The sequence below is a fragment of the Taurulus bubalis genome, assembly GCF_910589615.1.
Source record: "Taurulus bubalis genome assembly, chromosome: 16".
Taxonomy (NCBI): Eukaryota; Metazoa; Chordata; class Actinopteri; order Perciformes; family Cottidae; genus Taurulus; species Taurulus bubalis.
Window position 1 is genome coordinate 8,922,014 of NC_136604.1, and position 60,948 is coordinate 8,982,961.

At 41.2% G+C, this 60,948-nt stretch overlaps 9 protein-coding genes across 9 annotated transcripts in view; 3 read left to right on the plus strand and 6 right to left on the minus strand.

The window, feature by feature from the left end:
- Nucleotides 1–11,699, minus strand: part of LOC306748350 (brevican core protein-like) — a gene marked incomplete at its 5' end in the record, with an annotated part of 12,098 nt that extends 399 nt beyond the window's left edge. The window contains 13 exons of the mRNA XM_079231510.1: nucleotides 1–351; nucleotides 1,081–1,263; nucleotides 1,397–1,541; nucleotides 2,158–2,240; nucleotides 2,324–2,482; nucleotides 2,639–2,746; nucleotides 6,779–7,210; nucleotides 9,010–9,178; nucleotides 9,704–9,852; nucleotides 10,080–10,373; nucleotides 10,511–10,638; nucleotides 10,904–11,078; nucleotides 11,291–11,699. The exon at nucleotides 1–351 is cut by the window's left edge and continues 399 nt beyond it. Of these exons, the coding sequence (XP_079087636.1) occupies nucleotides 230–351; nucleotides 1,081–1,263; nucleotides 1,397–1,541; nucleotides 2,158–2,240; nucleotides 2,324–2,482; nucleotides 2,639–2,746; nucleotides 6,779–7,210; nucleotides 9,010–9,178; nucleotides 9,704–9,852; nucleotides 10,080–10,373; nucleotides 10,511–10,638; nucleotides 10,904–11,078; nucleotides 11,291–11,699 (2,556 nt within the window). The 3' untranslated portion in view covers nucleotides 1–229. The remainder of the gene's footprint in view (nucleotides 352–1,080; nucleotides 1,264–1,396; nucleotides 1,542–2,157; nucleotides 2,241–2,323; nucleotides 2,483–2,638; nucleotides 2,747–6,778; nucleotides 7,211–9,009; nucleotides 9,179–9,703; nucleotides 9,853–10,079; nucleotides 10,374–10,510; nucleotides 10,639–10,903; nucleotides 11,079–11,290) is intronic.
- A 10,083-nt stretch (nucleotides 11,700–21,782) lies between these two features.
- mrpl24 (mitochondrial ribosomal protein L24) lies at nucleotides 21,783–24,616 on the minus strand. The gene is made up of 6 exons (XM_079232398.1): nucleotides 24,568–24,616; nucleotides 24,163–24,349; nucleotides 23,395–23,490; nucleotides 22,983–23,086; nucleotides 22,595–22,725; nucleotides 21,783–22,221 (listed from the first exon to the last, which is right to left on the minus strand). The coding sequence occupies exons 2-6, from the start codon at nucleotides 24,343–24,345 to the stop codon at nucleotides 22,085–22,087; spliced, it is 651 nt and encodes a 216-aa protein (XP_079088524.1). The 5' UTR covers nucleotides 24,346–24,349; nucleotides 24,568–24,616; the 3' UTR covers nucleotides 21,783–22,084.
- Nucleotides 24,617–25,763: 1,147 nt separating this feature from the next.
- Nucleotides 25,764–30,917, minus strand: LOC306749051 (hepatoma-derived growth factor-like). Its single transcript, XM_079232296.1, has 6 exons — nucleotides 30,807–30,917; nucleotides 29,121–29,197; nucleotides 28,581–28,716; nucleotides 27,840–27,995; nucleotides 27,545–27,733; nucleotides 25,764–27,396 (listed from the first exon to the last, which is right to left on the minus strand). The coding sequence occupies exons 1-6, from the start codon at nucleotides 30,891–30,893 to the stop codon at nucleotides 27,376–27,378; spliced, it is 666 nt and encodes a 221-aa protein (XP_079088422.1). The 5' UTR covers nucleotides 30,894–30,917; the 3' UTR covers nucleotides 25,764–27,375.
- Nucleotides 30,918–32,990: 2,073 nt separating this feature from the next.
- Nucleotides 32,991–38,416, plus strand: prcc (proline rich mitotic checkpoint control factor). The gene is made up of 7 exons (XM_079232081.1): nucleotides 32,991–33,391; nucleotides 33,488–33,544; nucleotides 34,092–34,577; nucleotides 34,780–34,872; nucleotides 35,008–35,154; nucleotides 35,589–35,654; nucleotides 36,288–38,416. Exons 1-7 carry the CDS (start codon nucleotides 33,092–33,094, stop codon nucleotides 36,372–36,374), a joined length of 1,236 nt encoding a protein of 411 aa, XP_079088207.1. The 5' UTR covers nucleotides 32,991–33,091; the 3' UTR covers nucleotides 36,375–38,416.
- On the minus strand, nucleotides 38,412–41,223 carry mrpl9 (mitochondrial ribosomal protein L9). The gene is made up of 7 exons (XM_079232082.1): nucleotides 41,098–41,223; nucleotides 40,109–40,268; nucleotides 39,899–40,023; nucleotides 39,760–39,813; nucleotides 39,470–39,571; nucleotides 39,274–39,357; nucleotides 38,412–38,881 (listed from the first exon to the last, which is right to left on the minus strand). Exons 1-7 carry the CDS (start codon nucleotides 41,176–41,178, stop codon nucleotides 38,585–38,587), a joined length of 903 nt encoding a protein of 300 aa, XP_079088208.1. The 5' UTR covers nucleotides 41,179–41,223; the 3' UTR covers nucleotides 38,412–38,584.
- Nucleotides 41,224–43,042: 1,819 nt separating this feature from the next.
- Nucleotides 43,043–44,419, minus strand: LOC306748353 (transmembrane protein 272-like; the record flags this gene model as incomplete). Its single annotated transcript, XM_079231515.1, has 4 exons — nucleotides 43,043–43,299; nucleotides 43,883–44,074; nucleotides 44,215–44,265; nucleotides 44,359–44,419. 4 exons carry the CDS (start codon nucleotides 44,417–44,419, stop codon nucleotides 43,043–43,045), a joined length of 561 nt encoding a protein of 186 aa, XP_079087641.1.
- LOC306748355 (1-phosphatidylinositol phosphodiesterase) lies at nucleotides 44,416–47,791 on the minus strand (the record flags this gene model as incomplete). Its single annotated transcript, XM_079231517.1, has 4 exons — nucleotides 44,416–44,421; nucleotides 45,990–46,292; nucleotides 46,753–47,323; nucleotides 47,721–47,791. The coding sequence occupies 4 exons, from the start codon at nucleotides 47,789–47,791 to the stop codon at nucleotides 44,416–44,418; spliced, it is 951 nt and encodes a 316-aa protein (XP_079087643.1).
- A 3,500-nt stretch (nucleotides 47,792–51,291) lies between these two features.
- rpz2 (rapunzel 2) lies at nucleotides 51,292–53,555 on the plus strand. The gene is made up of 2 exons (XM_079232345.1): nucleotides 51,292–51,359; nucleotides 52,376–53,555. The coding sequence occupies exon 2, from the start codon at nucleotides 52,430–52,432 to the stop codon at nucleotides 53,114–53,116; it is 687 nt and encodes a 228-aa protein (XP_079088471.1). The 5' UTR covers nucleotides 51,292–51,359; nucleotides 52,376–52,429; the 3' UTR covers nucleotides 53,117–53,555.
- Nucleotides 53,556–54,735: 1,180 nt separating this feature from the next.
- Nucleotides 54,736–60,446, plus strand: krit1 (KRIT1 ankyrin repeat containing). Its single transcript, XM_079232368.1, has 16 exons — nucleotides 54,736–54,862; nucleotides 55,102–55,258; nucleotides 55,473–55,565; nucleotides 55,662–55,791; nucleotides 55,878–56,121; nucleotides 56,320–56,435; nucleotides 56,646–56,789; nucleotides 56,914–57,070; nucleotides 57,451–57,558; nucleotides 57,908–58,064; nucleotides 58,295–58,446; nucleotides 58,533–58,699; nucleotides 58,823–58,910; nucleotides 59,007–59,213; nucleotides 59,900–60,016; nucleotides 60,162–60,446. The coding sequence occupies exons 1-16, from the start codon at nucleotides 54,761–54,763 to the stop codon at nucleotides 60,249–60,251; spliced, it is 2,229 nt and encodes a 742-aa protein (XP_079088494.1). The 5' UTR covers nucleotides 54,736–54,760; the 3' UTR covers nucleotides 60,252–60,446.
- Nucleotides 60,447–60,948: the final 502 nt, after the last annotated feature.

Here is a 60,948-nt window from a genome sequence, read left to right on the forward strand (position 1 = left end):
AAAGGACATCAAAAAGTAGGAACGTTTAATCCATAAAGAGGAAAGAAAGCCTGTACGTGCACTGGGCTTCTTCGCTGAGAGGAAGCTTCAGTTTGTATCTATATGAGTCTGTGGTTCATATTGTCCTGTTGAAGCGTTCATTGGTAAAAGCGTTTGATTCTTGGCACCATGTCATGTTAAAACAACAGAATTTAAGAGGGAAGACGAGGAAGGAAAGCATGTCTGACTTTTAAAACTTGATGTCCCAGTACTGTGGTGTCTCTCTAGTGGCTTCAAACTCGTCTTCAATGGCAGCAGGTTTGCCGTTGGTCTGTGGCGTCACTTCAGGGTGTTGGGTTGGGCCTCCGGCCTCTGAAAGATGATGCAATAACTCTATTCAGGCTGGTCAAGAATTATTCTCCAATTTGTTTATTTGTCAACAAACTCCACTAAAAAGACTAGGGATGCAACAATATGTCTTTTTAGGTCCTAATATCTGGACTTTGGGTATCAGTCAATCAATGCTTTCAAACTTGCCTATACCCTTCTGTGGCACTCAGTCCCAAACCTATTTGTTTCTCCTGAAGAGGGACATCTTTAGAAGTACGTCACATATATATTTGTATTTCATTTTTTTTTTTTTTAAGTCATTCAAAGTAACTAAATCCATTTGGCTGCGGGTGAATACACATTCCAAGATTTAATTTGTCACAAACTCAAACAATATGTTCAGTAAGATGAAGGATGGGATACTAGGTGTGGCTCGCTGATGCAATTTGAACAGTTTTGGGGCAAAAGTGAAGCTCGATATGGTACTCAGGAAATACTTAACTTTGGATACAACAATAATATTGTAAGTAGGATAAATTGTTGGTTTTGGAAAAAAAGAAGAAGAATACAACCCTTTCAATAAGAAAATGACAGCTGAGACATATTGTATGTATCTGATAACATAAATCGACCTCACAGTCACTGTGTCACTTCATAGCTGACTTATAGTACAGGGAGAACAATTAAGTTAAAACGCAACAGAATTTCATTAAGTTTTTTCAGAAATAGATTTGTTTGTCAGGGTTAACTTATGATACTCTTTTATCTTACCAGGGATGCACAGGACCTGGGGCCTCTCCCACCTGCCTGCAGACAGACACTTGATGAGAGGAGTTAATCTCTGCTGGAAACCCGGGGCGCAGTGATAACGCACAACTGCGTTGGTCTCGTATCTCTGTCTGCTTTTTCCAAAGATGGAGGCGTTTCGGACCCTGGGCGGTGGTCCACATGAGGCTGTTGGAAGAGTTGAGACAAGTTGGGTCCCTTATTGGGGCGGATGTATGATGGTATAACCGCCCAAAACCGCCACAAGAGGGAGTTGAAACCATGAATGAGGAGCTCTACTGGTCTCATTTCTACTACTCACAAGTGCTTTTCTTGCAGGTATACGCAAGGTGGTAGTTGCAGGGTACGTCACTCCATCGTCCCTCATCGTGCCACACCATCACCACGCAGTCTTCACCAGACAGAAAATAGCTGTCTGGCTGCCCTTTGTACCAGTTCTCATACAGCTGTATACATGAAGAGGAAATACACGGGTTGTACAATAGTAATAATAATAATCAGAACATGGAGAAGTAAATCTGCATTAATAAAATGGTTCTTCTCACTTATTTCCTTATTTTTTATGAAGTAGTATCATATAAATGTCACACAACTTTCGAATTAATTCAATAGATATTTTTAGTAAACTGTGAGAAATCAAAAACGCAGCATTAAATCATCACTTAGCCTGACTGATTTCCTAAAACCTAAAATTCTGGTGACTTTGGGAATTTGGGATCTTACCAAGGGGTGGATCAACACATAATGATGGACAAAGGAGAGTTCTAACATACGAAATCAAAGGAGAACATTCCAATTATCTATTGGAATCTATTGGACGCTACTCCCACGATTCAGTATTTGACTTGAGCTATCTCAACACATTTGGAAATATACTTAATTGTGTATGTAGTTTTACTTGAGGTGTAAAATCTGTGATATGCCCCTTTAAAGTTCCATATTTCTTTTAAATATTTAAAGTGTCTCTCTTGTGATGCACTGTAGGGTGTTTGGTGTTCACACACATGAGTGGATGTATTTAGTATGAGCTCAGTCACACTCGTGGTTTCTTATATTGCTCACCATCGGGTTGCCATCAGACCAACGGAAATCATCCTCAATGGTTTTATCATTCAAACCGGTCCACTGGTATTCTTTGTAGTTGTCTGGGTAGAAAAATAAGGCAATTACATTCCATCCTCAAGACACACTTGTGTTGGACAAAGCAACGTGTTGAACCTAAACCTACTGTTGATGTAGCTCTGTTCCTCGGGGGTTATGATGGACACCAGGTGAGCTCCCAGCATGCGACAGTGCTGCTCCGCGACCTCCCAGCTCAGGCGCTGGCTGAAGTGTCGGTAGCAGAAACCGTGAAACTTATCCCAGCCTGGTTCACATCTCTCCAGGTCTGAAAACATCACAGAGGAGGAGACGGGACAATCAACAACCCGTGACAGGTTTTATCCCGCAGTGTGTGAAGTCCTATATTCTAAGAAACAGATTCACAACTGGTTTGACAGACACGACAGAAACAGTTTCCACTCCGAGAAAGCAGAGAGCTCACCGGTCTGACAGAAGTCTCCTCCGTATGATGGCAAACAGAGACATTGAATCTGCCCGTCCCGGTCAGTGCAGGTGCCTCCATTGAGACAGGGGTCATTCACACAGGCATCTGGAACAAAACAGAGGACAACTTCAGGTTATTCTACTGCAGAAACTACATGTGAGCACAGCCCACAGTATTATTGAAGTCTTTTATTCTCTATTATTGTGTTTGAAGAATAAATATCAGGATAAAAAAAGGATTTGCTGCGTCAAAATATTTGAGAAAAATGAAGATTGAAGTTAGAGGATGCAGTAATCGCAACTGCACATGTATTCCAGTGAATTACACACATGTATAGAGATAGATTAATATGAGAAAAGTATTATTATTAAATAGTCGTGCCATACTAAAGGCCACCAAAGAACATGTTGAAGCACCAGGAGCCATCTGCCACCTGAGCTACTGCCACCAGGGGACAAATGTCAGTGTCACATGAAGTCAAACTCCTCAGGTCTTCTGTCTTCTTTGTCTATGATACCTGTCTTCTTCTTCTTCTTCTTCTTCTTCTTCTTCTTCTTCTTCTTCTTCTTCTTCTTCTTCTTCTTCTTCTTCTTCTTCTTCTTCTTCTTCTTCTTCTTCTTCTTCTTCTTCTTCTTCTTCTTCTTCTTCTTCTTCTTCTTCTTCTTCTTCCACTCTTCATTAACAGAAAACACGTTGAAATGGTCCTTGTGTGAGTTGCAGCTTTAATGATGCCAAATATAATACCACAAAAACTTAGAGGGTCGTGTCATCTAAAACCGCAATACATTTTTCCTTATGATAACCTGGTCTACTCTATCCACGTTTCAGTTTGGGCATTCACCACAAGACATTACAATTAATTGTATTTCGTACACAACAAAAACTTCCAAATACAAATAGAAACAATTACACATGACAATCAACAGACGTTGTTGTGATCTGTGTCAGCATACCATCTGTTTTGGTCATTATTTATTACATGAAACATGCTATGGGATTTACAAATGCACACAAGTGATAAATACTTTGGTGTTTTCTGGTCTTTCCAGTCATAATTTATTGGGGTTGCTCACCCTTTAACTGACATAGGCTATTCCATGCTTTTAAAAATGCTTGCACAGACCATTATTCACAATTTTTTAACTATGTTAAGGAAACTAATGTAATCACAAATTGGAGACCAAGAGAAGTCAGTTAATCATGACATTTTCGATAGGAAGTTTGAAGTTTTAGTCTTGACCTATTTGAGTAAGTCAAATTGTCTGTGTTACTGGGACTTTATGTTGTCAAACTCCTACATGGATGATTACACTCGATTGCACAGTTGTTACGAAACAGCTGCTACGAACAAAAACCTTTTAGTTTAAAGTCCTGAAGAAAAAGAGGGGTTGGAGTTAAATGTTTTAAATCTGTAAAAGATGGCAAAATGGAGGCATGTGTGTCCAAACTGCAATTAAACATTTTACAAGTGAATTTGGTTGATTTACTTCCTTTGACACCCTATAAACAAGAACTATGTGGTGTCTGTAATTATACTGCAAGTCAAATCTTTTCATTAGGTCAGTGTGTGTGTGTATGTGGAAGGTAATAACTGTTTTACACAAGTCAAATGAGAATCATGTGCCCTCAAGGTAAAACCCTCACTCAGTTTTGCGGAAAAATACACAACTGCGGTTCAGTATAAAACATTTAAACCGTGTGCTGTGACCCATGATGCCATCTCTACTTTGATTTTTTTGCACAGCAACAAGAACCTTGGTTCAACTCTCAGCCCTTTCTGCTGACATGTCTGCATGTTTCCTCTGTGTTCGTGTAGTTTCCTCAAACAGCACACAACAATAAATTGCCTGAAGGTAATTAGGTGAGTCATTTAGTTTGTCATTTCAATTACTGAATGAATAATTAGTGGCTTTTCTTAGTGGCTTTCCCACTGTCTTAAAGTGCTGAGTCTCCAGTCTTTTATCACCACAAATAGTGTGATGGGAAATTTCCACAATAGTCCAATGTTTAAACACCACTGCTCCCCAAATTAAAGCTAAATGGAGGCGCTGAAGCTGAGATTAAATGTGAAAAATTAGCAAAAGCATCTGCCAGCTCCGATCAGTGCAATATTAATTTACTCACACTGCAAGCTTTCTGACTCTGTCTGAAAGCTTGTCTCAATAAATGAATATGTATCATCACCATGACTAATATCATGCTGACAGTGAAAAGGTGTTTACATAGTGATAAATATACAATACTGTATGTATGCAGACAGAAAAAAAGGTTTAACTGCAACGTTAGAATAACTAGAGCTTCGTAGTCGTCTTGAGTTTAAATGGGAGATCAATCAGCGGATGTGAATCAATGTGACGTACAGCATCTTCACCATGTTGGATACAATAAAATAATATGACCCCTGTTAAATGAAAATATATTGTTAATCACCCAAACCTATTGTAACAGCTGCTACTGTTTATCTTTCAAAAAAGCATATCCTCTTCTGTCCTTTATTTGTTAATAGACTTAACTCTCATACCTCTCGATACCATGTCCCAAATGTTTAGGCAAATGTAATAAGTGAAGCCTTTAAGTGTCAACTATTACCACAAATATTGCTGACTGGAACGTGTCAAGTAGTTGATAAAACAGGATTGCTAGTAAAGAGAAACTCTGTTTTGTGATGCAGAACCTGAAAACATCTGTAAAGATGGATGGAGCCTCGTGCAATGCCACTCTAGTTTGTTTGCATATCATCTTAAGTTCTGTTCTGTTGCTGAATGCACTTTGATGTAAAGTACATGAGTTATCCTGTAATGAGATGTAACATATACATATAATTCTGTCTTGTTTTGTCTATTCTGATTATACAATTAGACGATTCCCTGGATGTATGCAAATACTACGGAAGCCAATTTCTGCAGGAAAAAAAAGATGGCACTGTCAAAATTTTAAATACTCACGATAAGTCAAAATTACCAAATACTGAGGCTAAATTGTGGGTAAGTGAGTCAAAAAATTTGACTGAAAAAATATTGACTTACCTTTACATTTGTATCATGCCTAACTTGTTTTTCTTGCAGATATTGGCTTCCACACAATGCAAAATGTTTTATTTGTTCCTACTACACATATTTAGTAGTAGGAACAAATAAAACATTTTACAGTTGACTAAAACTTTTGAGACTTAGAACAGATTTATCAACTGATGGTGAGACAAAAACAAACATATGTTAGTTGATTTTTTATCATTCTTACACCTAAAAACACAATACTGTACAAATCTTGGAAAATCATGATTACACAATAAAACATGATTTGAGAAACATTAATGACCCATAGGGGCGATTTACTTTTTTCTTTTTGAAATGCCACTACTTAACAACAAATAAACATTGAACAACATTTGTGCGTATGAACATAATAACAATCTGTGCTGTTTAAAATAGCAGTACAAGACTAAAATTGATGTCAAGTTATCGATTAAATATAAAACATTATTGCTGTTGCACTTATCAATGCTGTTGTGTTCAACATAATCACTGTTACATTCCAGAGAAAAGTCCCTTGTCATGTTACTTCCAGATTACTGCAAAAGACTACTGCAAGTTAGCAAGAAGAAGGTAATTGGAAAGAGAATAATTTGCACTTGGTGCATAGATGTATTATTTACAAATAAAACCAACTGATTAAGATATTGAGAAAAGCTTTACTAACGCTATCACCAAAACTATCCCTCTTGCAGAAAATCGCTGTAGAAGAAGCACTGAAAGACTCATACCAGTATATTACAGGACTTCACAGAAGTCAATCTTTGGATGAGGAAGAAAACATCATGCACAACAAGAGTGGATGGACTGTTGACCAAAGTCAAATGGGAGCTGTCCCAGCGTGAGTATCTCGAAGGGGAGGTAGGGGTCACAAGGAGAGCAGTGAGGAGCATTTTAAGGTGAAGCGGGAGGAGTCAGAAGGGTGAGTGGGCTTTCTGAGACAACAAGTGAAACAAACGTGGGAAGTCATTTGAAAAAGGAGGGGAGGTGTTTTACAGGAAATGGAGTAAAGGCAGGTTGAGGACAGATCGGGGATTTTAGTGCATCATTGCGTCGAGTAGCAAGAGGAGGGTGGTTAGGCTGATGAGAGTGGCTTTAACATTACCTGAAGCTTTCCCTGTACCGCCTACTGCTGCCCTCTCATTGGGCAAGATAAGAAGGGTGGGCAGCTGGGTGAGACTAAACTCAACATCCACCAGACCTTGATCCACTGGTGGTATGAAGGTTGACACCTTCGGGGGCTCAGCCGTCTTGTGGAACACATCTGGTGCTGAAGTGGTCGGGCTCCAAGTGCGTCTGGACCAGTGTGGGGTGGACGTGATGGTGGTCTTTGTGGTAGCAGCAGTGGGCTTGGTACTCGAGGAGGATTGTCGAGCTGCAGTGAAGGTGGTGGGGGAGTTTTTTCTGCTGTACTCGATATCATTCAGAGACTCTTGGGGTCCTGTTGTGGTGGTCAGCAGCGCCCAGTTGGATGTTTGTAAATCGAGTGGAAAGATGGTGAAGTCCTCCTCAAAGGTTTGGGCAGCGTTCGCTTCTTCTTCAAGGGTTGGGGCAACATTAACTTTTTCTATAAGGGTTGGGGCAATGCTAGCTTCTTCTTCAAGGACAAGGGTTGGTGCAATATATATTTCTTCTTTAAGGATAGGGGCAATGCTAGCTTCTTCTTCGAAGGTTGGGGCAACGTTCTTTTCTTCTTCGAGGGTTGGGGCAATGCTAGCTTCTTCTTCGAAGGTTGGGACAACATTCTCTTCTTCTTCAAGGATTGGAGCAATGCTAGCTTCTTCTTTGAAGGTTAGGGCAACGTTCTCTTCTTCTTCTTCGAGGATTGGGGCAATGCTAGCTTCTTCTTCGAAGGTTGGGACAACGTTCTCTTCTTCTTCAAGGATTGGGGCAATGCTAGCTTCTTCTTCAAAGGTTAGGGCAACGTTCTCTTCTTCTTCAAGGATTGGGGCAATGCTAGCTTCTTCTTCAAAGGTTAGGGCAACGTTCTCTTCTTCTTCAAGGATTGGGGCAATGCTAGCTTCTTCCAAGGTTGGGGCAACATTCTCTTCTTCTTCTTCTTCTTCTTCTTCAAGGATTGGGGCAATGCTAGCTTCTTCTTCCAAGGTTGGGGCAATGCCAGCTTCTCCTCCAACAGTTGGTGCAACATTATCTTTTTCTTCAAGGTTTGGGGCAATGCTAGCTTCTTCTTCAAAGGTTGGCGCAACATTCTCTTCTTCTTCCAAGGATGGGGCAATGCCAGCTTCTCCTCCAACAATTGGCGCAACATTATCTTTTTCTTCAAGGTTTGGGGCAATGCTAGATTCTTCTTCAAGGATTGAGGCAACGCTAGCTTCTTCTCCAAGAGTTAGTGTGACGTTATTGTTTTCTTCATGGGTTTGGGAAACGTTAACTTCTTTTATAAAGACTGGGGAAACGTTAGCTTCTTCTTCAAGAGCAAGGGTTGGGGAAATGTTTGCTTCTTCTTCCAGTGAAAAGGAAATTTCAGCTTTCTCTTCAAGAGTTGGGGAAACTGTCATTTCTTCTTCAAGGGTTGGGGTAACTGTAACTTCCTCTTCAATGATTTGGCTAATTTTATCATACTCTTCATTGGTTGGAGCAAGTATATTGTCTTCTCCAAGGATTGCAGTAACTGTAGCAAGTTCATGTCCACTTGCCTCTTCATACCCAGTGGTCGTAGTATCCAAATACACTCTGTAACCTGATGTTCGATACCGTGCTGTGGAGTAATCAGTAGGCAACTGAGAGGTGTTCGACCCCTCTGGAGCCTCAGTGGTAGCAAAACTTACTTCAGAAACAAGGTTGTCATCAGACTTTGTCAGGTGCAGCTGTTTTTCTTCGCTTTCCAGAGTCACTGTATCTTCCATTTCTAAGCTTGTACTTCCCTCCTGTCTAGAAATTGAGGACTCCCACAAATGTGGCGCTGCAGAGAAGATATCCAAGTCCACTTTGTCAGAATGGCGTGACCCAGATGGAAGGGTCAAATCAGGGAGTGCTGTCCGAGGCTCAGCAGAAGCACTGCTAGCCGAAGTAGAGAGTGACGCATGAGTGGTGAAGCCGGAAGTAGAAGAATCTGATGTGTCGATGAAGCTGACTGATTCCATGTCAAGGGCACTCTCTAGAAAAAAGCACAACACATTTTTCTTGATGAAAATACATCTATTACAGGAAGAGTGTATTCATTTAGCAAAATACTCTTATTTACTACCTTGCCAAGAGTTAGATGAGAATGAGAGGGTGAATACATATATTTCCCAAAATGTTGAATGATTCATCCAATATAATGATGTGCGTTCTTTTGTAAGACATAGAAACTTAAATGTGTGTTCAGCATACCTTGAGTATCCTCTCCAGACCCATCCTGATTGACCCACAATGAGGTTAGCTCCATGATGGTAGATTGTGTAGTTTGTGCTGGTTGTGTAACAAGTTCTTCTTCTTTTGAGGCCTGAGTTGAGAGAAACACCTGCACAGGATGTTCTACTGTTTCCTCATCCAGCTCCACCTGAACCATGGGGTCAAGGGTCATAGAGGTTAGCTCCGAGAGACTCTCCTCTTGAGTTTGATTGCTCTCCGTCTCGCTGTAATTGGCTTGCGATCTGTCAAAATCCAAGTTGGTCTCTTGTATTTCTTGCGAATCGTTTGGACTCTCAGATGTATTACGTATAACTGTCTGGTTATGTGTGAGAGTTTCAAATGATGAGTCGGGAATCCCTGTGGTGCTTTCAGCCTCAGATGTGTGAAAGGTGAAGTTCAAGATGTGGTGGGAATCAGTCTCATTATTAATACTGGGCAGTAATGATGTGTTTTGTGGGGAATTGTAGGTTTCTGTGGAGCTAAAAGTGGTGTTCATCAGTGCTGTAGGATGCTGGGAGTTAATTTGTGTGGGAGATGAAGTTTCATTCAATGCCTGGAGGAGATCCAATGTAGGTGTGCTGTTGAGATGAGATGCTGTTGTGTCCGATACAACTGTTGGGTGCATGTCAACCAGGACTTCCTTAGAGGGGAAAAAGGGAAACGATTCAAGCACCCTTTCAGCTTTGAGCTCCACCTGTTCTACATGCTGGTTTAGTTGCAGTTCTTGATCTGTTTCCATAAGAACAATAACATCTTGTCCAATGTCCTCAGGCTCTGTGGCCACATTGTACATGGGAGAGACGGTGGGAGCATTCCTATCATCTGTAGAGTACAGATAAGTGATTAAAAATGTGATTCAAGAAAGGTACATGAATCTTTGATTTAAACATTTTGTCCACATAATTACAGTTTATTTACATACACATACATTGCAAATACCTAACATTTACATGTGCCTGAATTTCCATTTTTGCATCCAATGCAATTTTTGACATGTAAATTAAATTATATTTTATACACAGGAACTTTATGAGAAACTGAATACTCACGTCTGAAACAATACACGTCATGAAGACTGGATGGCTGTGGGAAGCCAGTTTGGTTGCTGAAGCGGTAAAGGGTTTTGACGCCTGGCAGAGGCCCTCCGCAGCGCTCTCTAGGGGTCATGATGGGGTAGCGTACACTGCCATCAGAGAGCCAGCCAGGGCTGCAACGATCCAGACCTTCACTCCATGCCAGGTACAGCTGGGCTGTTGTAGCCAGCTCTGCTCCTGCTGCTCTGCAGTATGACTGTGCTTCATCAAATGACAACTGCTGTGGGATGGACTCATAAAACACCTCTCCTACAAACACAAAATATGTATTATTACATTTCTCACATTTTGTTTAAATACATTATACCTGATATATTCTAGAATCAGAATTGGCCTAAAATATCTAGTATGAGTCAGTCTCTTGTAATAGGTATCATTATGTATACCATCAGTTTCCTCCACATAACAGTAAACATCAAATAGATCATCTGGATCCATTGTCCCGTAGTTTCTCACGCCTGGTTGGCCATCCATGTCTCCATAACAACCTTCACGGGGCACCTGGATTGGGTACCTGCCAAAATGGTAACAAGAAAACAAAAACTGTGAAAATCAATAAAACATATTTACAAAAAAATAATGGTAACAAGACATATTTCTCATGAAAACTCTACCTTTTAAAACTTGGATTTAAATTCTAGAGGAGATAATGTATACTTTACATATATACCAAACACAATTAGGATTTTTGAGAAATGTGAATGAAAGGTTTAGAATGTAAGAAAGAGGTGCAGCCATTACAGTAAAGCATAGGTTTGAGCTGAGAGCTGATGAGATACCTGACAGACTGGTCTGCCAGCCAGCCTGCATCACACTGCTCGTAGCCGTCGTAATAAGCCGCCAGCAGCTGGTCAGGAGACGTGATTTGTGCCCCGATGGCCTCACAAGCCCTCTGTGCCTGATGGAAGGAAAACGCGTAGCGACCCAAAGCATCCCTGTAGTGGAATACGACACCTAAACAGACACATATAAGCATATATTTAAAATACAGATTATACGATATGCTCGTTTAACAACAGTATATTACCAGTAATTGTCATATTATGATCAAAGTAGGTCATAATATCTTTGTTACTACATTACATGTTGTATCCTACATCACCTTTATATTCATCCGAATCTTTCCAAACTTCAGTAATGATGATCCACGGGTTTCATTTTGTTACCTTTGACCTTGAGTTGTACGAGATCGCTGGCATCCTCCAGGCCTTGCTGCACCTCACAGCGATAGTGGCCCGAGTCACTGGAGCGTAAATCTCCCAACCACAGCGACAGATCATCGGGGGAGGAAGTGTAGTTGAGCCAGGCAGCGCGGTCTCGGTATGCCTCGTTGACCTTTACTCTTTGACCCCTCGCCACCAAGATCTGTGTCTCCACACCACCGGACACCACAGTCCACTTGACCCGCGGTGCAACAGGGGAGGAAGAGGACAGAGACACCAAACAAGGGATGGAGATGGAGCTGCCCAGTGAGGCGGAAACAGGGCCTGAGTGAGGGATGTTCACCCGGAGCTGCCGGATATCATCTGCAGGAGAAACAAAAAGGTGAGTTAGCGTGAAAGACGGAGTGGCCATCTGCGATTAGTAGTCTTACTTTTAAATGCACCTTTATGTTCTTTGCTTATAACTAAATGTGAAGGAATATTGATGGTTAGAGATAATAGGAAAAAGCAGATGTACCAAACGCTGATGGAGTTCGTGTGGGGAAGGCCAGAGTGAGGCGGCAGACTGCAATGAGAAGTGGAAGTATTTGGACATGTCTATGGAGATAAAGAGGAAAACACAAGATGATATTAGTACCATCATTATTATTAGATCAAATTGAACAGACATAAAGATCAATAAATGTTTCCATGTTGTAAACTCAGCGAAACAAAGGACACACAAATGACAGATTTTTTCTTCTTACCAGTTTCCAATTTCACACATGTTTAACCTTTAATAGGCAGAGCGATTGCAGGTACGGGAAGTCATGTACTGTGTTGATTCAGCTCCACTGATCTCACCAGACTGATTTATTTTAGTATTAGAGGTCACAGGCTGCACACCTTTGGGCTACCTTCACTGCAGCTGCCACTACTGTGGATTTAGCTTTACACACGTATTGATATGCAGCTGAGTGAAGAGACAGATTCAAGGTTACACTGTAATGCTCTGACTTTGACCCATTTGTTATGTGCATTTGATATGATTATGCTTTTGTAATACTGCTTAGTTACTGTTGAATTGGACCACTACTTTACATGTAAAGAAAAGCTTTATGTAGGCTGATGAAAAGAAAAGCCATAAACGGAGGGATTTAGACCTTACAGTTATCTTAAGAGAAGAACGATACAACTTATTGAAGAAAGCAAACAAGTTCACCATAAAATCTGCTTTTAGGAATAGATTGACAGTCAACAGTCCAATCTGTGAGACTGTACGTAGTCACAGTGCTTTAAGATAAATGCTAACACTCAGAGGAACAATAATGTCTGTACACATTTTTTCATGGCAATCCATCAAATAGTTGTTGAGATATTACTGCAGTGGTGGACATTGTAAAAATAGAAAACAGCATTAGAATTATACTAAGAAGTGTTTTATTATTAGTCTTCTCCCAGTGCTTTAAATGAAGCAGAACATTTTGTATCTATTTTATCAGTATATTTGACAGGGACAATGCACATTTATCAACAGAAAAAAGAAAAGTAAATAGTCAAATATTTGTCCACGAGTCTCATTTTCATCTGTTTGTCTCTGGGCTGATGTTAAAAAGGCACACTAAAGATAGAATAAACTGACACATCTTGTGAAATATTAATAAAAATACCTCTCAGTGTAATACAATAAAATGCAACCGAGACTAAAGCTTCCGAAATGAATATACGGTTGAATCAAAAGCTCTCCCAAATATTTTCAACAAAATCTAAATATCATAACCTTCATAAAGGAAAGATGTGTTACTGTTTTGTTAGACTGCATTAGTACAGTTGGAGGAAATTATATTAATCTGCGTAAAACACTAACACATGCAATACTATCTTGTATCTCCAAGCTCAACTATAAAGTATAAAAGAGCAACTTCTCTGGTTTTCAAAGGGAAGCTGGGAGCACAGCCTCCTGACCGCAAGCTATTCATCACCTCCGGGAGCTAATGACACAGCATCTCAGGCCAGCGGCATCCTGCCAGCTCTCCGTCACCAGTCTGGCCCTGTTATTAACCCAGCAGGCATGGCAGGGCGCTCACAGTGACCTCACACAACCTCCTGAAGCTGCAAATGTTCATTCGTCATTAAAAAACACTTTTGATTTCACTTCAGTCCATTAGTGAAAGATAGACAACTAGTGGCAGCAAAGTAATTTTTTAAGCAAAAAAAGCCCAAAATTCACAGGTTCCAGCTTTTTTAAATAATAATATTTGGATGTCTTCATGATTGTAAATTAAATGATTTGCATATTGGACTTTTGTCATGGACAAAACAAGCCTTATGAAGACGTTCACTTGGCCAAAAGGAAAGTGTAAGAGGTAGTGTTTTTCTATGTTATGACATAAGTAAAAGTCCAACAAAAGGTATTGAGTAACTGTCAGAGAAGTATGTAATTGTATTATTGTATCATTATGAAAGAGTATGTAAGAAGTACTTCAATGCAGTTGGTTGATGCAAAGCTTTCCATACTTTTTTATTTCATTTTAGAGAGAGAGAAAGAGAGAGAGAGAGAGAGAGAGAGAGAGAGAGAGAGAGAGAGAGAGAGAGAGAGAGAGAGAGAGAGAGACATAAAGTACATTCCATATACATAAGTTCAAGGAGAAGATTCTTGTAAATTAAGAAAAACAATTATATTACTATGGTCCGTACCACAGAAGTGAGCCAAAAGTCAAGCAAGCATTGATAAGCTTTTCTGTGTCAGTATATCAAACCACTCGGCACAAACACAGCTCGCTAACTTGTGTCACATTAAATGGCCTTCTTTGATGGCAGAATAATTCTTGTCTGTTTCCTCAGCCAGCTGGGTGGACTCCACAGGGCTGGTATCACTATTAGTATTCTTGACGAGAAAACGTCTCACAAAAAGCGAGCAGTGGGCCAGGAGGACAGCTGCACACTGTGCTTTCACTTCAGGCCGACTCCCTTACAAAAGGCCTCGGAGGGAAATTAAAGGACGGGGCACTGGCACACTTGCTTGCTTTTTCTCCCTCCTTTCTCTCGCTTCTTTTCAAGGATGGAAAAGGAAGTTTCAAACCACTAAGAATCGTTCTGGAGCAGGCTTTGTACAAAAGGCCACATTAAAACACTGCACACTGTTTCAAATGGTATCACTGCTCTGAGAGTGGGCTTGTGCTTGAGTTGCGTTTGTGCATTCAAACTGATGACAGAGGAGAAAATGCTGCTGCTGATTATTTTTGAGACTTTTTCTTGATCATAAAGTCTTTAGTCTCGTCGTCACCAGGCACTCGGCAGCTCTGCTCTTTTGTAATGAGGGCTACAATGAAGACAAGTCAAGCTAAAAATCAATGCCACCCACTGCATTTACAAGTCTAGGAACTGCAGCTGACGCATTATTCACAAGCAGAACTAATCCAGTCTCCTCCTCCTGCAGAAACATACAAGTAAGCTAAAGAAGACCGACGTCGGTCAAAACCACATGAGCCGACACAAACCTTTCACATTTTCCACTTTAAATTTGAATTAAGCGTTAATAGAGAATAAAGAGCATGAAGTCAGATGCTGAGATCCAGTGCTGCACAGACAACTAAAGCATGCTCATTACATCTCGTGGGTGGCCTCTGCAGTACTGTCTGCATCAAGGTTAACTCAGGCAAACCTCTTCTCCCCCAACAAGCAGGGAAATAACTCCTGATCTCAGTTTGGCCAGGTCAAGCAAAGCCTGATGAGAGCTCTGTGAAGCGCTGAGCTGGGACTAGCTTTGGCAGTGATGAAATACAGGGATCTCCTAAAGTGCACAGTAATCAGGTTTTAAAAGGTAGAAGTCCACTCTTGTATACGTTAAAGTCTATTACATGAGTGGTACAGCTTTTTTTCTAAAACCATTAACAAGACTGTGGTTACTTCAAGCTGAAGAGGAATTAAGTGACATGAATTACTTAAGCAAAGATACAACTTTCTACAAAAAGGCACATGATTAATAACTTTGGTCTTGAAAGGTAATTTGCAGTTTAGGTAGTACTTTGGCACGTACGCTTTCTTACATTTAAAATGTGACTGTCGGCTCTCCTTACACTTCATCCACTTAATCTATAATCATAGGTTCTCAGAGGTGACTGCAGCTAATGTAGCATTTGGGACAGTTGGATCATTTCTGTGCGACTTTGCCACCAACATCTGTGTCCCTCATGAATCTTCTTAATACAAAAACTCAAGTTCAGAAACAACTCAGAGCTCCAGATGTTGTGCAGTCATCTCATCAATGAACATTAAGCTGCCCTAACAGGGTCCATTCACTCAACACCCCTCCTCCGACTCTCAGCACCATCAAACGTAACACCTCCACACATCCGATGAGTTGCTCTCACTCAAAGGAACCTCCCACAGCCTGAACCGCGCAGACATCTCCGATGAACCCACTGTCTGTCTCCCAACAAGATGAACGATTTGTAAAAGCCACCCAGTAGCCGATTCACCACCCAACGTGCCTGGAAACAAGTCGAAGGATCAAACAAATACCTGATCTCAGACCTGACTCAGCAAATCTGTGGACTGACCACAGCACATGCTTGGCAAGCTCATTATAAAGCATGCAAAACTGCATTACCAAGAACTCTTTCATTTGAGGTATTCAGTGATTCAAAATCTGCTTCATTGTCCCAACAGATCCGAACGTGGCTGCTGGCTACTGTAACACTCATTAGCTGCTACTTCAGCATTTATACTGGATGATTAACTAACTATTTATAAGGAACCAAATGACCCGACTTCTGTTTAGATCACAGAATTTAAAACTCCATAGCTGCATATATTTTTGGGGGACACAACACAAAATTCATATTTATAAACTTCAGCTTCAACTCAAACTTGTAATTATATAATACGAGCGCAGTATTATTCTCCATAGAACAGCAATTGTACTGTTTTGCCCTACCTCACATTTGTTTTAAAAAAATGTGCCACTGGAAAATATTGAAGACGTGGGCAGCGAAGAATAAAACTTGAAAAATAATAATAATAATATAAATTATTCCTAGTTGTCATCCTGCCCGAGAACTGTTACAACTTCATCCACACTCCCTGCAGCTTCAACGTCATCCTGGTACCTACTCAGTGTGGTTTCTTTGTCCTGGCTGCTTATGCAACATGTGCCTCACCATTACAGCCAATTCATATAGTATCTACTGAATTTCAGTGCATTCATAAAATAGTGTAAAATGTTTTCCACAGACATTCAGTGTTAATATGAGGTAAGACAACGTTGATCGCTAATCAAATGACAATTTGAGCATCTGCTTTTTATCGATGAGCAAATTAAAATGTTCAAGGTTTAGAATTTAGCCAAAGATGCGATTAGGTGGTCAAGGGCTATGTTTGTTAACATTTTTGATCAGAGATTAGAAGAGAACCATATATGTGCTCTTTGAGTTTGACTTGCTTCACTGGCTCTATGAGAACCACTGGACCACCAAGTAAAGGAAAGAGAACCCTTAAGTCAGCTTTCTCTCTTTTACTATATCTCTACTCTCATGAGTGAAATCTACCTGAACCCTGAGGTGGAAACAGTAAGCAGACGAGGCTAAATATGCACTTAAGACAAAAAGCTGGCTTCTTGTGTCTCCTGCAGGACACAGGAGCAACGTTTCAGAGCCTAAATTCAGCAGCATTCATGCTGAACTGCCAGAGGAAATTGCATTGAAATAAAATGAAAAGGTGCTGCAGTGTTGTTGCTTTCTATCAAAGTGGAGGGCAGTAAGTCAATGCTGTCAGTTTTTCATTCACTTTAATGGACATGTCCATGCTCACCTGCGTGAAAAAAACATTACAAAGCCTCACATAATCATGGGGGCTGATGATGAGCCCCTAAGAAACAAACACGTCCACCAGCTCCTCTACAACACAGTGGGGGGTTCATAATATGCAAGAAAACCAAAAAGAAAAAAGCACAAAGCAAATTAAATGAAAGTTGTACTTAACTAAGTGCGTCACTTCCAGAAATTGACATTTTCTGTGGGGGAAATGAACCACTGCTCCTAATTTCAGGACCTCCTCTGAGGACAGCAACTATACTGCGAAGCGCGTAACTGGTAAAGAGGGTCATTTTCTTAAATTACACCATAATTTAAAACGACATTAAATTCAAAATAACTTGGACCGCATCGACTGCGCACCATCAAGAGAGCAGGCGCAATCAAACCTACCGGCTTCTTCTCAGCAGCATTTCAGCTGATGCAGGACGGGCGGACTTCTCGGCTGTAAAAAGTATTTTCCGTCAGCTGCGCTCGGCTTGCTGCAGTGCGACTGTCCTGTCGGGAGGAGAGCGGCTCTGGAGGCTCTGCAGGTATACGAGGGGAGTTGGGACTGCTGTCCGCACGAGTCCGATGCTCGGAGAGAAAAGGAGGGAGTTGAGAGAAAGTGAAGCCAGATATGAAATCCTGAACTGCCCACTTTTTCACCCAACAATTGGGATGGAGATGGCGCATGCCTGTCAAAGGGGGTTGGGAGGGGTGACATCTGAAATAGCCGATGTTATAGGCTATGAAGTGAGGAGAGATTGCATATGTGTTTTTTATTTATTTCTGTTTTGACAAATGCAATGACAAAACGTCATTTGGAGTCAGCGCAGCAGCAATACGGAGCTGCTGATTCTGCTGCTGCAGGTATACTGTGTTGCAGTCACCTGTTCTGGAGGAGGAGGCTGACGGAGCGGACAACCTCCCCTCCTCTAGAGCACTTAAGTGAACTATTGGTCTTAAATCCCCTTTGAAGAACTTTGCATGTCTCACCAGCAGTTTGCGGCATCCTGCAGAGGAACGGTCCCTGTGCGACAGTCAGACAGCAGCAGCAGCAGTCTGCCAGTTATCAGCTTCAAACAGCAGGGTGTGTTTGACACATTTCATTTTAGACCCATAAACTAAATGCAATAGGTCCAGAAATAGACAAAGTCACAGCAATATGTATTTACCAGCACCAAATATTCAAAAGCATATGCATATTATTATGTGATATGCAAACACAACACCCATTAAGTTGTTGTTGGCTAAAGGTGAATGATGTAGCAAGCTCAGTGTTTATATAAATACTGCTGAAGCTCAATGAAGCAGGCTTGCTTGGTCTCATGGCCAGCTTAACCTGCATGGGACCACTCCTCCACGCCACCTAATCTTTTTTTTCTCTGTGCATCCTCTCATCTTCATGTAACATATTGAACACATGATATTAACACACAAAGTTAAGAGAGGTTAGAAATGGCCAAAGTTGAACGCAGGATGAAAAGCCTGGTTTCAACATTCATGGTGCTGCACTCGTTGGTACAAATAAAGTGTCGGAAGTAGTTTAAAGAATGATAAAAGAGCCTCAGAGAAATTACATTCTGTTCTGTTCTGAAAAGCGCTTTATTCGAAGCATATTGACACCTTTAATGTCCACCCTGCTCAGTCAAGAATCCAGCTCTGGTGCTGTCATCAGAGTCTTATCTCTGTTAGTAATGTGGACGATTTATAGCCCATTATAAGTTACATACAGTATATGTTCATGGATCTCTTTTAGTATCTTGCCAACTGTTTATACTGTATATAACGGAGACATGCAGAAGACAAATAAGAAGACGAATAAAGCCGATACACAAGTGATGCCCTCCGACAGGGTGAATGGGGCTTTGTAGAGGTCGTCCTGTGGCTCGGCAGCAGCGGTTGGTGCTTCACACCTGAGGAATCTGACACCCAGATACCAGCAGGACGGTCTGGGAAGGAAACGTAAAAGCTCAGAGAGCAGACAAAGATCAGAAGCGTGCTTTTTGGTCCATATGACTGTCACAGTGACCCAGATTGAGTCAAGGCCAGTCAGCCGTTATGCTCACAGTAAGACGTCATCCTCTCTGCTGTCATTTGTCTTCAACAGCAGGGTGGTAGCATGAAAACAAAGGACATCCTTAGAACGGGAACTTTAATGATAGAAAGAGTCAATTTCTTCACAGCTGCTCATGACATCTGACCTGACTTTAGAGTGGGACCAAAAAGAATAACTGGCTGATGAGTTACTAAATGTGTGATGAGATAGTTGTTGAAGCGGCAGTGTTTCAGCCAGCGCAAGCCCCAGTGCCACAGTCACAGCGGGCTGGTGGCCAGCGGGTCCAACCTGTGGAATGCCAGTAACAGAAAGTTTGCATATTACCCTCTTGGTTAAATATCCACTGCTCAGAAGATTGTGGGTTAGAATGACCAGAAAAGCAGGCTGGCTTACATACTGCAAAATGCGATCGGATGTAGTAACATCCTGGCATTTTTGGCCTAATGCATTTGCCATACTATGTATTGGGACATACTAAATATTGTTCTAGCATACTAGAATGGTCAGACACAATGGTCCAGTGAGAGCGACTTAATTAGACCAAACACAGTTACAGTACACATGCATGAAAGCCGTGTCTCAGACATACAAGCTAACGTTACATTTTCCAGCAGCCCTCAAACAACCAGCCTATAATCAGACACTATCATTATATTGTAGCTGAGCTTAGATCATCAAGTGAGTCAAGAGCAACACTGAAATTTAGTTTTAAAGTGTCTTCAGATGTTCTGGAGATGTTCAAGCGAACATTTTGCAAAATCTGCACAGCAAACCACTTATCATATGTGGACAGAGAGAAGTAACTAAGAGCTCTTGTGACTTCCAGAGCATTTTGTTAGCGACTCCAACACATGCAGCTTACACCCCCACCAGGTGGGATTCATTAGTTTACGTGGCTGAGAAGGAAATGTGACTCAGCTAAAACAGAGCACAGCCAGCAGTTTAGTTTTATGTATTGTTAATTCTGCTTGAGTCATGTTCCGCGGTTTCAGTTAACTGGGTTACCAGAACTGCCGTCAACTCAGCAGGAGCAGAAATGACAAGATGGGCACTCGCAAAACTCATTCCACCCTGCACAAGTTAAGAAGGACATAGATCTGCGCTTTGTGTGTGTAAATGGAAAAAAAGACAAATGAAGCAATACAAAGGTTCCACTTCACTAACGTTCCACTTCCCCTTGCTGCTAATCCCAGACTGAAATCCATACAACACTCATGCAATGACAGGAAAGACGACCAGCCTTTGAATAATTTTTCCTCCCATAAAAGCTAAACCTCAAAACCCTGTTTTCCGCTGACTGGCTGCTTTTATTCCCTCTTGGCCGCGATGTGGCAAAGGCAAACTGGTTCAGGATGGACCAGTCTGGGAAAACTGCTGCCCTCATCCCCTCACCTGCCAAACCAACGACTTGCCATGCTTTCTGCATGATGATACTGGGCTGACCAGAAAATAGGGTATGGAGAGCCAATGCGATAATTTGACGCAGATATATTATTTGTGACACATCGTTTTTTGTGTGTCCCTGCCTGGCAACAAGGGTAGTTGCTTCTACAGCTGGAAATCTGGCAGGCCCAGGGTTTGGGGGAATCAGTACTGGTTAACCAGCGGGGGAAACATATTTCCTTCCATCATGAATCACAGATAAATGTGCAGCTGAGGGGAGCTTAAAGAAGACTGGGCTTCTCTTTGATAGATATGGAACAAACTGGATATTTATAGCTACAAAGAGTCTATTTTAAGATAATTGTAACACACGTTGAAAAAGGCTATAGCCAAGATTATTACAAATACTGAGGTCATGAATCCAAATTAAAATTGTTGAGAAAAAAAACATTGAAACGTTTAACTTGATGTTTCTTCTATAAAAAAAGGTTTAGCTGAAAGTGAACATAAAATGTACGTACTAAAAACTTACTAAATGTACAGTGAGTTTGACAGTTTTTTTCAGTTAATGTATAGCATACAGAATTACTTAAACATAAATTCATGACTTCCTCTGTGAGCTCATCGTGATGGCAAAACTGTAACGTCAGAGGAATAAAATGCAGCGCCAGTGTATAAAAAGTCAAATGAGGTGAGTGAGAAGTTTGTTGAAGCTACCAAGTCTGTGTAGTCTCCTCCCGAGCCTTTTCCACGCTGGAAAGAGAGACTCATTTGTCGGAAGGCTTTGCGTTTTGGAGAGCAGCTTGTCTGGGCTTCTGTAAAATAATATGACTATTTTCAGCCTTTTGACTGAGCCAGACAGGCTGCAAGCATTACCATTGTTAACCCGGCCAATACCACGATTCTGTTAACTTTCAGACTGTACAGTGTGTATGAATCAATCCACAACACTAAATGTCAAGTGATATATTCTCTCCAGGACAGAAGCTACTATTTTCTGTGGCCCCTGCTGTTCTACTAATAATGGCTGTAATACAAGCTTCCTCGACAGCTTCTCATCTCATTAATAATGTTTCATTCCTGCTCAATAAATATCTTTGTATTCGACTGGTTGGGGAGAATTAGCTCAATTGGATTTTCTCTTCCCAAATGTCGATGCTGATAAATCGTGGAAACCATGTGATTTAATACTATTGTTGTTTGAGAATATCCGGTACCTCTACTGAAACATGAAGTGAACCTCCAGTATACAGAAGAATAAAAGCTATTAGATTACGTCCAACATTTATTCACAATTCAAACTCTGATACCGCTCTTAATAGAGAACAGTTGAAACTAAATCAGGAAACATTTAAGTGGCAGGTCTGTTTCACCACCTCAAATGTTTGCAAAGCTGTCATTTCCTTTATAATATGCATGTTGCACCAGTATTTTACCATCCATGTGCCTTACTCATGTCGTCGTCAGAGTCTCTTTTTAACATTTCATTCTGTTCGACTCCACACCAAAACATGGTGACTTTCAGAGTCCTTGTGAAAACTGGAGAGGACAATGATCCCCGAGTGTCTCTGATTTCTCTGGTTAGTACCAGTAGGAGCGTTTGTTCCTTCTGTTCTCCTGGATGCCCATCTTCTCCATTACTTCCTCCTCCAGGGTTTTTAGAGACGGTACATAGGTTTTTTCGAGTGTGTCATCTGGACTGGTGTCTTTCGGACCATCTGTAATAGCAGAAAGCAAAAATGCATACAGCTTGAGAAGCATAAGAATAAAAAGGTAAAAATCTGAGCAGGCACCTGTAAACTTTGCCTTAGAGTGCCTTCAGATATTTGGTTGGACGACACACTAAGCAAACTAGCTCATTTGAAAAGATACCCTCACATTTAGGGAGTACAATTAAGTTGGGAGGTTGTTGGGCATCTCTAAAGGGTCCACGTTTCTGCCGCTATAAAGCAGTTCAACTAGATCACTCAGACACCTATTTTTAGAAGTCTGAAGATGGTGGAAAAAGTGTTATGTGCTGACTTTTAGCTACACGTGGAATAAACCTCCTACTGAAAAGAATCCCCCTCCAATAAACACACACACGCTCACCTTTCCACTGCTGTGCCACGATGCCATCTCGTCGCTCCACAACAGGTTTCGGGATGATTCGACCCGTCCTGAGCGACACTCGGACTCTATCCCCCTCCTCTGTGAATTTCCACTGCACATCAGTGGGCTTCCTGGAAGAGCAATATCAGCATGTCATAATTAAATCGGCTGTGAAACCAAAGATAATTTGTATTTATCTACTGTAAATAACGCTGGACTATTCTTTTATATCCTAAAAGCAGTTTAAAGATTGACAGACCGTCTAGAAAAAGGATTACAGCTCATTTTGCATGCTAATCTGCAGGCCAGCTATCGTTAAGGTCCTGTGGTCGGTGTGAACATGCAGAGCCACAATCTTAATCTTGCAGTGGATCAAGGTTTACTGTACCTGTCCGAGGGGTCAATGAGTGCAACATCGCGGAGAAGGATGGGAGCCTCACTGGCAATGTACGTCCCTCGGTAATCCCTAGTTCTTCCAATATACCTGTGATGCTAAAACAGAAAACAACAGTTCCAACTCTCAAAACCAAACAGGTTGTGGTCAAATGGCTTCTCATAGCACACTTTGTCAGCCTGTTTCAGTCTGAAGTTTTACTAGACATCTGCCTCCATCTGGTGGAGCGAAATAATAAATATGCAGTGTGTGACAATGCTAACTAACTTGTAAACTTAACCATTAACTTTTTGGGAAAATTGACAGGTCATCTCTGTATCCGAAATTGTTTAAATGTACACTGAAGCGTAAGCATTCTGGCAAGTGCCAACTGTTTATCGTCTCAAAGATTACAGTAGTCTCTTACTGTGTTCAGGCCCTCCAGCATAACCCAGTTTCTGTGTCGGAAGACTTGGATCACTTTCCCTGTCTTCCCTGCGTCCTTCCCTGTGAGAATCTGGACCTGAGAACCGAATGAAAAGCAGATACTTGAGTCGATGGTGTACGAATGTTCTCTTATTACATTTGCCAGTCAGTTTTGTCAATCCAAGTTTGGACAAATAATGTAAGCATCTATTTTATTGGAGTAATCCTCCATGAATTATTTATGACATTACTTTTTATGACAATTCTCTCTGCATTTAAAAGTTAATGTACACATAAACAAGCGAGAGCTTAGAAATTTACATTTTGTGCTCACTCGTCTGAACAAAATAGTTCCCTTAGTTAAGATGTAATCTATTGTTGTGGCTCGTAGCTTCCTTAAAAACAACACTACGGTATGGTGTTGTACTAGTGTTTATACACGGATCGTGCATTGCAACTGGTGTCTTGTCCCATTTCCCTGGTTCTGAGTTACAAAAGTTCCCAGACCTGTAGACTCTAGACTTTCTAAAAAAAAGCCACAAAAGTCAGAACATAATACTTTGATCTGGACTTCACTTAAATGAGACATGATCATCTTGAGACATGAAATATAAAAAGGCAAACACATTAAAGTATTGTGTTTTGATCTGGTAAAATCCCACATCAGCACTGGCCACTTCCCAGGCCTTTGGATATTTATTTTTATTTTAAGGACTTGCAACTGACAATTTGCTCAAGAAAGACGTGGGAATGGACAGTAGCTGCTCACCATGTCCCCTCTGAGCACAGACCAGTCCTCTGCTGCTAGCGGCTCCACAAACACCTTCCTCCTCTTCTTCCCCGCAGGATTCAGCCTCTTAGCGGCCGCTGTCCACGGCCTGTTGGTGCCGAAGCGATAGTCTTTGGGCACAACCACCCGGGCTGCCATCATCAGGAGAGCCGTCAGCCTCATTGTGCTGCAGGGAGCCAGTTATTCAAAGTGAGTACATCAGTCTCCCTATACGTCACGACTCTCCACACAAGCTATGCTAATGTTAGCTTTCGGAGAAGCTCGAGCTAACGTTGTGTTACAATACGCACTAACGTCAAATAAGACTGTTAGCTATCTTGTCAAACCGTTGTTACAACAACAACAAAAATGAGTAAAGTATCATAACATGTAGAGAGATCTTACCCTCTGTTGATGTCAATGTCACATGTAGCAGCCGAGCAGCACTGACCAACACTGCCAATAGCAGGTAGCGCCTCCTGGTGGACAGGAGGGAAAGACCAGACTGTACGCATGCGCAAACAATGTAGCTGCTGTTGGAGAGCAGAATTTACTTTTGGAGTTAATTGAAGATATTGCAGTATTTTACAATTGTTTTGGCTCAGGTTTCACAAGAGTTTCATAGTACAGAACTAAGCCAATCTGATTACTAAATGATTATCTTTAAAAAAAAAAACACTGTCCTGTTCTTTCCTCAGAATATCTTAGGTTTGGTGCCTTGAAAAAAAGTCAGTGATGTCAGGCTGGCTGGTATGAATGTAGGATTTAATATAACACTCAGAAAATTCTATAAATAAAATCAAAAATGTTGAATCATTCTCACCACATCATTTAAATTACATACTTCTTCATAAATTGCAACTTGTCTCATTTCGTTTGTATAATCTGTGATTAATTGACAATTGCCTGTGTGTTGATTACAATTACTGTTAATAACTGTTTGACAGAATCATTCAATGATCATTTTCTTTCAAATTGCAACTGCGATGTGTTACGTGCAACATTATGATCACAATATGTTTAAGATGTCAGTTTATTTGTAATTAATTAATGTAAAAGCAGATTCATTTTTATAACTAATTTAATTTGAATGGGGTATACAAAGAGTACCCATGGTTACTCTCTTCCTTCAATATTTTGTATTCATACAGAATTGCAAAAAAAATGTATCTATACAAGTAAATGTCATAATTATTATCTATTTTTCTCTTTCTTTGCTGTAAAATGGAAATATATTACGATTAAAAAAGAAAACCGGCACACTCATTTGCAAGTTTTGTTTAAAATATCTTGAGGGAAACGAATTACAAAACTCAGTGTATTCACCATTATAGTTCATTCATCTGTAAAATCTTAGTTGGATTGGTTGGCTGTTGAAATCTGCCCTTATTTCATGTTGGGAGCCCCCACGGATAAAAGTGAATTCATGTCTCCACCTGTAAAGAGTTTATATTCAAACAAAGTAATTCATCCTGTTGGTTCAGAAGAACTCAACTAAGGTCTGATTGTGAGGTGATTTCCAGAAAGAGAAAAGGGATCATCTGCAATTATCAAGGATTTACTGCAAATAAACAAGACAGAAAACATTTTCTTTTTGTAATCAACATGTTTATTAAATGGACTGGCAACTACAACACGAAACTAAGCAGCAGATTAAGATGAATGACAGCTTCCGGAAATAAATGATAAAGCTTAACCAAGAATTACACCTTGATGCCAAATCATACCCCTGGAATTAAGTCCAGACATGAGTGGGTCACTTACACTATTGTATTGTTAGAAATCAGTGGTATTTTTTTAGGTGGGCAGAAGCCGTTTTAGGCACAACAGCCAGGGTCATTATCACTGGGTTGAGGTGAGGTAAAGGTTGAGATTTCCCTTATGAGTTGGTCACCTGTGGGCTCATGTTGCCAAATACAGGAAGAAAATCTAAAGCGATGACAACGACATCCAAGTAACACGGTGAGCAGGCCAAGCATTACAAAAACCACTTGAACCTTAAAAATTACCAAGAAAATAACAAACACCACATTTTGAACATGTCTAAACAAATGTTAAAATAAAACACATCTTCAGAACATCACAACTTTGTTTCACAGCCAAAATAATAAGACCATTAAAGTAAAACAGACTCATATTCCAGTTAAGGTAGGAAACCAAAAGTTCAGAAAACAAAGTTTTACAGATGGTTCTCTCTGTAGTAAAAATCACAAATTGTACAGATTATATGTTTGCATCGACGATAGCTTGAAATTGAGATTTGAGTTTGTGGATTTGAAAGTTTTGCCAGATAATTTCTCCAGAAAAGGTGGTAACATAACTTTTACCCCGACCAACGCCACAGCTCCACCAACGGCAAAGTGTCGAGCCCGAGCACCGACGCGACAACATTCAGGAATGTCTTTCTGTTTTCAACCATCATCAGCTGAAGACATTTACAGAAGAGTTCCAGAGTGTTTCATCCTACAATAGTTCTTCTCAAATGGACTTTAAATATCCAACCGGGTGAAATGAATGACGTAAATTTGGTCACCTGCAAATGAAGCATTCACGACACCAAAGCAACAAAAAAACACATCATACAGTGAACTCGACAATGGCAGGGGAAAAAATAATTTTGAAAGTGCAACTCGTCATGTATCCAATGACTGAATATATGATTTATGATGACGCTGGAAAGCTAGGTCAAATAAATGGGAAGTAATAAAATTATTTTATGAACTAAAGCTGAGAGCATGGGTGAAAATGTTTTCTTATTCCTGTACAATATCTACGTTTTAAAACCACCAGATGAGAGTATTTATCTTTTTTTTTTATGGTTTAACTGTTCTCCGTTTTTATTTTCTATATATTTCAGTGTTTATTCCCTCTGAACTGAACAATGTTTTTGACACCTAGCATTCAGTCTTTGTAATTATGTAATTGCACTTAGAAATAAAAAATATATACACACCAAAATCCCATTTATAAACGAGCCTTAAAGGGCTCAGTTCAATTGTTTGAAATCAGATTAGCAAACTTTTGGTTTTTGGGATATATGATACCCCAAAAATGGCAAATGAGGATTTGTTTGTCTCTCAATACAAACACAGGTTTTTAAAATTCTTCTATTAATTAAACAGCTGAAATCTGGCATCCAGCTGGTAAACATGTTGGTGCTTAAATTCCAGAGAAAAGCGTCAAAGGTTCTTGGTTTTCTTCTGAGAGTGGACGTTAAGCGCTGTCCTTCACCGGCTGCAGGAAGAATAATGAGGAATTAATACATGTAATGTCTCTCACATGGAACATAAACATAATCGCATATCTTTTGCATGGTCTTTACGTGTTCTTATATAATGTAGAATATGTACACCAAGCCCACATAAGTCCTGATGTGTCTCACCTTATCTGCTGTTAGCTGGGTTCCCGCTGGAGCCTTTTCCTGGCCCTCTGCTTTCGACTCGCTCTGTGAGGAGAGAGCAGTTGCCTTGGGTTCAGCTACATCGTTGAGCTTGGTCTCTGCATTAGACTTGTTGCGGTCCACTTTAGAATCCCCTTCTGCCTCTGTATCCTTCGGCCGCTTGGGTGATGCCTGCCGAAAGGTTTGCCGAAGAGTCAGAGACACAGAAAGCTCAACTTTGAACCGAATATGAAGCTCTCGACATAAACTGGGTACAATTGACAGATTCAAAGCTCACCTCTGTGGATTCTTCCGCTTTTCGTTTAGCTCCTCCCCTCTCATTCTTTTCGTCGATGACGAGGGCCCCTTCATCCTCGTCACTGCTGCCCTCGGCATCTGCTTTCTCCAAACTTCCTGTGTCACCTGCTCCTGCCGCGTTGTCCTTCTTCGATGACTACAGGCCGAGATTTAAAGTTCAAAGGAAATAGTCAAAGTCTGGGGTTTGACCCACAAGAGCCGACACCAAAGTCTCAATGTCTTGGATTAGTGCAGTTCTTTTACGTTCTTCAATAGGGGGTAAAGCGTGGAGTGTATTTTGTGCTGAAAATGATTTCCCATGGTTCTTACAGAAATTAGAATTTATATGGAAACGTGTTGCATTGACTAGAGGTTTTGTGCTTTCCACTCCACGCATGGCTAGTTGTGTTGCTTCGTAGAAAAGCATCTCAAGATTTCTTGTCTTAGTTTTCATCTGTGTGCTTGCATCTTGAGGTCATCTTTTTCCAGTTAATATCCAGCAGGTTTCCTTCTTTTGACCCTTTATAGTTTCACCCTCAAGGGCCAACGAGTGTGTAAAGAGGCAGTGAGATACATTATGTACAGAGTTTGCCGAAATAGGATCTGCTGCCACTTTTGGCTTTCTTGAATTACAACAAACACAATTACCTAAATGTGATATTACATGGGGAGCATAAACACAATGTACATTACTCACAGTACAATAAAACACACGTGGCCTCTATCCTAGAAATACACACACCTCGTCGCCGTGTGTGACGGTGGGGTTGTTCTCAATCTCCCAGAGTCCCTCAGCGAAGCCTTTCCTCTTGTTAGCTTTCCCAAACTTCTCCTTATTCTCATCGTATGGACACAGATCCTTGGCCCCTAGGAATGCTCTGTGGAGGTCAAACACAACTACTTTTCTAAATGTGTACACCGATCCACTGACGCACATCCATTCCAAATTTGTAAATGGCAGAGATGGTGTTATGCCATATAAAGTAGCTGTGAATATTTTAACATTTGGATAAACACATTCTACTAAATTCCTATAGTGTTTTAGTGATAAATGATTAGCCAATTATGATTTAACAGAAATTAATCTGGAAATATATTTTGACAACTGACTGAGTGTTTAAATTGCATTACATGATTATTGTAATGCTACTAAACAGAAACACAGATTTTAAAAAAATGTTCTAGAAGAAATAAGTTCTTCAGGGATGTTTGTTTTCATTTTCTTAAATTATTAATGTCTTTGCCATCATTTAGACTGACAGCACTGACACACATTACTCACGTCTCATGTGTGCCAAAAAAGAACACCTGGTATTTGTTGGATGGGGACTTCACGGCTCCTTCAGGTAACTCGTCAATCTGTGAATTAAGAAAGAAAAGCTTACAACAGTTTATTGAGACTAGGCTGATGAAAAAAAGCAACACAACTCTTCGGGAAAATCGTAATGAAGAACACAAATCAAGACAAGTAGATTTGAAAATCGACGTGACAAACACAGGACCAATGCTGTCAAACTGATGACTGCCATTAGTATTCTGAACAATGTTACAAGTTTAAAAGCTACATTTAATACAATAACTACATCATTTACACTGACTAAAATAAATAGCAGGAAATCTTTATGTTTGATAAGATTGAACCACAAAATATTTGTAATTTTCTTTTGATAGATGAATTAACAATTGATTGAATATTTACCTTTTTCTGTCACTAGAAATAAATGAACAGTTCCGACAGTAGGGGTTATGGTAAATGCTCACCCAAGTCTGACGAGTTACAGTAAAAATACTCTCTAATTTAACTCTTATGAGCCAATTAAGGAACAGGGGCATTGCACTTGATGCTCAGTTCTCTTCTCAACATCCTTGAGATGCACTGTTTGGCTCAACCACTCTGCCAATATGTATGTATTTGTGTTTTTAAAAGAGCATGGCCGAACATAGGCACAGGATGTCCGTTTGCAAACTGCCAGACAGGCGTTTTGGGCATTCCCAGATAGAGCCACTGAACCTGCATAGGTGGGGCAGGACCTGTGACCTGCTGACAAGGGACAAGGCTGATAAGACTGAGAAAAGGGAGGGAAGAGGCACATATCAATACTGACACTAACTTAACTATTCATGTGTACTAAGTGGCGCTCTAAGTATTGTTTTTCTTACTTAGTTACGTCATATGCATAACTGTATTTATAAAAGCTGTGAGAACATAACAGTTCACATTGTCTGCCATACTGAATAATAAACATTGACTGAAATGTTGGCGTGTTTATCGACCTGGTAGACATTACATTATGGTCTGAAACTAATGTTACCGTAATGGAGGAAACGTTTAACTTATTTGTTGCAGGCGGCCATGTTTACAAAGGATCAAAGCATATGGTGACACAAGTAGCCACGTGTAGTCTGTAACGCAACAGTTATTAAGGAAAACAACTTATTTAGCTCAGATGTAGCTCAGATAAATCCCAACGTGGATTCCGCATTAGTGTCCTAAAATAGCACAACGTTTGCTACCGGACAGACGTGAACTTGTAGCGTGTCATGGTCGTTAACTTGTAGCCGATCTTCTGTTAACGTCACCCAAAGGCTCTTTCTGGCGGATAGCTCGTAGTTACCCTAATGTTAGCATCACGAGGCCCCGGGGACACGACAGCGGCGCGTGAGAAGAGAGCAGCTAGCGGCAACATTCACGTTTAGTTGGCCGAGCGAGGTAACGGGGTGTCTGTCTGATGACTCACACAAACACCTAGCCGACAGTTAACTAACGATGGCGGCGTGCGGCTCGCAGTGTGGATGCTGGGCAACGTTAGCTCACGCTACACCGAGCTATGCTAACTCATGGTAGCTAACGGTAACTACAGTTAGGCCCTGCAGGTAAACAAGTGGTGAGAACAGGCGGTCAGAAGGACCGGGGTTGATACCGAACCGTGAGATGGAAACGAGGCAGATAACGACTGGTGCTTCTTACCCTCGCAGGCCACTGTGGATACCCCTTCATTTTAGCGAACACAAGATCTCCGGGCTTGTATTCCCGTTGCCTGTTGGACCTCGGCATGGTTCTTGCAGGAGATGCCTTGCAGCGTCAGATAACCTTATAGGAGTTGAACCACAGTAGCGCAGGTGTGTAGCGCTAGTCGTATTGTGGCACAGGGTCCGGGTTGGTCAACACCTGCTGCAAAACAAGCCCAGCGTCGGTTTCTCATCCAAATACCAACCAGGCGCGGAAAAACTGGAGCGAAGAAAGGAGCCTACTCGGTTTTTTTTTCTCTCCGCGGATTCTGTGGACTGTAATCACGGCTGGAGATAACGACACCGGTCCGGTGTGTGTTTGAATTGCGGTACACTCCGGGTAACCGCGCTAACGATTTGGTTTTATCGTTATCCTACAAATCCACTGGCTCGTCCCTCGGACAGTTTGGGTTTGAAATTGAAACCCGCCCGCAGACGCGCCCCCAATCTGCACAGCAGCGCCCCTCGTGCACGATGGAGGTGTATACTTCATACACAAAGATAACGCCACTCATTTTGTGAAAGCGATCAATAAAATGTAAAAAAAAACGTCCCCTAGACATTTGTTGGACGATTGCTTGAATGAGATATACATTCACATACAAATATACTATTATTTTAAGGCATTTACTTCAATTAACCAACAATAAACGGACCAGGTCAATGTACATGGCTGGATTAATCTGCATGGAGGCCCAAAGTGAGCAATCTCTGTGGATTGTGTAGTTTTTTTCTATGCTGGAATACCACCAGGGCAAAAATGTGCTGTAATTTAAATATACACATAGCCTACATGTATACATGTGCAACATAAGCACAAAACTGAATGAGGTATTGAAATACAATTTTGAAACAAAGACCCTCTTTGAGATAGTGCCTATCTAAAACCTTCATGTCTTGTCATGTCAGTTAATATTGTGCTTTAGTGGTGCATATTTTTTAACACGTTTTTTTAATAATATTAGTACAAGACCGTTACTGAGCCTTTCTCCAAATTACCAACACATACAGATAATTCCATTATCAACTAAGTTTGCCACTACCATGCATCATCTAACATGCAACAGCCTTCTGTCACAAAAAGTGCTTCAATACCAATTTTCGTCCATTTTAAATTAGACAAAAGTATGTAGACATTAGACCAAAATTTGATTATTGGACACCTCAATTCAAAACCATGGGCATTAATACACTGCTTTAACATCATTCACTCCTCTGATTTTGGGACAGTTACATTTTGTAGGACATGGCTGCAGGGATTGGTGAGGTTGGCCACTGAGTTTAGGCCACATAACCTGGCTCGCTGTCTCTGGCCCAATTCATCCTAAAGGTGTTTGCTGGGTTGACATCAAGGCTCTGTGCAGGCCCGTCAAGTTGTTGCACACTACTCAAAACCATTTATTTGCCGACCTTGATTTATTTATTTGAACATTGAAGACAATAAGGAGAGATCAGCCTGTTTTTGATTTTTAATGCAAGCTAAACAAGGCAATTCAGTTGCAGACCAGGGCTGTGTCCATGATTGTTTTTTGAAACATGTTTTAAAAACTATTGAGGACACACCCCTCACCACCCTGATAAAGGTTTGACCAGAAATCAAAAATATGTTTTTTAATTAGTCGGATTTGTCATGTTTTATGGATTCAGTAAGCTGTTGCTTATAAATTGATGTGCATACACACTCGGTCCTCCGGGGGCGTCAATGTCCTGGAGTTGTTTACCAACTAACAGAAATAGAAGAAGAAGAAAAAGAAAGCTGCGCAGTGGCCGTTTCTTCAATCATGAATGATGGAGGCGAATGTTTTGATGGAGTCTAGGGACTAAAAAAAGCTCCGCTTTTGTGCTGTCAATCACAGCTGCTGCCTCGACCGATGTCATATTATGAGCACTACGAGATCTGAGACGAGTTTAGTTTGACCAAGCCGGAAAGAGGCCAGCTCTCTGAGGCCGTCTGCTGCAGCGGCCTAGCTAGCGTTAGCTTCGTGGTTGAGTTGGAGCAGAGCTTTCGTTTAGTGTGCTCACTGCGCGGCCCTCTTCCAGCCTGATGTGTGTTCTCCACTCTACAGCTCCACCGGGACTTATTTGATATATTCTGTAGTTACATGTATATACGATTATCGTACATTTTTTAATAGAAGTTAGTTCGTCGGAAAGTACGGCTTCCTGAGACCGACCCCAGGGGAAAGTGGTTATCCATGACCAAGAGTTCCTGCAGAATACTATCCATTAATATTGTCAGCCAACATGTCTTTAGTTGCATATGGCAGCAGTGGCGAGAGTGACTCCGAGGAAACCTCCACGTCTGCCGCACCGGAGAGCAAAGGGCTCTTCTCGATGCTGCCTGCTCCTAAAAAGACTGGATCGACAGTAGGAAACGGGGGGCCGAGAAAGGAGATAAAAGCGAGCCGTTCACTGGGGGACAGCACGGATGACCGGACTGTAGAGCCGCAGTCATCTAAAGGAGGATTATTTTCTAGTCTGCCTAAGCCGAGGAAGCGAACAGAGCCTGTCAAGATCACTGTACCACAGATCCAGAGACGGGACGTGAGTGTTGGGTCAAAACGTTTGCTTTCACACGTTGTAGCTCATGTGGGATGCAACCAGGCTGTAATTCATAACCTGTTTTGTTTTTGTCTATAGTCAGACTCTGACGATGATGATGATGAACCAGCAAAGAAGAAACTACAACAGCCTCAGGTAACAATGTCATACCCTATGCTGTTACATTTCCGTCACCTGAATTGTTCGTACCACAGTTACGTTGATTTATAACGGTTTAAGTAACACTCAAGCCTGTTTTTAAATGAATTTCCATTGAAACAGAAAAGACCCAACAGGAGCTACCTCATCTCTATATCACAGATACTACAGGAATAATCCAGCTGTCATACATGACCTTCTTGTTGTCACATTATGGGATTGTGCATGTGATAAAAAGCTTATCTGTGACCTAAAAAAAAGCCCCAGTGTTGCACGCTGAACACTAGTTTTTTTTTTTTTACACAGCCGTGAACAGTACACCAGCCAGCTCAGATTTGACTCTTTTGCGTCTCTGATATTCTTTGCAACATTTCCACTTCTTTAAGGAGCTTAAAAATACACCCGAAATAGAGGGAACCAATGACATACATATGTTATTTAATGCCTTTCTGTTGTGTACAAACTGCATCAAACTACAAGGATGTAGCTGGCATTCCCTGAACTCGCATTGCCTGGTTTCATCCACATTTCTTGCCTCTTCCAGGGTTCAGGCCTTTCTTCCCTTCTGCCACAACCCAGAAACATGTCAGTGAAGTCGATGGACAGATTCCTGATTCCTCACACACTCACCAAGCGCCAAGAACCAAAAGGACAAAAGCCTGGAAAGCCCGCTCAGGGTCTGCTCGGTTCTAGTGCATCTCCCTCTGCTATCAAAGCTGCGGCAAAGTCAGCCGCCCTGCAGGTGGCTCGACAAATAGCCACCGACGACCAGGATAACGAGGAGGACATAACTCCACAGAACTACTTTTCTCTGGGCGAGAGCTCCCCGCCTCCCCCTGCAGTCGCCCCAAGCGCAGACCCTGAGCCAGGAGCCCCTGCAGAACCTCTTGCACTTGCACTTGCCCCTGCAGATGAGATGGGTCAGTCGGATGCCCCACTCGATTTTGGGGGGAACCAAGAGGGAGCTGGTCCTTGGGCAGGTCAATATCCGTATCAACAGGCCATGGAAGGCCCTGAAGCTCCCCCTCAGGTAATCATGACTCATAAAGTACCTCATACTGTATATAAACACCAGTCAAATGGCTTTAGATTCTGATTGGGGGATTGAGGGCTGGCCAGAGCCCCACCGAAAAAAAATCAAGAAATGAGACCAGTTCTGTGATCAACTATAATCATTAAAGTGTTATAAACCAGAGTTTAAGTGACATCCCGAAAATGTTCTCCTCTGACAGGGATACTATAATGACCCATACTTCCAAGATCCTGAAACCGGATCGGCAGAGACTGAAGAGCCCGGCAGCTCTGCCATGTTTGACGAGGAAGCGGTAAGACTGCTGCTGCTTTCATCTGTATTTGTTTTTGCTTTACATTTCCATACTTTATAAGTAGGTTCATTCTTGGTAATTTTGCAGCTGCATTAGTTGTTTTATTGACTTGAGCTATTTCATCCTGTGCTTTAGTTCATGCGGCTGCAAGGAAAACGGAACAGGGGCAAAGAGGAGGTCAAGTTCCTAGAGATCAAAGGAGACGACCAGCTAAGTGGCAACCAGCAGTGGTTGGCCAAGAGCATGACGGAGGAGAAGCAGACCCGTCAGTCCTTCAGCAAGGTGACCTGACTGGATCTGTGGGGTCTGATGGTGTTGGGTGTTGAGCTGAGGTTCATGTTCAGTCGTTTATTTTTGGAAAAGTTGAGATTGGGAACACCTTAAGCCCTCCTGCCATAAAACGTTTGTCATGATGGGACCTAAAGAAATATTTCACAGCAGGATCCAACAGACATATGTGGACTTCTCTAACGAACGAACATTCACAAAAAAATAAAAGATTTTAGTCATACAAGTCTTGAGGTTCATACCAAGCTAAACCATGCAGATGGGCTTGATGCGTATAGGGGCTGTAATGCGGGTCAAACAGCATAAAATGCCCTGATTGCTCTGAGAAATGTGTACTACAACACATGTACTACATCACATGTACTGCACCACCTTTCAACTTAATGTATCATCTACTTTGCTCTCCCTTTTTTGTTTAATTTTTGCAGAAAAATAAAGAACTGCCTACAGGACAACAGCGACGCAAGCATCAGATAACATATCTCATTCACCAGGTGAGTGCTGCACAGACCGTGAAATACTGCATTCGAGTTCTTCTGAGTCCAAAACAGGCTTCAAGGGGGAGAAGGGATTCAGAGTTAAGGCAAACGGAATATATTGTAGCTAATGCAAGCGCTTCTAGTTAGGCGGACTTGGCCAAATTTGAAATTTTTCAGTTGGTTGTGACGGTGAAACAGAGCAGGCTGAGAGTACCAACATACCAAGAGTGTGTAACATGTCTGCACACATTCAACTCCAATTTGTTGGCTGCCATGCTTGTTTCTACAAAGCGCACATCAAGCATTGTGTTGACTATTGTACACCTGTGGTTCATACAGTAAGCTACAAAGACAGGCCTACACAAGACATTCAAACAAGCTCCAAAAAGTTGCCAAACTACTCTTTACTTTGTCGCTTTCTGTTAAACATTGAAAGTATTTGGCTATGCGATCATGTTGAGTGTTGTTTCAGTTTTACACGCCCCAGATGGTATTCAAAGTTGTGATAAGTGCACAGGTTAAGGATTTATTCAAAGTGTTAAGCTGGTTGGTATTCAGAGCACATATTTATATGTGTACTCTTTTTTTTTTTTCTACTTTTGGCTTCTAATGACATATATATGTTCACTTAATTTTCTTCTTTCACAGGCAAAGGAACGCGAGTTGGAGCTGAAGAACAGCTGGGCAGATAACAAGCTAACCCGCCGACAGACACAGGCCAAATACGGTTTCTAAATGTCATACTGTGGACTCTTGGTGGCAAGAGGAAACCCTGCATCAGAACGTAGAATAGAGCTTTTCCAGATTTCCCCACACACTTGTGGAAAAGTGGTGTTTGGGGAGAAACTATACACCGTAATACAGAATTTTCCCTCCTGTATTTGTGATGAAATGTTATTATTGAGTAGCTCCTTTGCTCAACGGTTTCATACGGTGTTACTTTTGTACGGAAAATCCAGCCGCTGTCGTTAACCTTCCTTTCACAGTAATTTACAGTAAATATAGACTCTATACCTAGAAATGACAATACAACAGTGTTTGTAAGGCCAGTTAGTGGCAGAGATGATGTAATGTGACCCTCAAGTGTCTATTATAAATGTTTTTTTCCTTTGGGAGTTTGTTTCCTGTTCATGCGGTGAACATTTACGAACGACCCGTTTAGTGATAAATACAAACGCCTCCACAACACAGGTTTGGTTCTCTGGCAGTTGCACAAATGTAAGTAGTACGTTGTTTTCGATGATGAGAAATGAACCGGAGGAGATATAAAGATGTGACACATTACATATTTTTGTAATAACGAATGAAGATGTTGGAATACAAATGCTGCAGTTGCTCACAAAGACTCATTAAAGTAAGGATGTAAAGTTGCCCATGTCTGTCACTGTCATTTCATCCCTAATTTGTAATTCACCTCATGTTCTTGTGTTGAAAACTAAGCCGAGTTGTGAACTAGCATACCTGCATCATTCGCCAGAGAACCAAACATGCATTTCACCTCCAGCTAGTTCTCTAAAACTGGACCTTTTATCTCAGTTTTAACCGGCTGCATCTGAAGAGATTTAGTGAGTTTCTGCTAAATCCCTATGACGAGTCTTTAGGAGTGTGTGACAGGCAACACATTTAGCCTCTTCACGCTACTCTAAATAGCAATCGCATTAATGTCCAAGTTGTTTTATTTTAAGGCAAATGAGGAGGCTCCAGTCAGATGAAGACGCTGCTGTTTAAATTAATCTGTGCATGTGGTTTGTCGTCTGCCAGTGAACCAGAATGTTTCAAACACACTGAAGACTTTTGTGAAGGGAAACTGCTATGAACTGTTCAAGGTGGTGAGACAAAAATACTGCCAATCACCCGTTTTGGAGGATCTCAGATTTATGCTTTTTCTCTTGGATTGGATGTACAGATTGTTCTTTCCCATGCTGCATAGAAGCCTTTTAAATAGATTTTCACTGAAGCAATAACGTTTCATCTGGCTTTATTTGTTTCCTCCTTTAGCAAAGCAATGAGTAATCTACCCTGCATCAATACTGTATTTGATTTGCAAGTGGAAAATAGAGTAGGAATGTAAACTCATGATCCAGGTTGCTTCTATACAAACTATATTTCATTACAAATGGATTTAGTAGAAAGCTTCATGTGTAAACTGTCGGTGTGATGGCGGCAGGTCTGTAGTTTTCTACCATTACTGCACCAACATGCACAACCTGATCTGCCTCAAAACTTACATTTGGCAGAAACATACCAGCAGTCCAGGAATATCGATCGCTTCCATACTTCATAGCTTCAATACATATACCACCGGTAGAGCCTGTGTCGGAGCACATTTACACACAAACACGGTCTGAACACACATCCTCACATTATCTTTGAGACAGGAATATAAATATGAGAGTTCAAGCTTTTTTTTCTCTTTTCTTCCGTGACACCTATTGGACAGTGCAAAGGGTGTTTGGATGAAAGAACATTTTAATAAAACTAAGCAGACATTCATGCTCTCCTTGGTTTATCGAAATGTCTGTCTTTCCGAAGACAACAAAAAAAAAGACATTGACGTCAGCAGGTTTCACAAAGCATACTCGGTTCATGTTTGATGGCATTGCTGGGAAAAAATATTTCTTGTTTTTCTTTACCCGATACTTTTGTTATGCGTGTTGTGCAGTTAAAATTGAAAGAATAAATCTTTTTCCTTTTCTGGCTCCATTCCTCTGAGTGTAACTGGGTGGTTTGGTTGGGTGCGGTATCACAGTGATGCAGGTATTATATACGGTAAGATCACTTTATCAAATTACCGTTTAGGGTTCACAAGTAATACAAAGTACTTCACTTACATTTAACTAATGACACAATTAATGACGCAGACAACCGTTTTGATTCATGTATAATGTGTATTATAAGTAAACATTATTCATTGTAGTTCTACGCACATCTTCATTTGGAGTCCTTTAATCTTTTTTCGAGCCGTCACTTGGTGGTGCCGTTGTGTCTTGACTCGTCTGTGTACTCGCTGACGTTTCCTCTTCCGCAGCTCCGCTGACTTGACTCACAGAGTCTTTACCCGCTTTAGCTTCCTCTGCAGCGGCAGAAACAGCAACCACAGCAGCTTCCTCCTCCTCAGCAGGTTCTGAGATATCTGCAGCCGCCTGCTGCATTTGTGCTTTCAGCTGCCGCTGATGATCAGCAGACGGGTCCTCATACGGCACCAGGGAAATAGGGACGCGAACTATGTCCAATCCATTAACCTGGAGGACGAAAAATATGAAGAATAAGCATTCTGGTTCTGTAGTAGAATAACTGCCGTAGCCTGCTCCTGTTTAGTCAGGTTTGTGGTTCATGGAGACGAGCTCTTGGTGGAGAAATATTAACAAAAAGTTAAGCATCAAGGTCATTCTCAACAGAAAATGTTAGTACGTCTTATATGTGACTGTTGCAAGAATATCTAAATGTGTTCTTTTATTGCAACATACAGTGCCCAATATGTAAAAGAAAAGCGTATTTGACCCTTTAAAGTCTAGCTGGCTGGAATCAATTTCTACCAACTACGAAAAAGGCATCTATAGCTAGAGCTGCACTTGCTTCAAACGTTTGATGATAAAATCATGTACGTGATGCACTGAAGAAGAACGTTTCTTACCGTAACTTCACACCAGTAGTCCCCCAAGTCCTTGACTGACTCAAAAGGGAGACTCAATACATGAGGTGGAATCACAACTCCGAGCTGAGGAAAAGGTTAATTTAGGTCAATAAAACAATGACATGCATGTTCAGCAGAAGCGCTACTTAATGTCAAACGGGATAAAACAAGACTGAGAAGACAGAGACGGCCATACCTTCTTCTGAAACTGTCTGCAGACGACCTCCTTATTGACCTTGAATTCATCCACAGGCATCTTGTTTATCTGTAACTTGGAGCGTTTCAGGAGGTCCACTGTCTGTAAAACACATACATACATACATATATATATATATATATATATATATATATATATATATCAGGAAACCTTTGTTTAAAAACTGACAGCTGTTCTGTGCCTTTCCTCTCTTAAATAATGTGACCAGCATAGAGGACCCGAGTAGTGAAGAAAATCTGGAAACAATGAAATACTTTGAGATGACTCACCAATTGTCCAGTGCGTGTTTGGATTCTTTCCTCTGGCGTCCCTTCACGCAGAAGCTGTTTGGAAAATGAATCATTAATATCTATACATTGCTATCTAATGTGTGGGGAAATAAGTAAGAGTATTAAATGGAGCACACACCCTTAACTCCTCGGCAAATATCTGTTTGTTCTCCGGCGATGGATACACAGCGAGGCCTTGGGCCAGCAGCTTATTTCTGCCGACAGACTTTTTCACAAACACAGTTTCTCCTCGCCCACCAAACTCTGTAAGAAAAGACACCAAAGTTAGTTAATTAATGTAACGCGTTTCATTGGTCTTATGAGGAGTGTTGTATTCGTCGATACTCACTGGGTACTGTCTGAGTGAGGATGAGCTCCATCTTCTCCTTGGGAGCAAATTTGGTGTCTTCAACCAACTTGTAGATTCGGTGTCTACGGGGGTGAAGCCTCGGCGGACTGCCTACTTTAGATAAGGGCACCTGCCACCAGCGCTCCACCACAACTGTGTTCTGTTGGAAACAAACTTTTAACGTCCGCCGTCATGTCTTGTCACAAAAACCTGACTTTATGCTAATAGTGTGGATTTGTTTTCTTATGGCTCTCCAGCAGAACACTGTAATGAGGAGGTTAATGAAGGTGGCCCCAGTTATACTCACCACCAACTGATAGTCTACAGGCCATTTTTAAAATACAGTACTTATTGCAATGACAGGTGCAGTTTAATGGGCACCTTTAGATGTAATTCTTTAGCTTCAGCTAAACACCAATGTTAATAAGTTTCCAACTTGTTTTTAAATCTCAAAAAGGATGAGCAGATAAATTGAGGAGCAGAAAATCAAACACCAATGTATGATAATTAACTAATTCATATAATTTATTCAAGAAAATTATTTCAAATATTCTTTGGTAGCAGGTTCTGAAATGTTATAAATGGCTGCTTGTCTCCCTTTTCTGACATTTTTAATTGAATATCTCAGAATTTTGGACTGTTGGTCTGAAACAAGTGAATTAAAAACAAAAGTTCTGAGAAGCTAGATGACGTTTTATAGACAAAAAGATGAAATAAAAAACATATAATTTGAATTGATCATGCAAATAACCTTTAGGTGCAGACCTAATAACTTGAGACTCCATATATGTAGTCTCACCAGTAGGACTAACACAATTTTTTTCAAACAACACTGAACGTTACCTGCAAATTACTGGACGCTGTTTAGTAACGATACGCGTCATAAAAGTACTCCTTTTTCAAACTACAGCAGATTATGAATTATGTTGTTTACGTGCAGAGCCACTGAGTAGTTATTCACTGTAGTGACGGCGTGCAGAGACACTGACCTGAGAGGGAGTCAGAGAGAAGCTCCTGACAGCCGGCTGGCTGAACAGGTCCTGAAGGACACGGCGGCCTGAGCTCCACATCTTCAATTCACGCTGAGATTCTCCACCTTCAGTACATCTACTCAAACAAATCACGAAGAAGGTCAATGCAGTCTGGTTTTAGGCACCTCCACCTTAAAGTGACCCCTCAGTCACCGGTCAGATCAGCGCAAAATGCATGTTAGCTAACAAATGCTAACGATAACGAGCGGCGTTGGTTGTCTGTCGTAAACGGACCCCAAAGGCTGACATAGTAGTCCCGGCAAAAGCCTGAATCAAACGTCATCTCTTTAGAACGGGGTGGGCAATTATTTTTTCCCAAGGGGCCACATGAGAAACAGGGACTGTTGTCGAGGGCCAATAGACTGAACTCAATCCTACTCAATATTATTCCACCTCTTTATAAAAAGCAGTACATTGTATGGTTTTGATAAGCTGCGAGTGTTAAGAGTAAATGTTATGATCAGTGGTGGAATGTAACTAAATATATTTACTTATGTATTGTACTTAAGTACAAATTCAAGTTACTTTACTTGAGTATTTTTCTATTTTCTTTAACTTTGTACTTGCACTTCACGACATATCAGAGGGAAATATTGTATTTTTTACTCCACTACATTTGTGTGGCAGCTTTAGTCACTAATTACTTTGAACATTACAATCTTTCAAACACTTCTGAAATACCCAAACTGAACAACCGTGTATAAAGGAGTTAAAACAAGCTCTGCAACAGGAATAATGTTATGATATCGATATAATAGTAAAACACTGATAGAGATTATGTTTCTGCAACATTTTTACTTTTATCATTATTGTTTGTAGTCGAATTATCTCATTTTCAGTTTTTTAGTTCAGTGCGAGAAATCTATTCTGTGTTGGGCTTGAACGAGTGCACTGAAGTTAGATTGAATGTCTGAGGTGGATACGTAAAGCACAGCTGACTAGTGATTGTCAGTGAGAGAGGATCTGTATCTGGATTTGTTCAAATAAAATAAGATAATCCTTAATTAGTCCCGCAGTGGGGAAATTGCAGGATTACAGCAGCAAGAGATAGTAGTGAAATAAGAAACACGTTATTAATATAAGTAAACAGTAAAACAGTAATAAAACAGTACAAATAATCAACAATAGCACTATTATATATACAGACAGAATATACAAGTATTTTAAAATGGTGGTTAAAGTGACCAAAAAGTGATTGAAGTGCTTTGTTTTTAGCTCAGTTTGTTGTGTAGTCTGACAGCAGCAGGGACTTTATCACTGAGAATGTTTGTTTACAAATGTAGGTAGATCCAAAGATAAAATAGATTTTTTTTATTTGTACTGAATGAGTTAAGCACATTTTTATTCAGAATATTTTATCATAACAAAAACACTATTTTTCACACAATTAAATAATGCAAACAATATCTAAAACTTCTATTGAATATACTGCACAGTTAATTGTAGTCTTTCAACCTTAAGTGGTGCAATCAAGACAGGTTATTCCACTGCAGAAAAAAAGAAAATCTAACACACACACATATGAGGAGAATATAAAAACACTGTACCAATAACTATTTATTCTCTATTTCAATGCTGAATCAAAATTAGCGGCCACAAGATTATCTAACAACTTCTCTTCGATCGGCTCAAATGTTAACTCTTTCCTGTTGGTGTCAACAGGAAGCATGTGATGAAACAGGGCTGTTTCTAAATGTAACTCCACCATGTGGATAATGACTAATGTTGAATTAAGCTGGACAGAGCTTATCCGGGCTCCTTAAAACCAACCCTTTAAATGTTGCAAAAATGTTATTTAAGTCTCAAGTGAAGTAAGGCACTCTTCTTCAAGCGCTTACAGAAAGATTGTCTAATAATAATAATACATTCTTTAGACATTTGAAAACATGAACAAACATTTGCATCACACATCACCACCAGCGGGTTCATCACTTGTGGCACCATAGAAACTATAGCGGTTGGGTATCAGTCTGTGTCCTGAAAGTGCCGCTTTACAGCAGGTAAGCAGAGCGAAGCAACAACTGCAGATGAATATGAAGGTTGTAGCGACCCACAGCAGGGTGGTGACAGCGAAGGCAAACTGGAAGGTCGTCTTGTGGCAATAACGCAATGTTCCGGGTGTGTAGTCGGGAGGATAAACAGGGTAAATCCAGGAAGTGCCTATGGGAGAATGTTTCAATTCAATTTAGATCTAAAACTACACACTAAACTGAATTTAAAGGCTCTGAAAACACATTTTCTCAATCAACTTTTGCTACAAGTGACTGGATCCAACATCAACACAAATGGTTATAGTTATTTATTAAAATGTGAGATTTTGGCCTGGTTTAAAGTAGGTGAACTCACACTCCCCTCCACCCATCAGGAATCAGAAATCAAATTGATGACAATTAGTGTGATGTTTGGTTGATGTCATTCAACTGTGATAAAATGCCACACAGTCCTGGTAGAGTTTTTGAGTGTAAAACTGCTCGGGATGTTTTGTGTGTCTCTTTTCCAGCCCCTGAAAACTTGTCTTTAGATCTAAAATCAAGTTTTCAGGGGCTTTAAACCGAGTCTTGTACATCTTTTAATAATATTGGACTAGAACGTAGAAGAATAAAGTAACATGAAATGGAAAAAGTTAAATTTGTACTTATGTACAGCACTTGAGTAAATATACTAAGTTCTTTGTACCACTGCCTGAATGTAGAGTCTGGATAAACATAGCTAAACATAACATTTCTGCTACATTTTCTCTCACCTACAAAGAACCAGACAAAAGTGAAGAGGTACAGGGTGGCCGTGCAGGACGAGCACATGGTGGAGGCCATCTTGTCCCCCCAGCTGTTCCGGCTGTAGGTCAGAGACAGCGATAGGAGGTTTGCTGTTCCTAGCACTATCAGGTAAATGGGGATGTTGGGCTGCACCGGACAACGGCTCAGATGTGTAGCCCCTATGAAGCAGGTGTGCAGAACCAGAAATATGTTTCTATTAACATGGCTTTATGATAAAGATTAATGAAAAGTAACACTACTTGCTGTCACAAATCACTAAAACAATATATTACAGTGATCAGAACAGAAGTAGACCCACCCAAACCAATGGCTGCAATAATAACCATCCACCAAATAATATTCACCACCACTGTGAGAGAGGAAGAGGGTCGAGGATTGGTACGTAAAAAACATAAAATAAGGCAGACACAAATGTGACAGAGAAATTAAAAAGACTTCTAACCAAGTGATGCAATCATCAAGGCACTTTGAGGCCGGACTTCGACCTGTGGAGACGGGTTCATGTCTGTAAAGAAAGAAAGAGTCTTGTCACAGTGAGACACAAACATCAACAGGAAGAGGGTCTTCAGCAGCAGTGTTAAACTGTACCTGTCCAGCTCGGGATGGAAATACTGTAAAGCCTTTCTTCTTCTTCTCTTCTCTTCTCTTCTCTAAATTAGTGTCGGCGTTAGACCCTTATTAGTGTCAACTTTGCCCACTACTTTCTTTTGCAGGAAGTTAAGACACGTTGTTCAAGCCAAAGCATTTCAGCAACTGTTTTGCAACACTCTCTGTAGGAAGAAGCAATGATACAAATCTATTATCTGATTAAAAAGACACATCTGCATGCAATTTGTGTTTGAAACCACAAACCACTCACATGGTGTCATACTCTCTTGCAAACCCCACGTTTCTGAAATGTTACAGTTTGAAATTCATCGGTCAATAAATCTTAATGGGATTGCATGGTTAAGGGTTCAATTAATGCAATTAATCCAATGCAGAAAAGACTAAATGGTGAACTTGCAGTTGAACAGAGCAAAATATAAATGATCAGTTCTCAGCAGTATAGTAGTAAATACACAGGGTGCACTTGCGTCACACATTTTGTGCAGTAAAAACTGGGTGCACATGCTTTGGTTAAGTTGATTCTTTTTTTAAAAGTACTCATTCAAATTATTCTTAGAGTGCCGGCTTATTACAATGGTTGTCAGAAAGGCTTATGCCCATTTGCTGTTTGTTTTCTAGCTAGCTCGTCTCCAGCCTCGAGGTATTTATCAAATACAGTAGCACTCCCCAAAACCTGTAAACAGACAGCCACTGATATGTCAAATTGGGGAAGTTCCCTTTTTTATGTGTTACATTTGCAAAATGGCCTGTTTAAAGTATTCAGTAAAATTATTTTGGACCTTTTTTAAGGTAACAGTAAACTATGCAAAGACAATACAGCCAAGGTGAAATTAGCAATCTGTTTCAGTAAGAATGTGGCTCAAGTTGTGTGACAGTTGAAGTGGGTTTGTGATGCAAAGGTTGACACACAACACAACAGCCCAGAACAGGATGTTAACACAACCTGAGGCCATGTGCCTCTGCAGCAGCACTGCCACCCTGTGACAAAGGAACTCGTCTGCTTCCATCGGCCCAAACAAACCTCCTGATAGCGTCACACAACCTGGCACTGATCATCCCTATCAGCTGTCAGACTGGAGTTATTTTTCTCAAGTGGAGAAGAACATTATTGGTATTTAATTTTCAGTTACCAAATTAACTTCCTGGTGATGTATATTCACAAAACAAAACAGCAATTATAATGCACTTTACCCGTTTTCACTGCACAAAATGTCACGCTGCCATTTCGGATATATTTTTTAATGCTTTATTTATTTTGTTCCCATTATCTTTGGTGAATGACACAATGAGAAAGTACAATTTAGATCATGTCAGTGACAGTAGAGTAGTAAGGTTACAACTATTGAATCCCATATTGATGCCTCATTGATTCTTCCCTCGTGCTCAGACATTAACGTTAACATATCTGATCATCTTCTTTTTCAGTGAAGAAATTATATTTTTCAAACTGGTCTTCCTAAATACTGTGCGACTGGCCTTTCTGCTCTTTTTGGCATCTTTCAGTTGGAAGTCAATAATTGTTTGAATAATAGGAGCAGCTGGGAAGTCCATGCATACGATTCCAAGGCGCTGGTTCAGGTCCGTCTTGTTCCCCAGGTAGTCGTACAGTTGTGGATTGATGCGCTGAGCGACGGCTCTGGGGTACGCCAACACACCAGCTCCGCTGCTGAAGGTGAGAAAAATCTGGGCCTGGTTCCCTGCAGGTGCAGCCTCCAGGTGCTCAAAGACACTCTGCCATTTCTCCTTCACATGCAGAAGTGTGGGTACCTACAGGGAACAGAACAAACAATAATGTTGATTCTTTCTACATTTCTATGAACTTGTTATGATACATATGTTTTGGTCCTGTTCACCCAGGGTTTGGAAAGCCCTTTCCAATGTACGTGGTAGTTTTCGATCCTAACCCTTCGACCGCCATATTCGCTAACTGAGTTGTAGTTGTGGCCTTCTCTACATTAATAGATAGATAGATATATAGAGAGAGATATACTTTATTAATCCCCAAGGGGAAATTTGTTTGCTTGCTCGACAACTAATTCCCCCTAGTGTATACATACTGGCTGGATGATTCAAATAGCTAAGCATATTACTCTTGGCTGAACTGATACATTTGAATAGATCTAGCAACCTTCTCTGCTTCATTTGTTTTCTTTTCTCTTTTTGTTTTCTCATTGTTGGTTTTGATGCGCGTGAAACATTTGTGAAAATTAATAATGTGCATTCGTACACTCCAGTAATCTGCGATGTCCAATGAATCATAGCGCATCCCCAAGTCTGGTCCAGAAAAGTCTTGCAGGACGATGAGTTTCCCTCGGGCCTCTCCCATGGTCGGCACCAGCCGGCTGTGCCACAGCAGGTCCCAGTTGGCGTAGCGATGGACGTAGTCGACCACAGCTCCGTAGATGTCATACGTCTCACTGTACTCCTCCTTCACACGCATCAGCACCGTCTCACTGGGATACTCTCCGAGGAAGTCAGCCACACCCTCCAGAACGTGACCGAAGTGCGCCCACTGATATGACACCCCGTGATGGATGGTGAGGTTCCCCTTGAAGTGACGGACACGGACGTCCAGGAAGCGGACGCCGGCTCGGAGCTGGGAGGCTAAGCTCCAGGTTTGGCACTCTGCATAAACGCCCCCGAACAGAGCCATGGTGTTGTGGGTCCCCGGCATCGTGACCTCAGACAGCGGCTGATCATCGGGGATGCTTTCCATCCAGGACGGGTTGAGGAACTCCGGGTTGGGTGTGTCATCATAGTCAGGTCTCTGAATGGCCCCGTGACTCAAACCAATGATACTAAAAACAATAACAGAGATTTGTCAGAAAAAATGTCTTAAATACATCAAGATTTGTCTTGTTCTCAGAGAATGTTGAAGGTTTGTCGTCTTATTGTTCAGGATGAGGGTGTTTTAAAGCCCTTTGAGATTATAACTGTCAACAATGGTGATACATTTGTATCACCATTGTTGACAGTTATAATCTGTCTAAGTTTAATGAGTCGCATGGTTTAAATAAGCTTTTAGATTTATTGATTAGATTAGAGTGCAACGAGTTGAAAATTATGTCTGATATCAGGCAAATTAAAAAACAGCTTTTGGGATAAATATAGTCATATCAAAAAGTATGTGAATCAATACATGGTATTTAGTTTGTTAGAATGTGTTATTGACCGACACATTTTTTATTTACTCACCCAACTAGCACCAACAGCTCAATTAACCTCTTCTTCATTTTCACTGGACCTCCTCTGATGCCGCCCATCATTGATTGACCAGTTCTGATTATCAGCAGAGACAATGGCAAAACAAATACCACTGAGGTCAGCATTTGGCTAAATGTAATGTGAATAACAAATTGGCCAAAAAGATTATATTTGAACTAGATCAATACATTATCAACAGAACAACCAGAGCAATAACCAAGACATATTTACATGTATGAAGGACAGGAAGCACATTGTGGCTAAAACTTTAGGTTTATCAATATTTGTTTAATATCTACTGAGAATACAACAGTTTTAATGATCGTAAAATAAAATTACATCAATTCTAATTCTCTCCCAGCCTAAATAACACCTGCTAATTCCTAAAAAAGAAAAACACTTTCCCGTGATGAAAGTATGTCAGCCAATATAAAAACTAAACAAACAGTGGAAACAATCCGGTCCCGGTCTGAGTTGAGACCGAACTCCGCTCACCCCTCCAGGCCTTTTCAATGGCAGGCTTAAACCTTCCTAATCCCAAAACTGAACCAAACCGTCCACTGCTGCTGCGGCAAAGCTGCTGATGTGTTGATGTGTTGCTCTCGTCCGCTCCAGTTCATACCTGAAACCAGAAGGTACCCGTCCTCCGTCCGGTTGGGATGGGAAGGGAAAGAAAGAGGGGAGAGAGAAGAGTGGAGGTGTCAGAGGCAAAATGACAGAGGCAGCATGTCGACCTGTGATGTTATTGTGGGAAAATACCATAGAGGAGCAGCTGAGCTATACGCTACAGAGCCGGGGTGGGAGGAGAGGGTTTTGTGTGTGTGGTATTCATCTGATCACGTTCCTAACTTTTTTTTTTTAAATCAACTCAAGAAAGTGGATAAAAAAGATCCTATGAATTAGTGCATGTAGTGTAGCGTTGTAGCCAGTGTTTATTTAAGTCCACATTGAAGATGCTATAACAATGCCTTATTACATAGTCTTATTTTAAAATAATACAACTCAATGCGTAAGGGTTGAATCTGGTCTGTAGAGTGACTTTATGAAGATGTATTTATTCTAGTTACAACAGTATTCAGGGTTTGTCCATGTGCAGGTGAACGACAACTACAACTACAGGTGAATGTTTTCCCACACGGATTCTTATCAGTCAGTAAATATTGATGAGACGTGTGTTAATACAAAAGTAAGAAATTCAATCGAGAACTTGTGTAGTTTGATGTAAAAATAAGAAAATAATTGTAAGTAGTAAGATCTACACAAATATGTTTTGCATTCAACTGGCTATGTGACAGTTTTATTTAAGTTATAGAAAAGGGGGGGGGCGGGAGGGGGTGGCGTGTCATATTTGTCCAAATATTCCAAAAAAGCAAACAAGAAGTTATACATAAAATTATGTTTAATGTTAATGTCTTGTGATTGTGGAGAAATAAAAGCTGTTGGATTTGAACCTGTTCCAACACTCAATACTGTCTTTTTCATCTTTGAAACATCAACAGGACATTTTCACATCATTCAGCAGGGGCATCCTGAATCTGTTGCCTTTTGAAACAAAGAACAATAAAGGGAGAAAGGTGTGAAACATGATCACAATGATCAACGCGCACTTCAGTTAGACTTTGAAGACACAGCTGTGGTCCAGATGGATGTCTTCTTGCAAATTGGATGGTGCAAGCTGAGCAGTGTGCTCCAGCTTCTCTTCTTTCCCAGCAGGGTCAGGGATGGTATGGGGGAAGTCAAATATTACATAACAGATGTGTCCATGTCCTGTGTAATAATATTGATTTAGCTGTCAATGATTATAGAGAGAGCCGATTAGAAATTCCTGCAGTTATTATTAAATAATATACAGAAAAGCTAATGTGAAAAATGTTTCTAATAATACATTATACATCCTGTTGTCAGTAACTATATAGACATTGGCGTTTATCAAAAAGACATGAATTCATTTGATGTAGGTTTGGTGCAAAATAAAATCCAAATTTTCCACTGGTCGCCTAAAAATCAATCAATCAGCATACTGTATCAACATTGCTTTGATATTTCAGTTTTAAAGTAACTGTGTAATTAAGTGTATTTCAGATATTTGTCTTACATGCAGATTACGTTATATACATCAGAGTTATTTTTAGCAGCAGGACAAAAATGAATGACACACCAAAAAGAACAATTTAACCTAAATAATTGAATGAATAGAATGTCAAGTCTTATGTAAAAGCAGGGTTCATACACATTTTGACCAATGGATTTCCATGACTTTTCAGTGACTTTAAACCAAATTTTCATGACCAAACATTTTGTGAAATCTCGGTGTATACATGAAAAAGTGAGAACATGTAGTATTCAAACTAACAATGTGAATTCCAAAGCATACAGTATACTTTAAATGACACAAATTAATGAGAGACAATAGTTTGATTGAAAGAATACATATTTATATAGATGCCTGTATATATGCCTGCTTATATTTGAGCGTCTTTCTTTTAAGATCATATTAATTATTTCAAACCCAGCGTAAATGAATGTCATGAACATATGAATACAACAAATTTCCATGACTTTTCCAGGTTTTCCATGACCGTAAGAACCCTGTAAAGGTAAAAAACCTGAATTGAAAATGGATTAGTATTTTGGTTTCCTAACTACGAATGGACGGACGGACGGACGGACGGACACACACACACACACACACACACACCCACACACCCACACACCCTGCACCAGAAAAACCAGCTCTTGACACTTGTGTTGAATTTCCTTGTGTCCCTCTCAGTATCACTCTCTGCATAGCTTTTGCAAGCTGTACTGTAAGGGATACTTCATGTGCTGTTTGTAGTTGCTTGTGTCGTTATAATAATTTCCATTTTATTAACAAAGACGATGTGAAGGAGTGAATGAGAGGTGAACAGTTAAGGGAGAAAAGCGTAACTATCATGCTACATGCCAAACTGGTGGTGCATTTTAAAACCATCACTGTGAAAAACTGCCCCTTTTCTGTGACAGTGTCTGGAAAGGAATGTTATCTTCAATTAAAAATGATCTCCTTTCATCTTGTATTTCTAATCCATGGCAAATAAAATGCAATCCATCTGCTTGTCGAATGAGAAAATGCATCTTCTGTAATTTGGGTGAACTGACCCTTTACACCTGTGTGCCCTGTGAACGTAACTGCTTAAAGACTTTAGGAAATGTATGTCTGGACATGAAATAATGGAATATTATCAACTTTGCTGTGTTTATAAATTCAGTTTAAAACGTAATATAAATAAAGTCTTCACAGCATCATATGGTTCCTGGTTATAAAGTGTGACATTGTCTTTCACTTCCGTCGACTGACAATAGCTGGTATGTGGTCATCCATTCTAATTTGGAAGGTGTGGGGACCAGTAAGTAAAACAACACAATGAAAAGCATAACCGGTCATTCACCGCCTGCGGTTGGAGCTCGCAGCCTGTGCCTCTGGAGGAACTCCCCTCATCCAATCAGCACAGAGCAATGCATGAGTCACTTCCTTGTGTTTGCTCCCTTATTTGGCAGGAAGGGGACGTCCTTATTGAGCAGGGAGGAAAATGGTGGAAAGGAAAGTCAGACGGCTTCAGTAGACAGAGGGATTCCAACTGTTTATCTCTGGTAAGTAAACATGTTTAATATGATTGCTTTCTAATCTATGACCTGAAGGACGTTTTATACTCTGTGTGATAAGGACAGTGTCAGCTAGGACTAACTGATGAGTGTAAAAGATGGTTGGTTCATGTGTATGTGTGGGACTGTAAATCAGGAAATGAAAGAAACAGGCTCTAAAACAAACAAATGAATACATCTCCAGTTAAATTGCAAGGTGCCAAATAGCCACTGGAGGTTATTTAAATTGATAAAGATGCTACAACAAAGGTCACGACATGTAACCATTTGTTTATTTGTTGTGTTTCTTGTGTTCCTATGAAGACACACCCACTGTGGTGCCCGAGTTATTTTTCCTGCAGGACAACATTGAGAATGATGATTAATGCCAAAACTATGAGGAAGATGCACCACTACCTTTGTGTCTGTGGTTTCAGAAACTAGTTTTCTGTAATGCTGCACTTAAGTGCTTCATTATAAATGATATGTCATTCAATTATTTCCAAAAGCACAATACTTGCTTACTTTTTAACTGAAGGTTTAATTCTGACATTGGAGATGGCAAATCTCATAGTCTTTTATGATATTAAACTAAATATATGTTATGTTGTTGTTTGGATAAAATACTAAATTCCAATTCATAACAGACTAATCAATAACAAAACTAGTGTTTACTTTAAGAATACGTTTCCTCCTGATGATGAAGCTCTGTGTATCCCTGCAGACAACACAAGCCTACATGTGACCTGTTGCCAGCAACATTAGACTGTAAGATGACACCTTCTACACAATATGGCTCTTGTGCAGCAGCTGGTGACATGTGGGCTGTAGCACACACGTCACCAGTTAGAGTTAGCCATGAGCTTAATGTTTAGGGTATTGCAAAGACCCTCTGTGACCATTGATTTAGATACATCTTTTAGATTGTGGGAAGAAGCTACCAAGCACAGATTCAGTCTAAAAGACATATCAGATATATTTAAGATATCCTTTAAACCTACTGTGTTTTTTTTTAATCTTTCCAGCCTCCAGACTTAATTTGAATTGAACATTATTGTAGCAGAGGAAAAGCAGCAGTGATGGCTGATGCAGAAAAGATCAAGAGAACTGCAGCCAAGGTGCTGTGCTGCGTGGAAAAGGTGTCCTCCTTCGCCTCCTCCATCGACCCTATCTTTGGCATAGTCTCCTCCCTGGTTGGTGTGGCTCGCAAGGGCCTTATTAAGGAGGAGGGCCACGTTCTAGACAAGGAGTTCCAACCGCTCCACACCAAACTGGAGTCCATCTCCGAAAAGAACCACCAATGCCTGAGGCGCATCCGCATCGACGAGGTGAACGAAACCTATGGCAAGTACGAGGAGTACATCAAGCACCAGTATACTGCCTTCATCAACATGGTGGCACAGGTGAAGAAAGATCCAGACAACACCCAGCGCTACATGGAGAACTTTGAGAAGATTTATGAGCGAGACAAGAGCGACATGAGCCTGGATGTGTACTACCATGGTGTGATGGGTACCAAGCTGCTGTTTGGAAGACCCCTGCTCAAGGTGTACCTGGACAACTGCGACCGCGACCGTGAGGTCATGGAGCGCCGCTGTTCACACATCACCCACCTGTTCCACATGGGCCTCATTGCCCTCATGGCCTACACTGCTGTTACGGAGGACGACGAAGACGAGGTGCGGGACAAGTGGGCCAAGAGGGTGGAGGACATCCAGGACAAGATGCAAGATGTGCTCAGTCAGTGCAAAGACAACTCATCCTGAACATGGGCCAATAGAGAGGACAATGTCGACTCTCAGCGGTGGACCAAAGAAAAAAGACAAAATATGTTATAATATATCTCAATTAAACAAAAAGCCAGGCTTCCATTATTATTCTTATTGCAGCATTTTAGTTATCGTATCGACATTGTGTATCATTTTGGTTTCAAAATGTGTTTAAATTGCTTTGTGTTACTTGCCAATATATGCTGAAGTTTTATACAATCTCTTCAATTAAAATGCACATATTATGAGTCGATAAAGTTGTATATTTGTGAAATCCATTTTATCCACACTAAAACCAAAAATCTATATTCAAAAAAGCTCTTGTATCCACACAACCCCCCTTCTATCAATAACCGATTCTGTTGAATATACCTAATGTTAAACCTAGCTACACGAAACCGCTTTCAAGATGTCATCCATAAACAATAAACAATAAACTCATAAACACTACTTGATTCCATTGCTTACCTTCAATATTGAATATTACACATAAAGATGCATGTCAACAGGTACTACGGTATGATTATATGTAATATTTAAGGAAATTGAATAGGGATAGGAAAATGGCGATTATTTCCCTTTTAGGCCTAAAGTAAGCGAAACAGCTACTATTCGGAGCTTAATAGTAATATTTAACTGTTAACTGATGTCAATAAAGAGGAAACATAGAAAACTCTCACCAATATCAGGAGCGTTACTTGCATATAATTGCAAATTAAGAATGTATTTGACAAAACAGCTATCATTTTAGAGGGAGTTTCGTGAGTAGATTCACTACTAATACTAAACACGACAGCGCTTCTTCACCGAGTCCCCCTCCTCACCGCCAGAGTCCTCTGTTGTCCGACTGGACTCGCTGTCATGAAACGTAACACGACTCCTCTGTTTGTGTCTGCAGCCCCGAGTCACTGCAGCCAGGCCCGCAACTCCTCTGCAAAATAGATACCGACTCTGGGACGTGACCCGCAGCCGCCTCCTGGCTGCGGACAACAAGTCCACGAGCTGAAGCTCCCCGGGAGCCGAGAGCAGCCGTGTTGGTCTGTTTGAGGAGGAAAGTCGCGTCGCTTTCGGTAAGTTTCCTCTGCTCAACGAGCGGAAAAGCGGCGATGAGGAGCGTAGCATCCCGGCTACAGCTGCTGCGGATTCCGTCCAAAAAGTTTATCGTGTTTATTGTGGACTATAACTTGTATCAGTACTGGTTTGATACAGCAGGATGTAGTCTAAAATACAGCTTATGGTGTACTTGGTGTGAGAATAACTGTTTGTACACAACAGAGTTTGGTTTCCGGGGCGTAACCTGCCCCTGAACTCAACAAGTTGGTTTCCGAGCTGAATGTCACTTCATTGCGTCTCTGAAGAGTGGGTGAAACCTGAGGCATGCATTATTATAACACTTAGTAGAAGTTACTATAAACCTCTGTAATGTGATGTCTTAACCACATTCATAAGGCCATCGCAGGTGTCTTCCCTGTACATTTTTAAGTATCACGGTTGGTTGTGTTTAGCATAACACGCGAGAAATATCATATTGTATTAATCAGATGAACCTCCAACACCTGTGATGTTTTGTTTCAGGGATGCCTCTCCACAGCATCTGGCCCGCGTGCTGAAGGTTTTGTCGGGACTGAGAGAGTCAGCAGCATGGGCAACGAGGACACCCTGGAGGATGTGTTCGTTGCTGTCATCCGCCCAAAGAGTCAAGTCAGCCTGAGCTCAAAGGAGTACAGAGCCAAAGCCTATGAGGTGAGTGTGTCGAGTCTGACAGCAGATCGTCAAACATTATTCATATGAAATCTAAAATGAAACAAAAATGGAAGACAGGGACATTTTCTTTCAAATTTCAGAAACGTAGTACAGTTTGTTAGTTTACAACTGCTTTGTGTAGTTGCTGTACAGCTGTCAATAAGCATCATTTTGTGAATTACCAACATTATAAATAGTGACATTTCTAACTCAGTTTCCATATTGCCTCTGGTGTTCAGATCCTGCTGATTGAAGTGCCTCTGGAGGGGAAGGAGAAGAAAAGGAAGAAAGTCCTCCTGGCCACAAAGATCCAGGCAGCAGGAGACAAATCCAAATCCATATTGGATTATGTTGACGAAACGATCAGACCGATATCCAACAACCAAGGCTTCATAGGTGAGTGCGGGTTGTATGTGACTTTTGCACTCATGCACATTTCTAAGACTGCTGACTGTCATTTAAACCAGTGGCTCACAACCTGTGTGGCTTGTGACTCTTTCAAAGTGAAGTAGAAGCCTCCTCGGGAGCCCTTGTTGTCACAGGCTGCACGTGTTTGAGTTGACCTCTAGCATTGCGAGTCACTGACGTAAACACCATTTTGGGGTTTCAGGAAAGCGTGTGGTGCATATGAAGAAATTCCCGCTTGATGGAGACGATGGAGGAAAAGAGGCCTCGCTTTTTGTTGTGCCAGTCAGTGTTAAAGGTGAGCAAACAAAAAAAGTCTGTCTCACTAAATTGATGCGTCAGATATTGTAAAACGCAGTTTACATACTGTATATTAATAAATCACTCTGAACAGACAACAGCAAGCCTGTTCACAGCGCCGGGAGCCCGAGCTTCTACTGCTTCCAGGACATCATGCGTGTGTGCAGCGAGACCAGCGCTCACTTCTGCCCCATCACCGCCAAGATGCTTCTGGCTTTAGACAAGTGAGGATGCGTTTGAAAAGACGGTGTTCTTGGACGAGGCTTTTGGGGACACCCAGCTTTAACGTTGCCTCCTTTAACCTCCGTAGATGGCTGGCGGAGCAGCACACCGTGCCTCACGCCGTCCCCGCTCTGTTCAGACCAGCACCCGTTGAGCGGGTGAAGACCAACGTCAGCAACCCGGCCTACGGCAGCAAGGGCAGACTGAGCGAGGAGGGTCTGCACATGGGCTACACTGCTCTGGAGATTAAGAGCAAGATGATGTCCCTGGAGAAGGCCGACATGTGCATCCTCAACCCGCTGTACGGGTCTGATATGCAGTACACCAACCGGGTGAGGCGGCTTCTGTTAGAACCAGATGAGCCGATATAGGAGATGGATGTGGAGGGGACATGTTTGATGTCTATTATCAAGGGAGATTGGTTGTCTGAAAGGTAGACGTAGACTTGGAACATTAGATTTTCTCTGCACTGTGACACTAAATCACCCTCCCTTTTTGTTATTGCTGCTCGTCTGGCTTTTCGTTTGCAGGTGGACAAAGTTATCATCAACCCGTACTTTGGGCTCGGAGCGCCCGACTACTCCAAGATCCAGATCCCGAAGAGAGAGAAGTGGCAACACGGTCCTAACTGTGTGGCAGAAGACAAGTGAGGGGTTATCCTTTCAACCTCCTGTAAACCTTTGCTCCTCTTCGGGCCTCATTTATGTGTCAAAGTGTTGCTCATGACCTTTTTATAAACCTTTGCAGACTCTCCTTTCTTTATTTTTCTTTCCATCTTCAACATCATGCAGTGTAAAAAATAAAAAAGTGAAAGAAATGCCTTTTTTAAAAATAATATTAACAAAATTCTCTGCAGGGAGCGCCAGTGGGTGGACGACTTCCCCCTCCACCGCAGTGCCTGTGAGGGAGACACGGAGCTGCTGTCTAAGCTCCTGGACAGCGGTTTCTCAGTCAAGCAGCTGGACAGCGACCACTGGGCCCCCGTGCACTACGCCTGCTGGTGAGTCCGGCCCTCAACTCGCAGCACGAGAGAGTCCGAAGCATCCGATCTTCTTATCTTCTTGGATTCTGGGTTTGTCTCGTTCATGGTGACTTTTCGTTAAGTTGAGTTTGGTTTCACCCAGGCACGGTAAAGTGGAGGCGACCAAGCTGTTACTGGAGAAAGGTAACTGTAATCCAAACCTGCTGAACGGCCAGCTCAGCTCTCCTCTGCACTTTGCGGCCAGAGGAGGCCATGCGGAGATAGTGCAACTCTTGCTGCAGCACCCGGAGATTGACCGGGTATGAAACGTGACACACACTTTCAAAAGACGTACAAAACATGTTGATCTGTAATCTCAGTAAAGCATCAAAAAAGCAGACAAGAATACAACAAATGTATCATACAATGTTATATCTATTGTATAGAGAGAGAACAGAGAAAAACATTGTGACTGTTTTCCCTCAACTATTTTTTTTACTTGACTTGAATTCAGTGATAACATAAATATCATGATAAACAGGAGGCGTCCATTGGACATCAATGGTGTGTTTAAAGCTTTTACAACCAATTCAATATTTGGTGTTCATCACACTATGTTATAAATTGGATGTCGTTACTGCTAAAATCTATGGTGGAAGACAAGTAACCAGTAAACACTCATTGACTTTCCCACCACCAGCACATAGAAGACCAGCAGAAGAGATCCCCCCTTCAGGTGTGTGAGGAGAACAAACAGAACGAATGGGAGGAGACAGTGAAGCTTCTGCAGCAAACCAGCAGCAAACCTGTGAGTCACACGCCAAACACTTTAATTACTGTATTTGTATCGCAAACATGATGCCAAATTGCTACGCGAAAGCATTCCTGCGGATCTCACGCAGCTTTCATTTGGCTTTGGCTTTTATTTTGTAGAGGAATTGTAATTCTCTAATTGAAGTGCTGACATATATTAAACTAGTCTAGCTGGTGGGAAAAGATTATGTGCTGGAGGGGCATGTAAATAACTTCTGTGGCTCTCTGCTGCTCACCAGATGGTGCTGTCTACCCACACATAGTCCAAGCTGTGCTGCACTTAAAAAAAGAAAATCAACAGAGAACTAAGCCGTCTGACTTGGTTTTGCTTGTCTGCTCCACAGTATGAGAAGGTGCGTATCTACCGCATGGACGGCTCGTATCGCTCGGTTGAGCTGAAGCACGGCAACAACACGACGGTGCAGCAGATCATGGAGGGCATGCGTCTCTCACAGGACACCCAGCAGTACTTTACCATCTGGATCTGCTCGGAGAACCTTTGTGAGTTCACTCAGAAGACATGTGTCTGCAAATCTCATTCATCCTTGTGACAAAAACACCAAGAGGAAATGTTATCCCCCCCAAAAACTGATAACAGAAAAGTTTGATCAGATCTCAAAATATGTGTATCCTTCAAGTTCAGACTTGTTCAAAACAATTAGCCTTTTTGTGTGTATAATTGTTGCAAAAAAGAAGACTGAGGTGGCACTCGTGTGCATTGTGTGTGTCAGACCTGCAGCTGAAGCTGTACCACAAGCCCCTGCAGCATCTGCGCATCTGGACAGAGATTGTGACGGACCTGACGGTGCTGGATCCTCAAAGGGAAACGCCTCAGCTCTTCCTCCGCAGGGACGTGCGGCTGCCTCTCGATGTTGAGAAAAAGGTAGCTCAGTTTGTATTTGTGCAAGAAGCTGCTTGATTATAGCTTTGAAATGTGTTTGTTAGTTACTGTTGACTGTTTTGTTCCAGGTGGAGGACCCTCTGGCCATTCTTATTCTGTTCGACGAGGCCCGCCACTGCCTCCTGAAGGGCTTCTTTCCTGCTCCGGACAGCAAGCTGATCACACTGGCCAGCCTCCTCCTGCAGATCATCTACGGCAGCTATGAGAGCAAGAAGCACAAGCAAGGGTTCCTCAAGTAAAACACTGTTTCAACTCCCATTTAAAGCTCATATTGCACTGGCCTCCTTTTACGTTAACGTGCACCTTTTTGCCGAGTTGTTGTGTGACACTAAAAGCTGCCGTGTTTTGTTTTCAACAGTGAGGAAAACCTGAAATCAATTGTGCCGATATCCAAAGTGAAAAGCAAAGCGTACCACTGGACCAACAGGATTCTGCATGAATACAAAGTACGCTGGAAGTCTTCATTGTAGAAATTCTTTAGAAAATAATGAAATCCCACTGCTGGCTTCATGGACAGGCGGTTCTCTCCCCCTCTGTTACAGGCCCTGAGCACCAGCGATGGGGTGAGCAAAGAGATGCACCACCTGCAGCGACTCTTCCTGCAGAACTGCTGGGACATCCCGACCTACGGAGCGGCCTTCTTCACGGGCCAGGTCTACACCAAGGCCAGCGCCAGCAACCACAAAGTCATCCGTGTCTACGTGGGGGTCAACACAAAGGGGCTGCACCTCATGAATATGGAGACCAAGGTATCGTCACCTTTTATTTGAGGTTTCAAACTACAGCTAAACACCAGGTTTACTCATCTGATCTAAAAGTGAATTACATTTCTTTAAATGAATAATTAAAGACCTGCAATGTTGGACAGTTTCACTCGGTTTAGGAACTGAAAACAGGATATACGTACTGTTCTTCATTGTTCCTCCCTTATTCCCTTAATCAGTAAAAACTCATGCTGGGCAGCAAAAAAACATTTCAAACCCACTGAACATTATTTAAAATTCTAGTAAAGTTCCCAAAGGTTTCTGAGCACCAGATATGTTTGGCTGAATTTTGGGGAAATGTATAGAAAATGATGCACAATCCATCTAGAATATCTCCATTTGTTTTAAAGATTTCACTTAATTTATACATTATAGTAGTAATATCTTAGCATTATTTTATCATCACTTTTATTTAAACATCATACAGCCTCAATGAAGAGTTGAAATGAACTGATTCTGAATATACTGTATATGTGACTGTGATACCGTGCGGGTACGACTGTTCCAACTTTAAGGCTTCGTAAGGGGGGAAATAAAAGGGAAAGGCTTGTTGTTTCAATTTTGCACAAACTCATAGATGGATTAGTTGTTTATTATTATTTATTATATACAAAAAATGAAAGTGTAAATAAAAAATAAATAACATAAATGTTGTTTTCTTCTTCTTCCAGGTCCTTCTGATCAGTTTGGAGTACGGCACATTCATGTGGCAGCTCGGGCACGCCGACCAGTACTTCCAGATACACAGTGGCGACAATAAAATGAACTTCATTGTACACACAAAACAGGTAACTCTTCCAGGACGCTTCCAACATGTTTAAGATGGCTCAAAAGTTGTTTTAAGAATAGTGTATACAAATAATGACTGTAACCAGAGTGCATTTTTATAAAGCAGGATGTTTTGATGACCGTCTCTTCATCGTTTCCTGACAGGCTGGCCTTATTGTGAAGCTCTTGATGAAGCTAAGTGGACAGATGACACCAAATGATAAAAGCGTGACGGACAAATATGCCTACGGCTGAAAGGCTGTTGAAGGATCCTCAGCTGCCATAGATCCCTGTGCACTTCTTCCCACTGACTCAGCTGACTGCAGTACTCCGGGGCGAAGAAGTAAGAACAAAGTATCTCCACAAGCGCCTCATTTTGGATATTAGGCTTTAACCTCACGTTGTGTATTTTGACAAGTCGTATATTTTGAGTGCATGTAAATATGTTTATTTAATGTTGTTTTAATAAACTGATGTATGAATGAGGCTGTATTGGGAGTTTGTGTCGATAAGTCTGAACCGCATTATTAACTTACGTGATTGATCTCATGCAATGTAAGGCCGATGCAAAATTCTAACATGACCCGTTGAGGCAACCAGCTGTAAATTGAGAGAATTGAAATAAGGGACGATGTGGATTGTTGACACTAACAAGAAATCACTCTTAGAAAGTAATTTTCAGTGGATATAGAGGATGCAACCATGACACAAACCGGTTTTACTAATAAAAATAGCTAATATTTGAGTATCAAGCAATATACATTACATTACTACATGAATGGCGTTGTAGCAATGTCATGAAACGTATTGTGCATATATTTTGTGCACCTTATCTCTATAAAGCCAGGAATCTCTATATGTCCGTCTGTTGTCGTGTCCTGTGGATATGTGGAGAACCGGTCATCCGATCTACTTCGCAACTTGATGAGGGTGTATTGCTCACCGCGACAAT

Excerpts from the sequence above, each read along its gene's own strand:
- LOC306749051 (XM_079232296.1), bottom strand. The coding sequence starts at position 30,893 with ATGCCGAGGTCCAACAGGCAACGGGAATACAAGCCCGGAGATCTTGTG. Across the intron at positions 28,717-29,120 it reads TTTTTTGGCACACATGAGAC|AGCATTCCTAGGGGCCAAGG; the intron begins GTGAGTAATGTG and ends TGACCTCCACAG. Across the intron at positions 27,734-27,839 it reads AAGCGGAAGAATCCACAGAG|GCATCACCCAAGCGGCCGAA; the intron begins GTGAGCTTTGAA and ends ACCTTTCGGCAG.
- krit1 (XM_079232368.1), top strand. The coding sequence starts at position 54,761 with ATGGGCAACGAGGACACCCTGGAGGATGTGTTCGTTGCTGTCATCCGC. Across the intron at positions 57,559-57,907 it reads AGCAAACCAGCAGCAAACCT|TATGAGAAGGTGCGTATCTA; the intron begins GTGAGTCACACG and ends TCTGCTCCACAG. Across the intron at positions 59,214-59,899 it reads TCATGAATATGGAGACCAAG|GTCCTTCTGATCAGTTTGGA; the intron begins GTATCGTCACCT and ends TTCTTCTTCCAG.
- mrpl9 (XM_079232082.1), bottom strand. The coding sequence starts at position 41,178 with ATGTGGAGCTCAGGCCGCCGTGTCCTTCAGGACCTGTTCAGCCAGCCG. Across the intron at positions 40,269-41,097 it reads TCTCTCTGACTCCCTCTCAG|AACACAGTTGTGGTGGAGCG; the intron begins GTCAGTGTCTCT and ends TGTTTCCAACAG. Across the intron at positions 39,572-39,759 it reads AAACACGCACTGGACAATTG|ACAGTGGACCTCCTGAAACG; the intron begins GTGAGTCATCTC and ends TGTGTTTTACAG.
- prcc (XM_079232081.1), top strand. The coding sequence starts at position 33,092 with ATGTCTTTAGTTGCATATGGCAGCAGTGGCGAGAGTGACTCCGAGGAA. Across the intron at positions 34,873-35,007 it reads CCATGTTTGACGAGGAAGCG|TTCATGCGGCTGCAAGGAAA; the intron begins GTAAGACTGCTG and ends CCTGTGCTTTAG. Across the intron at positions 35,655-36,287 it reads TAACATATCTCATTCACCAG|GCAAAGGAACGCGAGTTGGA; the intron begins GTGAGTGCTGCA and ends CTTCTTTCACAG.
- mrpl24 (XM_079232398.1), bottom strand. The coding sequence starts at position 24,345 with ATGAGGCTGACGGCTCTCCTGATGATGGCAGCCCGGGTGGTTGTGCCC. Across the intron at positions 23,087-23,394 it reads TGCTGGAGGGCCTGAACACA|CATCACAGGTATATTGGAAG; the intron begins GTAAGAGACTAC and ends TTTCTGTTTTAG. Across the intron at positions 22,222-22,594 it reads CGTGGCACAGCAGTGGAAAG|ATGGTCCGAAAGACACCAGT; the intron begins GTGAGCGTGTGT and ends CTGCTATTACAG.
- rpz2 (XM_079232345.1), top strand. The coding sequence starts at position 52,430 with ATGGCTGATGCAGAAAAGATCAAGAGAACTGCAGCCAAGGTGCTGTGC.